Below are 72,089 nucleotides of genomic sequence, written 5' to 3'. Positions count from 1 at the left end.
AATCATTGCAATGTGAATCTGTGACTCTACTCGGAGAACTATGCCGAGCAGACATTAGATTATTTACAGTTTTTCCCCCTTTATCTAGCACTGGCGAGATCTTATTTTTATTTGCAAGTGAGGAATTAGGAAACAAATGTGACCCTAAGAATGTTGAAACAAAAACTTAAATTAAAATTGCAACTGAAACACAATCATAAACTGAAACGGAACAAACATAAAATTGATTCACTTAAATTATTTAGAACTGATAAAGCGTAATAATGTTGCAATAACGTTGAGCTATGCGCAATACGGCCACAACACTCTAACTAAGGCCATTCCTGACTCTTAAGATTCTGCCAAGGCGCAGTGTCCTTAGAGTGCTCGACGCACAGTGCGAAGGTTCAAATCCCGGTCAAGGAGATTGCACTCTTGGACTGAACTCACAATTCTAGATTTGAAGCTTTCGTGACTGCAAGGATTCATATTCTTAGGTTTTTTCGGTAAAGTCACGTAGGTAAAAAATAAAAATTAATGAAAGTAAAATAAAAATGATTTTTATTTTATTTTTATTTTACTTTTATTAATTTTAGTTTTTTACCTACGTGACTTTACCGAAAAAACCTAAGAATATGAACTCACAATAAGACGCATTGGGCTTTTGGCTACACTCCCCCAGCCATCCATGCCATTGACTGCCTACTCCTCTTTGAGTCCACGTCCAAGCCACCCTTCTGCTTTGTTTATGACTGACTGCCTCCTGTCTATAACTTAAGCATGCCCACTGATTCTGTATAGCATCTCGAGATGCAGTCACATTCAGATGCTTTCATGAATTCAGATTGTATTGCATTTGGTTTCTTGTCAAGGCTAGTTAAGTCATGGACAAGGGTCTGCATTTGCTATGTCCACTCAATTTTAAGCTGGTTGTACCGTGGTGATTCCACTTGGCTGAATGTTTGTATGCACGTGCCTTCCGGCTGGCCAGGCTGTACTGCTGCGTTTGAACAATCAACTCACAATCAAATCCGAATCATCCCTACGAGGTCATTAAAATGAGCACCATGTACAAGTCAACAGTAGTTCACCGACTGGGGAAAGTCTGGCCCCCCACCATGGTAACGTACAATGTCCAGCAGCGGCTTAGAGCAGCCAGTGGAAACGGGTACCACCCAATATCTTGTTTGAGCGGTAAAGAATTTCTGCATGGGTTTCCTCGGATTTGCCATGAAGCTCTCCGATGTGTGTCGGGGTTGTGCAGCGTGTTGCACGGCACTGTGTCCGACACATCTCTCCACGTGCCGGGAGGTTGCTCAGGCCCTGAATTGAACTAATATTCAGCTCTTGGATAAAAAAAAAACACCGTGTGGTAATGGGATGATTAAGAAGGGTAAAACATTTCCATCCATGAATGCATTTTGCTAGATACAGTACAGACATACTTGCCCAGGTTGTTGATTTTTCAAGCCATTGTCCCGCATTCCGATATATTCAAAAGCGAAGCGAACTTCTTTGTACGTTTTTGCAATGAAGAATTTTTCACGAAATGTTAGGCTCGAGTCAGACGCTGGCTCGCGACAGTTGACTGCGGACGCAGCCAGTGGGCACTTATTGGGAAAAATCTGACATTGCAGAAAGGAAGTGCCTTCAACTGGGGAAATGACAAATGCCACGGACTCTGGGAGTCGTTTTCCTCGCGGCTTGTTTACGTGTGAATACTATGAGCATCTCAACTCAAGTTGAAGCCGAACATTTGTTGGTGGGGTGTTTGTTACGATAAAAGTGAAAATGGCATTAACTGCGTACAGTATTACAAACCGGTAATACAAATTTTTTTAGAAAGGATTATAAGTTGTAATTTTTTTCGAATTTCGAAAATACTATTCAAAAGTATTGCCAGAAAAAAAACTAATTGACGGTAGTAAACACATTGTCCTGCTGAGGGAGCTGGTAGGAACGTCGGTGGGTTGCTCGGTCAATGGCCTGCAGGGTCAACGGCGGCAGCGTGGTGTATTCCGCAAATATGCCCGACTGTGAGGGCGGGCACAAGCCGGCGTGAGTAGGTTAAACGTTGAGTTTTATAAGGGCACCACGGGGTGACCAGCCCCACCCCTCCCACCCCCCACCCAGCCCCACCCTTCCCACCCAGCCCCTCCCCACCCAGCCCATCCCCACCCAGCCCCTCCCCACCCTCCCCTCTCCACCCAGCCCCACCCCTCCCATTTTTGGATGCACGACGGGCGGACACAATAATCCCCTGTGGGTTGGTGTAACCAGGTGGTTCCTACCAGTAATAATTTCCATTATGAGATGTTATTATCATCAGTCATCAGTCATGATCGATCTCCTGCTGCATGAAGGCCTCTCCCAATCCGTCACCATCTCTCACAGTCCTGCAAAAGTAACGATCCATCCAGGACCTACGCGTGAGCTGAATTCATTGCTCAATCTCCACGGTGGATGTTCTCTCGCTGCCACTCCATCGTTAGTGTTCACCACCCACCATCGTCCCTCCACTCACTTTTTCTTAAGTGGCAATACGATGCCTTTAACTTGCGTAGTTCTCTGATCCACGTCTTCCTCTTCTGTCTCTTGAGTCTAATTCCAAGCACGCACCTCTCCGTACTTGGGGTGCCTTTCATCTTTTTTGTTCGGTTTACATAATTTAAGTTACAATCGCTAAACTGATAATTGTGGAATTTGCAATGAACTGTTCACAGCGATGTCTCAAAATTTTACCATTATACACTAAACAATGTTTAGGCCTTGCCAAACCCTATCACAATGGCAAGGTCAGGATAGTTAAGCGTAAACGGCAATAATCTTGATGCTACACATCAAAGGCTTAAGTTACGTGTCGGAGGAAAGGAAACGTCTTTTAGTGTTTGGTTGAAATACAGTCTAATCACATCTGTCTGGATTTTTCAGTTTTTTTTGCCAACACAGAAATCAGTCCCAAGTTCTTAAGCAAAGGGGGGGAAAATTATACCCCGATGGTTTCAATATTGTTTAGCTTTGCCTGTTCTCTATCAGACTTAGTGTCACCCCCCATGGGTGGTGAATTACTTGGTTCACTGACTATGGGGATTGTACACGGGTGTAAGTGTTCAGGACGCGACATAAAGCAATGTAGAGCTCTAGGCTGAACTTGCCCTTTGAGTGAAAACTCTGCGCCATGATTTTTGAAAGCTAAAAGTCAAACATTTTTTCCAGTTGAAAACTTGACTCTATTAGTACCAAATTATTTTTTTATGACAATTTGACTCTGGATATATAATGAGTAACTCGGGTGGAGTTGTCGTGTAGAGGTTAGCGCACTACCTGAGTTTGATTCCTGGCTATGGCTGTCATCAGTGGCAAGATGTGTCTGAGCCGATTGTGGGTGTCTCGTTCAACAACCCGCGCTTGACAAGGGTAGAGAATAAGTATGGCCAGACATCCACCATGAAGCCTACAGAGTGTAGAGAGGCCTACATGACAATTATTTTTTTTTCCACCACCACAATCATTGCTGATTTGAAGCTTTCGTGACTACAGGAATCCATATTCTTTGGTTTTTTCGGTAAAGTCACGTAGGTAAAAAAATAAAATAAAACAAAAAAATATATATCACGATGTTTCGACTGCTTGTGTTGCGATCGAAACGTCATGATATAATATTTTTAGTTTATTTTTGTTTTTCTACCTACGTGACTTTACCGAAAGAACCAAAGAGTACACCACAATCATCATCATCCTCCATAATCAACCCACCGCTGGATGAAGGCCTCCCCCAATCCATCTCCAGCTCTCACAATTCTGCAATACCACAATGGCACATGAGCTGATTATTACATTATACATATATACAAAGACAAAAACTCCCCGTGTAGCCTTAACATACTGTTGGGGCAAGTGCTGTTAGCGAGCATCTATGAAGGCCGGCACAGCGCACAAGGGCATGGGTGGCCAACACCACACCCTTTGTCTCCCAAGTGGCGATGTTTACATACCACACTAGGTACTCATTTGAAGCTGAGTCAACCTAGGAGAAGCCCAGAACCAGTTCGGATAATCGTCACTCGTAATGGCCGCGACCGGGAATCGAAATCAGATCGCCGGGTCCGTAGTGCAGCGCACTAACCGCTACACTATCGCTCCCCATATACATCCACACACACACACTCACGCAACTATTGTGTTTAATGAGTGCCAATGTCAAAGTGTTACTCACGTGCAGAATTTTCCGTGTTGCTCGAGATGAATGTACGGAGCTCGCGGCATTGTGTCGAGCTGGAAATGACGCCCGCTGGTATTTTTGGACAGCTTAGTTCCAACTCCACTTGTCACTTGGCAAAGCTTTGAGCAAAAAGCCTCCATGCACGCCGCCGTACGCACTCGCATACCAAGCACGCTATAGAAATGCCCAAAGCTACGGTACTCCAGTTTTGCCAAACGACACATCGTACAGCACACAAAAACACACACATCCCTGCAAGCTATGGTCAAGCACTTTCATCGGTGAGCACCAATTAGGGCAGCAACAGCAAAAAAGGCATCACTTGCACCACGCACTATACGTATACATTTGTACTCGGGGCACAAAATGCATCGATCCATCGATCGCTCTCAGTTATTTTTGTTCAGCATACATGCAACGAATTGCATTATAATCAATGACTTTCGATCCATGTATGTGTTGCATGTAATGGCTTTCCGTGACCTCCTGTCAGAAGACACCACTACAATCACCTTAATGCTAAAAAATAATCCCAATAGATTCTTAAATCCGAGCCTGAATCCCAACCAATTCATTACATCGTGACAAGAGTGGATCGTTACATGTCTAACAAAGACAGAGATCCCCCGAGAGTTATACACTGTCGGGGCAAGTGCTGTTAGCGAGTAGCACCTATGAAGGCTACCGGCACGGCATAGGAGGGGGTGGGTGACCAACACCACGCCCGGTCGCCTTTGTCTCCCCAGTGACGATGTTTACACACTGCACCAGGTACTCCTTTGAGGCTGAGTTGACCTAGGGGAAGCCCAGGACCGGCTCAGATAATCGTCACCGGTGTTGGCCGTGAGCGGGAACCGAACCCGGGTCGCCGGGTTCTTAGCGCAGCGTCGCGCTAACCGCTGCACCACCGTTCCCACACACACACATCCTGCCTGTGGAAACATCCCACCACTGGGGACACTTGAGGTCACGTCGTCGTCGTTATTGTTGTTGTTATCATTATTTCGTTATTTCACGCGTACGACGCATCAGAAAATGAATGACACGTGTCTGAGAGGAAGTCCACCGAGGACGAGACCAAGCCTTCTGCGGAAGCGAAGCGATCCCTTACTACATCGCACGGTTGTGAGAGGTGGCGGCAGTTGTGTGGTGGCGGTGGGGGGCATTCACCCAGCAGTGGATTGAACATGGCTAATGATAATAGCGATGTTGATAAAAAGGCATTTTCATATCATAAAAAAAATTGCACGTACTTGAATCCCAAGTGGGCCCACGCTTGGGTTGAATGAGGCACATCGACGGGTGCCAAAGGGGATGTCGTGCCCAGGTTGTGTTTGGACACTGGGTTGGGGACGGGAAGGGGGGAACGGGGAGGGAAAGGGCGCGGTGCTGTGGCTCGCTCGCCTTCCTCCCCTCCCCAGCATCCTGTCGGATTCCATGAACTCAACTGCAGGGTCAAGGCAGCTCTGTTGAAGAGGCATCGCTCCACTTTTCCTCTCCAGTGCTGTAGGGCTTGCGATAAGGTGTCTGTGGGGTTTTAAGAAAAAAAATGCTGGCACTTGGAATTCACGGGAGATTGTTTTAGCCGACTGTTTGAACTCGACGACCCGACGGGTTTGATTTCGGGCCACGGTAACGTTCGTGGCGAGTGATATGAGAACCATCACGGGACCTCCTTTGCCAGTACCAAAATATGAGAATAGGTTTTCCCCTTTTTTCTGGCAACAAAACAGGTGTTAAGATGTTAAAACACCAAACTGAAACCTCTTACAAGGAATCATGTCTGCATTAACCACAATACTTGTGGTCAGAATGCAAACAAAAAAACGTACTCTGATAATATATGCATTGTCTTTGAAACGGATTGGTCCGCACCAGAGACAGCTTTCTTGTGAGCCTAGTCTCCTTTTGGTATCTTCTGGTCTAACACCGTTTTGAGACTACACGATCAGGAGTGCAAAGTATCGGAAGGTGTAAGAAAATCACTTGATAAATAGATACAAATACAACGAAACGATGACGTCCAAAGGACGTCCTCCAGGCAAAAGACCCCGAGGCCGCCCGCGATCGCGCCGGAAAGACTGGGGTGGAGTGGTGCGCCTGGCTGAGGAGAGAGAGGCGATCCTGAAGCCACGGTTGATGCCGCTGGCGGAGGAAAGAGCAGGGTGGAAGACGGTCTTGGTGGAGTCGCTGCCCCCGAAAAGCGGGCCGAGATAGATTGAGCCAGCGCAATGCATAGGAAAGGGGTAATCAAATCGCTTCACGCTGTCATCGGTTTTGCTCCGCTCATTGCTGCCGCCCTCTTGACGTGCACAGTGGCATCGCGAGATCCACGAGTTCTGCCCCAGCACCGAGGTGCTGCTCATCGGCTGCAAGGCCGATCTGCGCGCGGAGGCCGACGCTCTGCGGGACCCGGACGAGCCTCTCGCCGGCCCCGTGTCGTACGACCAGGTAGCGCCCGGCCCGGCCCGGCTCGGTATAGGGTGGCGTGCCGTGCCAAGCCAGTCCCTCGCGCTTGGCGTGGTTTACCAAAGCGGTGACGGAATGGAATGATTTTCGACGGCGGGGTTTCGTGCTTGCAAGTGTTGAGGAATGAGCGACGGCGATAGAGGTGGGGGTACTGAGGGGATCCCAGAAGGGCTACAGGGGAGGGACGGGAAGGAGTGGAGGGGCGAGGGGTGGGAAGGGGAAGAGAATGGGCGATGGAGAAGAGGTGAGGCTTTAAGAGGGGAATGGAAGAAGGTTAAAGATGGGACTGCTTAATATACAGGGATAGTGTTGAGTCTATGGGACAGTGTTGAGTCTATGGGCAGTGTTGAGTCTATGGGCAGTGTTCAGTCTACGGGCAGTGTTAAGTTTACTGGCAGTGAGTCTATGGTGCAATGCTGCTCAATGTAAGGTGAAGTTGATTCCAGTGGAAGGGTGCAAGGAGGGAAAAGGACCAAAAACGAGATCGGGCACAGGGAGAAGGAGGGACAGAGAGAGAGAGAGAGAGACAGAGAGAAGATTGGGAACGAAGACGACGAGAGGGGACATGGAAGTAGATGAGAGAGGTGAGATGAAGTGGGGCTAGGCCCTTGATGGTCCCTCACCTGTCGTCTGTGTTTGTGCATGTTCGCCCGTCCCTGTGACCCGCAGGGCTTCAACGCGTCCAAGCAGATGGGAGCCGCCGGCTATATGGAGTGCTCGGCCAAGACGTCGGAGAACGGAGTCCGCGACCTGTTCCGAATGGCGACGCTCGCCTCCGTGGGCCGGGGGCCGGGTGCCTCGGGAAAAGGCAAGGGCAAGAAGAGCAAGACCACGCGGGGCAGCGGCCACCGGAGAGGCACGTCCGCGGGCGGAGGAACGCCGGCGGTAGTGCCGCCGGCGTCCAGCATGGCCGCAGCGTTGAGGCGGAGGTTGTCCCAGCTGCCCCAGAGCTCCTCTGGCTCGGACATCGGCCCTCACCCGCAACTCCTGCGCAGCGTCAAAGCCAAGAGCTGCACCATCATGTGACCGTGCTGATTGTGGGCGAGTGTGGCCGTGTGTGTGTAGGCGTTTGTATTTGTCCGTGTGTTTGTGTGTTTGTTTGCTGGCCTTCATAGGTGCTTGCTAACAGCACTTGTCCCAACAGCCTATTAAGGCCTATACTGGGGGATCTTTGTCTTTGTGTGAGGGAGTGGTGGTATCGTGGTTAGTGCACTGCACTATGAACCCGGCATCCCGAGTTCGATTCCCGCTTTCGGGCAATAACAGTGGCGAATATTTGAATCTGTCCTGGGCCCCCCCCCTAGGTCGACTCAGCCTGAAATTATTAACTGGTGTGATGCGTGAAACATCAACATTTGGGTGACAAAGGCAGCCAAGGATTGTGTTGGCCACCCACCCCCTCGTGTGCCCGTGTCAGCCTTCATTGGTGCCCGCTAGCAGCTCTTGCCCCAACAGTCTGCTAAAGGCTATATGGGGCATCTTTGTATGCATGTGGCGAGCGGTGGCACAGCGGTTAGCAGGCAGCTGAAATCCCGAGTTGATTCACTGATATCAGCAGTCAGAGGCGTAGCTAGGGGGGGGGCAGGGGGGTACACGTGTCCCCGGGCGCCAAGGTAAAGGGGCGCCAAAATGAGGCTTACAACGTGACATTATAACTTATTGCGGCGGGCGTGGCAGCCTGAAACTACTGCACAAATCTACACCTCAACCTAAAACTTCAATGGGACAAGATCGTCTTAGCGATGTTGCTCTTCTTAGCGTTGAAAGAGAAACATTGGAAAAAACTGATTTTGATTACGTGATTGACCAGTTTGCGACAGTGAAATCAAGAAAAATTAATCTTTTGTAGACTATGTCAACCAGTCTACGACAGTGACTGAATGAGCCATGTAATATAATGTCTATAAATTTGCTTCTCTAAATAAAATGTTTCATTAAAATTTAAATTGTTATCCCTTATTCGATGTAATAGGAAAATGTGATTAAACGGGGGGGGGGGGGGGGGGCGCCAATTTTATAGTTCGTCCCCGGGCGCAAAATATCCTAGCTACGCCTCTGTCAGCAGTGCTGGCTCAATGCTCTCTGACCCCTGAGCCACCTGGTCACCTCCTTGCGGGTCGTTTTTAAGCCTCGGAGATGAGATTATGACACCCGCACATGATGGCCAACTATTACAAAGATGTCGCAGGCTCTGAGCGATATGATTTCATCGTTGTGAGAGCCAAGACGGGTGGAGCAGTGGCAAAGTGGTTAACGCCGCATTCAATGAATCTAGCGAGCTGGGTTTGATTCCCGGCCACAGCTCACATCAGTGATATCTGAACCAGTGCTGGGCCTCCACTAGGTCGACCCAGCCCTAAATGAGTAACCGGTGTGTTGTGTAAGCATCAGCACTGTGGAGACAAAGGCGGCGCGGCGTGGTGCTGGCCACACCATCCCCTCGTGTGCTGTGCTAGCCATAATAGGTGTTCGCGAACAGCACTTGTAGGCTATTCGGTGGATATTCATCTTTTGTTTTATGTGTGCGTTGTGTATTTTCATTTGTGTATGTTTATATGCTGGCTGTGGTGTTGCCCACACCACGCATTTGTGTGCCATGCTGGCCTTAGTTGCCGGTCTCAGTAGGTGCCTGATAACAGAACTTGCCCTTGTAAGGAAAATCTTTGTGTATGTCTGTGCTCCGGTGGCATTAATGTTAACTAAGCCACCACTTTAAAATTCAAGAGATCTGGGTTCACATTCCTGCCAATGCCCTTCGGTGGCAATTGTTTCACCATCAGAACTTGGTTGAGCTGAGGCTTCCAGAGGTTGACTTGAGCTCATAATATATTATTGGCCGTGGCGGTATTCTGAACGTCGATGGTGTGGAAGCTAAGGCATCGGGTGGTGCTGGTAACGCCACCTTCCTGTGTCCTGCCAGACTTAACAGGTGCTCGCTTGGCAATGTTTGCACCAGCAATCTTTTCACGCTAAAAGAGGGATCTTTGTATTTTTTTGTGCGTGCGTGCTTACGTGTTTGTGTGGTTGTTTCCCCAATAGTTGTCATGATACAAATGTGATTTGATAGGAAGAGTGGCTGTTTAATGTTAAGTTGTAAACACAAGATCGCTTTTCAAGGTTACCGTCCAGGAAGGGGAATTCAGAAATTTGTTTTTTTTTCCTTTCCTAGCAAGCTATGTCCACGTACCAAATCCAAGTTTAATTTGAGTGACATTGCCAGTGGGTTTTGGCCAGTAACGATGAAATATTTTAACCAAGCGGTAATATTTTCTCATTTTATCATGTGCATAATACATTTCATCAGGCCGGTTTAAAATGATAACGTGTTCACCAGTTAGCGTTTGTCGTCAGCTGTTGGCAATGATCTGTCGTGACTTTATTTGATCAAATAATGAAAATATTGGGGTGGCAGGGTGGAGGAGTGTAAGGTACAATCTTTTCATTTTGCTATTAAGCCAAAATGTGTAAGTACAACGATTACATTTTAGACTCGCCACGCTTCTGTTCTTGCAAGGCAGTTATTTAAAGAAAACGATTTGTGTGTTTTTTTTTCTTTCAAATTTAACATTTGGATGATAACATTGGCATACAGTGGGCCTATCCTTTCCATGTTCTAATTATAAAATTGAGCATGCTTTAGGCTTCAAGCAAGCCCTGTGGAGATACCGGTTAACATGGTAAAATTACCACTGACTGGTAAATTGGCTTTATTGTGAACCCACCACTCCGTTCAGGTCAAGAAATATTGAAAGTGTCTCCCCTGCTCAAGTGAACAATGGAGCCACGTTAATTTCCCTCGGGTAGCCTTAAACCAGTCGCGGAAATCCCACATTCGGAATCTGAATCTTTCATATTTTTTATTTATTTTATCCGATGAGCTGTGAAGCTCTTTTACACAGATGTCCAGTCGGAAGTTACAACAATAAAAAATACAAAAAACGATGAGAGTGCAAAATAGAGAAAAGGAAAGCAAGTCACGAAATATAAATTAAGATAAATAAAATATACAAGTGCTCATTGCATGAGTACGTACATTCCTGCCGATTTTCCAATACTGAATGCCAGCTTGGGCAAGGCAACAAAACAAAAACAGTCCCAGACCACACTGAGACAATAAAATCGCACATTCCAATGGTGGGGGGCCAGTATATCCAGATAGGATGAGCACTGTCAACCTTCAACAGAGTAGCACTATGCTTATTGATCTCATGGGGGTGATAGGCTGAATCAACCACGCGGACAAAGTCTGGAACTCGTAACCATCGCCCATGGCAGAGTGGCCGTCAAAGGAGGGGAGGGGGACACGCCTGGGAGGGTGACCACCGTGGCAGTGCAGCGAAAACAATCGGCGCACGCACGCGGGAGTTTGATGGATTGTTGCGTCGCAGGATCTTGTGGAGGATAGCAAGGGCTTGGGGAGGCCTTCGTCCTGCCGCAGACAGACGGCGGAGGATGACGAACCTTGAGATTGTGCGTCGAGCAGTCCGCCACAAGCACGGCCCGCTGGGATGACCACCAGGCTCGGCATTGTTAGCCGTGATCTAGCCACCGCTGGCTACGCAAGTGCAAGTAACTCCGTGTTTTCTAAAATAATAAAGCACTCTTGCAGAGTTGTATCGGATAGACTGTGACGGAAACTGATGTGCCAATTTAATTCAAATTGGCTCTTTGCACTATAACTGAATTAGGAGCTAATTGTGCTGAAAATGTCGCTGTGTCTGTGACTTGGTGCATATGGCAATGCACATACAGATAGTAAATTGGCTCTTTTATGTTACTTTTAATGCACGTGTCCATGAGTAATGGGTTTTGTGATGTTTATTTTCATTAAACGTGGCTCCGTGATTAGATATGGACTGTGATTAATCCCACCGTTGCAGTGCTTCATTTCTTCAAGCTACTCTGTCAATTCTCTTTGTATTTCACACGATTCGTTAAATCATGACAAAAAATAAACAAAAACCCATGTCTGTGTGCTGATCTGTTTGCAAATCTTGTTCACATCCGCATCAGAATTATTTTTCTTACAATCGGCTTCAACTCCATATTTAAATCTTTATCTTGCCACAGATAAATACAAAGTGCGTCATCAATTACGAAGAAGTTGCAACTCACAGCCACTACCGAAACATTGTGAATAGAGAAAACGCAAATATAAAGATACCTCTGTTCTGTCTTCATATGAAAATAAACATGCATTCCCACGGGTCTATTTGCTTTATGAACCAATATCCAGCAGTATTTGTTTAAGCAAAACACCTCTAGACTGATTCTAGATGTGAAGTTTTCGTGACTGCAAGGGTCCATACTCTTTGGTTTTTTCGGTAAAGTCACGTAGGTGAAAAATAAAATAAAAATAAATTGATACAGCTATTTTGCTGTGACGGTGCCACCTGAAGACGGAAGCTTGTGTTGCCTCCGAAACGTCGTGATTTAATTTATTTTTATTTAATTTTATACCTACGTGACTTTACCGAAAAAACCAAAGAGTATGGACCTCTAGACTGGTTTAGATTTTGTAATTATCAGCAGTGCCAGGCTTGCTGAACAAATGCTGCAAGATTAGCAGATCGTATTGACAAGAGGACTCCAACGAAACGCAAAAAATGCCATATTACACCTGGTCAAGTAAAAAAACGATTTCTGGCGAAGGGTGCAACCATTCGCCCATTTGCTAGGTGATATTGCATACACTATACAAGCTCAATATGCGTTCCGGGGAATTGTGGGTAAACGCATATACGAGCAGAGCTTTTACGTATGTATGTTGAACTTTCTTCACACCGTATGTGGCCAACCGTGCTAATAGAAGGTGCGGTGAGCGTGTGCCACCACGTTTGGCAGAGTGGAAAACAAACTTAGAAAACCTTTGGCTGCAGTAGCTCTCTCGCTATATGTCTTCCTGCCTCAGCAGTCCACCTGCTGTACTTTTTCACCTGAAGACGATTGCTTGTGTTGCGATCGAAACGTCGTGATTTTATCTGATTTGATTATTTTTCTATCTACGTGACTTTACCGAAAGACCCAAAGAGTATAAACAACATATTCTTAAATATTCTTCTCATTAACCCCACACCACCAGATAAGAACTTCACGTTTACAAAATATATCATATACGTATAGATATAATATTGGCACCATATTACTACATGGCCAAGCCCAAAAACAAATCTAGATCAAATTCAAAATTGTTTACCAACTTGATCCGTATTAATAATAATACTGGCAGACTAATGGCCCCAAGTTACTCTTGCAAATGAGACTATCCTAGTTTCTTGAGTTCTCACCTGGTTAAATAAAATAAACTTGAAACTTAATGTTTGGTCTGTGAGCTACATTAATATGAACAGAATTCCTAAATACATCTTATTTTAGCTCTTCAGCCTTCAGTACACCCATTAGGTTTTAAGATTCTAAAGAATTATTTATGTTGGGTGAACTTCATGCATACCGACCGAAGCTTAAGATGCTTGAGCTCGCCTTTGGCTCCACGAACCTTCAAAGCAGCCAACCTTGTTATCATACTGCTGCCCCAAGTAGCTCAAAGGGCGTTGGTTTCAATTAAAAAGTGGTATATCAAATATCAACTCGAATACATATCCTAGCAATCATAATGTAATTAATACAAAAAGTAAATTATCTCTCATCTCTACCTTGATTTGCTCTTCTGTCATCTCACTAGGATTTTATAAATTGAAAGGTAGACCTCCAAAAAGAATGTCTGCATCGGATCTCTAATGGGGCTGGCACCATCACTGCCGAGGAAGATGAAGCAAAAGAGGCACTCCCACAAACTGCCGAGACTGTTCAAAGAGTAAATGGCACAGAAAGTCATTAGACGATAAAAAGCATCCCTCCAGTAAATGAGAATCCTCACCAGCAGAAACTCACGTCGCCCGAAGCTGCTGAAGCAGTGAGACGCGGTATGATATAAAGTTTAGATATCGGGGATTCGTGGAGAGAGTTGCATTAATCGAGGTATCACAGAGATGAAGGTATGAGCGAGGATTTAACATTCTTGCATTATTAGCCTGCACTCTACTTGGCAAGTAATCGAAACTCTGGGAGCACCTTATATGGCGGCATTATCTATACTCAGGTTTTTTTCGGTAAAGTCACGTAGGGGAAAATAAATAAATGAGGTTTCGTTAATTTTTCCTATTCTTTTATTATTTTATTATTTTATTTTTACCTACGTGACTTTACCGAAAAAAACCCAAGAGTATGAATCATTGCAGTCACAAAAGCTTCAAATCTAGCATTATACTGTATATCCAATCTTTATTTGAAGCTTTCCTGACTGCAGGAATCCATACTCTTTGGTTCTTTCGGTAAAGTCACGGAGGTAGAAAATAAAATACAAATATTTTATACTTACGTGACTTTACCTAAAGAACCAAAGAGTATTGTCCATCCACTTTCTTCTTCTTTCATACGGAATTTTTGTGGATTGCAACGGATGAAAAATTGATGTCGAGATTTGATATCCATTCGACTGCCCCAGGTTGAAGCCACGTGGATTTGTTACAGATCGCCGTTGAATGATCCGATTGGGGCAGCCGTTCGCGATATGTTGCACAGTCTGCGACGTCGCACCACCACAGTCACAAAGTGGACTCTGATTAATTTCCATTCATGGAAAAAGTGTCCCACATCTTCAATATAGTGTCCGGATCCGCTTCAAGGAGGACCAGATCTTCCTCGGTAGGTCACATCCTGGTTGGAGGATTGTGGGTTAGCCGACGATGGATTTCTGCAGCAAGTTCTATCCGCTGCTATATTAAGATCTCCCCATTCTATTGCCATTCCGAATGGTCTTTTGGTACAAAAGACATCTCAATTCTACATACGAGCTGATCTCATTGCTCCACCCCCACAGTGGTCTTCATTTAGATTGTATTCTCTCCTTTGGCTGTCACTTCGTTGCCAGTCTCATCGATCGGCTATCATCATCATCATCCCATCTCGTGATGTGTCCTGCCAAAGCCCACTTAGATTCCAGATCTTTGAAGGCAAGCAAAGGATGAGCCTGGACAGTGCACGGATGAGGTGAACGCCACCATGCTCTGTATGTAATGGACAATATTTAAAAATGTAACAGTGGGAGATGTTGAGGTGTTGATGACTGCTTTATACAGCTGTCAAATGTAGGGAGGTAATGTGGGCTCAGGATCAACGATATCAGAGTGGAACAGAAGGAGTGTAAGTCTTAGTTAAAGCTATTATTCTAAAGGTGGCGTTGACATGTTAATTGCCCTTTGGCCAAAAGACACGTTTTCATATGGGAAATAATTAATAGATTAATGATGCCAATGCACGAAAAGGTCAGGCACGTTACCAGGCTGTACACAATAATCACAGCTCCAGTTCTGACATCACATTTAATGACACAATTATTATTAATCCGACTTGCGTAGGTTTTCACGGTCGTGTTGCGCAGCTCTGCGACATGTTTTGGTGTTGTACCGTGTGTTGTCTGGTGCGATTATCTAACGTTTCGCTCCACGTTCTGAGAGCCCCTTCACAAGCTGAGTTTGAATTAATGAACTGCAGAAGCTGAAGAAGTTCCCGGCATATGGAGCTGAGATCAGGGAGGTCTATGTGTGCATGTTGAACTTCTTTCGCACCGTACCTAGCCAACCGTGCTAATCGGAAATGTGGACAAGGGCAAGAAACTAAACACGAAAAGCAATTCTAAAGAAATGTGGAAAGAAGAGCGTTCCATACGGCCGCAAAAGCGCATCTGAAAACGTGAGATGCAGTGACCGTCTTTGTTCGAGGGCTAGCCGAAAGCCACTGCGAGGATGACCAGTCTCTTATCCAGCAGTGGGTTTGACCATGGCTGATGATTATGATAACATTGAATGTGGCATCACAGGACTGTAAGGGATGGTGACATCATGAAGAGAGGCATTACTCCAGCAGTGGATAGACAATGGGCCATGATGAACTGAATTTGAATTCTGGAACTTACGAAGCTCCCAATATGCGGAGCGCAACATCAGGCGACATGCCGAATAACATGTGGCACAACCCGAAAACGCATCGGACAGCTATGCGTATTAATCCGTTCTTGTCAAGCTAAGGCCGACTCAATGAGCCAACCCAAGGCGTGAAAAATCGCACTTAATTGATCTGGCCCGCACATTGTTTCAACCTCATCTGTCCCAACCAGATGCGACTTTTGGGCCACAGCTGAGCGCATCTCCGATGCAGCACAAGGAGTTTTTTTTTTAATGAGCTGGCGCGCATTAAGCATTCATTACGACGCATAAATATACTGTAGGAAGCAATGAAATATACATGGAGTAAGTAGGTCCTTACTGCAGAGAGTAATGAATAGAAATTAAATTAACACACTCGTGGACATACACATATGCAAACACGCAACGCAAGCCAATGCCTGCCATCTGTTTTGCGGGGCCGTGAGAGGGGGGGGGGGGGAGAGGTTAATGGAGTACGGACTGTGAATAACAATCGTGTCTGCGTTCACTTTGCATGCCACGATCTCCCCGTGGCATGCAACAGCAACAACAACAAAAATGCTCGCCAAAATGCAATTGCTGAACGGAATGAAAATAACATTTTTTTTATGACAGCAATGATTTTCAAGGTCAATATATTTCTGCTGGAAATTGTGCAGCGCAAAACATATGCGCGCCAGTTACGTGCCATTGACGTTCGTCGTTTCATTATTTACGTCCTTTGTCAATCCACCGCCGGATGATGGTCTCCATTGTATTATGAGACTCTATCAAGCCAGTCTGTGCTGGTTGGTGATGGTTTTGGTGGGGGGGGGGGGGGGGGGGGGCTCTTGGACCTGGTTCAGATACCACTCACTAATGATGTGAGCCAAGGATAGCAAACTCAGGTTGCCGAGTTCACAACACAGCAAGCACGTGAAAAATAAATAAATACATTTTCTGAATCAGCATTCGAGTCATAATTGAATTATACAATTGCCAAATGTGTGACGATGACTCAAATAAATCAAGAAAAGAGATCTGCACCATTGGAACCTCCTTTGCCAGTAGGTTCCAATGGTGTAAATGCTTACCCCGAGCTCTCATACTCTGATGGTGCATTGTCTTTGAGTTGTGCGCCTCTTGGCGTCATCTGGTCCAACACCATGTGAGACTAGGCTCTAAGAAAAGCTGTCTCGGGTGTGGACCAATCAATTTAAAGGACAGTGCATACATTATCAGAGTTGTGTTTTTTGTTTGCATTCCGACCGCAGGTATTGTGGTCAATGCAAATATGACTCCTTGTAAAAAAGGGTGTCAGTTTTGTTGCCAGATAAAAGGGTAAAAGAGTTCTGCTTAAAAAAAGCGCATTTTAGTACTACAGTGGTGCATATTCAATGTCAACTGAATCCTTTATAAAATTAAGCGAATGCACATGAATATTTCGGAGTGGTGGCACAGTGATTAGCGCACTGCATAACAAATTCGGCAACCCGAGTTAAATTCCTGGTCACGGCTAGCATCAATGTCCCAGTGATATCAAAACGGATCATTGGCCCCATGTTTACCAAGCCACACTGGTCGGCATAGAGAAGGAGATCAAACAACACACATGACTAACATCAGAATATTTATTTATATTGGAGGAATCCGATGCACTGTGAAGCTCTTTTTCACAAATGTCCAGTAGACATGGCGTGGGGAGGCCAACATCCAGCAGGACATGTCAAATGGCTGCTCATCATTACAATCCTGTGCTTTGTTTATGCGTTCGTTTATTTGAAACTCGGTATTTCAGTATTTGGAATCGATGAGAGTATATTTTGAGCCACAATTGGTAATTTGCAAAAAGACAATTGGTATTATTCTATCGTTTCCTGAAGAAACAAAAGAAAGCGTTGTACAGTGTTCTTTAATTACGGCTCATTTTCATAATTTGAGATTCGGGCAGTGTGTTTCTAAACGGTGCCTTGGGGTATTTATTTCCCACGTTAAGAGTCGATAGCCCACCTTGGCAATTACCCACATACATTACCAGGCATCTGCTCACAATCCTCGGTCTCAACGGTCTGACAAATGGGCAAGCACGAGTGTCACGTGTTTGGGGTTCAACAAAGGTAGCTTGAATTGAATTTCAGTGTGCAAAGTGTCTCATGACTACTGACTCATAAGAGACGCACACTCACTGGCTTCAAAGTTTGATTATCGCTTGAATAGATGCCGTTTGAGTAAAGAATGGATTATAAAATCAATTGGACATTAAATATAAACATATAGTTCGTCGTATTATTTACCCTCATTAACACATTTTTTTAATAGATGCATTTAAGAAACAACCAATTAATTAAATAAATAGACGTGACTCAAATTATTTTTATATTAATTATTCTTCCTTTTTTTCTCAGCTGCTATGTTCAGTATTTGCTTTAAAATACAAAAACTGTTATTTTGTCAGATCATATGAGCATTTCAGACGGTCCATCATAGAGGTTTTTGGGTTAGATAACGTAAATATAAATGTGTCGTTAAACCCGCAACCACCCGACACAGCCAATTAGTAAGGTTTGTTACGTAAACAAAACATGCCAATTCGTGAATACTATAGCACACTAGTGTGTTGGAGAGCAAAGCCACGACATTTACAATTCGAGTATTACGTTTCGCCCGGAATTGCAACCAGCATTATCAGGCGACAGGCAGAGCTGTTGATAAATCCTCCTGTTTGGGTCTTCGTGCTAAACTGACATTAAGAAGGTTGTTCATCCCCTATTAGCAGAACTGCTTAGCCAGTGGTGGAAATTCCACATTCCCACGGCAGTGGCGGGTCTATCCGATGGACAACCGCTGTTGATTTCTCCCACAAAGCGCTACCCCGTTATCATGAATTAGACATTTGTCGTCTGCATAGCTGTCAACCCATACGGCTTAACCCTGTAATCTTGTGAAGGTCCAGACGGTGTACAGCCGTTTCAATGCGGGCACAAAAAAATCATGCAATTTGTCTGTTTTTCTCCATTGTGATTGTGACTTTGTAGGATGAACGTTGAAATTGTTAAAGGGCACGGGCTGACCAATATGGTCTGAATTAGTCTGTAATAAGGTCGGCACTGATAAGGGGTTGACAGGTATCAGTACACAAAAACTAGTAGGTAATTAAAAAAAACAAGATTTGTTTTGGTCTATTTGTTTGTAATAGATTCGAAGCTTTCGTGACTGCAGGAATTACTCTTTGGTTCTTTCGGTAAAGTCACGTAGAAATAAATCAAATTAAATAATAATAGAATGCGACGTTTCGATTGCAACACAAGCAACCATCATCAGGTACAAATGAATGAGAAAACAAACATAGTAAACTTAGAAATATAATGGCAGTACAACACAGAGAGTCGGCCAACACAACAGTCAACACCCTACCTGGTTGATTAACGTTCTTCCAAAGATTGCTAAATTTTGAGAGACAAAACACAGACACGGAGACACAGACAGACACACAAGCAGAGAGAGGCACACACAGAGACACACAACATAGACACACATACAGACACACAAGCAGAGAGAGACAACACAGAGACACAGAGAGAGACAAGTTCACGTTCAAGTTAATTTATTAGGTATAGCCCTGTGAGCCATTCAGCTCTTGAATCGGGTGCAACCGCAACAAACAAAAAACAAAAACATGAACAAAAAACAACACAGAGACACACCGAGAGAGACACACACAGAGACACACAGACAGACACACAAACAGAGAGAGACAACACAGAGACACAGAGAGAGAGACACACAGAGACACACAGACAGACACACAAGCAGAGAGAGACACACACAGAGACACACACACAGAGACACACAACATAGACACACATACAGACACACAAGCAGAGAGAGACAACACAGAGACACAGAGAGAGACAACACAGAGACACACAGAGAGAGACACAGAGACACACAGACACACAAACAGAGAGAGACACACACAGAGACACAGAGAGAGAGACAACACAGAGACACAGAGAGAGACACACACCACAGAGACACATAGACACACAAGCAGAGAGAGACTCACACAGAGACAACACAGAGACACACAAGCAGAGAGAGACACACACAGAGACACACAGAATGGACGTTGAGATTTATAAGGGCACGGGATGACCAATAAGGTCTGAATTTGTCTGTAATAAGATCGGCACTGATAAGGGGTTGACAGGTATCAATACACAACAAACTATTAGGTATATTTAAAAAAATATGTTTTGGTGTGTTTGTGTTTCTCCCTTGTGGTGAGACTTTGTAGGATGGACGTTGAGATTTATAAGGGCACGGGGTGACCAATAAGGTCTGAATTTGTCTATAATAAGGTTAGGGCACTGATCAGCTGTTTGACATGTGTGCGTCTGCTTGACTATTTTGATGTTACTTTTTTTTGAAAATCGTCGCGGTCCCTTGCTTGACGGTGTTGCGTAATATTTGCCTTTACTTGTGAAATCGTCGCGGTCCCTCAAATCGTCATTCGCGTTGATGTTTTCGCGTCAGCCTCGTTACGAACTCGTAGTCTCCGTCGCCTCGTCGCTTCTTGCTGCTGTTGTTTCTTCCTCTCAACGCTCGTGGTGAGTCTCTCGGCACTCACTTTGTCCTTCTCTCTCTCCCTTTGTTTTGTTGCCTAAACTTAAGAGTCGACCGGAACCGCTTGCCACAGTCGCTGGAGGCCTACAGAGCCCAGGGGTCACGTCGACCCGCTCGCTAGATTCCCCACCTCGTTTAAGCACGCCCTGCCCTTACCGCGCCGCTGATTGGTCCGCGCTACCCGGTTCGTTGCCTGATTGGTCAGGCGCGAACGGATACGCCCCCCTCGCGTGGTTATGGACCAATCCACGACGTCGGCACGTACGCGTTTGCTTATCCGTTGTAGGTAAAGCAAAGCGATAATTGTATAATACCAATTTGGCGTTTGCTAATGCGTTGTTATTCTAGGCCGCTTTTGGATAGTTTTGACCGCGACATCTTAAACGTTTCACTTGATTTCTATGCTCCGACGCGTTCAAATAATGACACCGACGCTGCGTTTCGGGAGGCCTCATCCAGCAGCGGAGTGCCAAAGGGCTGCTGTGTAGTGCACGGTTGACCATAGGACGCCGTTATCAAAGACACAACTACGTCGTCGGGATGAGGGGAACCTTGAATAAGGTGCTACTTTTGTATTTAAACCCCCCAAAAAGCCCACAAGATGGTTCACTGCTTGTTGCGTCAACAAGCAGTGAACCATTTGCCCCCAGCCTACGTCGTTGACATGCTGCACCCACATGCCCCCCTCATATACCCCCCTCATATGACACCCACATGCCCCCCTCATATACCCCCTTCATATGCCCCCCTCATAATTGTCCCCTCATATTCCCCCATATGCCCCCTTCATATGCCCCCCTCATATGACCCCCTCATATACCCCCTCATATGCCACCCATATGCCCCCCTCATATACCCCCCTCATATGCCACCCATATGCCCCCCTCATATACCCCCCTCATATACCCCCTCATATCCCACCCATATGCCCCCCTCATATACCCCCATCATATAACCCCCTCATATACCCCCCTCATATGCCCCCCTCATATGCCTCCCTCATATACCACCCTCATGCCACCCATATGCCCCCCTCATATACCCCCCTCATATGCCCCCCTCATATGCCACCCATATGCCCCCCTCATATGCCCCCCTCATATACCCCCCTCATATGCCCCCCTCATATGACACCCACATGCCCCCCTCAAGGTCCCTAAGATCTGGGGATGATGCAGATCCTCTCCTCTTCATGTCCAGGTCGAGGTTTCGGTCTCTGGGTGACCGAGCGTGTTCCCGTGTAGCCCCCAGGCTATGGAACACACTTCCACGGAGACATAGACATCTTTCTGAGTATGTGGACATTTTTAAAATGTGCCTTATAAACCTATTTGTACGCTTCCGATTATTAAACTTTTAGTTCATTTCGCAAACGATTCTTAGAATGTATTTGTAATGTTATTGTTATGGTGAGTGTCTGTGTCCTGTAGAGCGCTTTGATATCCTTGATGAAAAGCGCTGTATAAATGTAATTATTGTTATTAACGCTTGAACTTCAAACTCCGTGGTAATGGAAGGAGGGTTCACAGAGCCTGATCAATGTCATCCCCACCACGATTACCATCGTCATCGCTACGAGGATCGTCATCACCGTTATAACTGTTGCTTTCACCATCCTCACGGTTATCGTAACCACTGTTAACCGCTACAAACATCATCGTTAACACCAGCATAAGTATGGTTCTTCACCTGAGGACGGCTGCTTGCGTTGTGGCCGAAACGTCGTGAGAATTATTTTATTGTTTTATTTTTATTATTTTATTATTTCCTTTCTACGTGACTTTACCGAAAGAACCAAGAAGATATGGTTCACACCGTTGTTATTATCGTCAAGATAATCACGATTTAGTTTATTTTCGTGTCGGTATAAATTCAACTTATTAACTATAACCCTCCACCACCCGACAAAGCCAAACAAAAAGTTGTTACGTCGGCGAATGAAGCCAATTAATTTGGGTTCCCGTCAAAACCGGAACGTTTAACAGCAAGAGTAGGAATCATCGCCGCCGCCGCCACAATAGCCATCGCTACGAGGCTGTGGTCAGAATGCCACCCTCCGCAACGCCGCTGTACCATGGAAGATGAATTGGCCGCCGTCACGGTGGCGTAAGATGCGCACGGCGTTTCGTCAGTGCCGACGCGTGTTTTCCTCACCCGCGTGCAATCGCCTGTGTTTCCGTCTGTACCCTGCTCTCACTCAGGCCTTGCCGAGAACTCATCCGCCTCTCACCATGGCCAAGGTACGCAGCTACAGGTGGTTCCTCGGTCTGTCTTGGCAGGTTAACGTGCCCCCCCCCATTGTCATATTGTTATATTTTTATTATGTTATTATAAGCACAACTGATGTGTTCTACCGGCTGTCTTGTTGATATCCCAACAACTTTGTGGCAATGTGGTTTGTGTTATTGTGGGCTGGGTCGTGTGCTGGTAGTTTGTGTCGACCCGTTTATTGGGCTCGGTTTCTGCAGTACAGTGTGTTCACTCGCATAATTCCGTACAAAAAAAATGAAACGTGGAGGGAAAAAAAGCTGAGAAATGCACAAGAGGTGCATGCTTAAAATTACACTGAAACACAGAAAAACACATGAATCGGGAGATTTAAAAAAATGAGATACTGGTGGGCGAGACTAACCACAGCCAAAGTAGGCAACAGAACGATGCAATCACTTTTGTTTCCAGGAGCTGGTTGTGGCTTCTGCATACGAACTAATCACATCACTCCATACGTCGCATCCTCGGTCACATGAGAAATCGTGTGCCAATTTATTTAATGTTATTTTACTGCTGATCAATCTGTACTACGGAAAGTCAGCCACCACTCGGTTCATCGATGAATTATTGCATCGTATGACTTGACAGATGGTGACGATGTGGGAAAGCCTTTATCTAGCAGTGGATAGATCATGTGACTGCTGTGCAAATTGCTGTGGAATTTATTAGCTTGGAATTCATGATGAGGTGTGGCTGTCAACGGCATTGTTCACAATGACCTGTTAATACTGATGATATGTAAGATGATAATATACGTTTCACAATTATTCTTGATAAAGAATATGCTTATTTAATACTTTACTGTATATTAAATACCACTTTCTTACATATACTGCCAGATGTCCGCATGGTGTGAAGAGTCTGTCATGCAGCAGTGTATTATTAAAAAGGGCTGTACATGTATGTAGACCGCTTGCTTGTAGTTTATAGAGCAACAAAACGCTAATTTGTGATGAGTTCACTTGATTGGGTTTTTGGAGGAGTGGTGTGGTCAATATTAGCACTGGATAGATAAAGGCAGCTGGGAATTGTGGAGAGCCCATCACCCCACTTTGAGACCTTCTATCCTGGAATCAGCTTTAACAGGACCCTGCGGGGTGGGCTGGTAGGAACGAATAACCAAAGCATATAAACATAATGTATTATTACACTTGTTTAGCCATGAAAGCCCCACTGAGTCTAAAGGTTTTTGTAGGGTCCTGCCAAGTGTTTGCAGTAGGGGGCGATGTTGCTACACCTAATCGGACGATCCGAAGGGAGATTTTGAGGCCTAGTTCTAGGCTTTAGGCCTAGCTGTAGGCTTTAGGGCGCTGTGAGTTAATTTTTAATTTAAATGTTTTAATTATTAATGTATAATTTAAATGTTATAATTATTAATGTAAAAGCTTTAAATGTAAATGTTTCTATTTCAAAACAGGGAATGTAACATTGTTAAACATTAACTCCCTTTCACACACGCGGGGGTACGATACGAAGGGAGACTTTGAGGCCTAGTTCTAGGCTTTAGGCCTAGCTGTAGGCTTTAGGGCGCTGTGAGTTTTTTTTTATGTATTTTCAAAATTTTAATTAAAAGCTATCTCAGGGAATTATAAGGGAAGGTTACACGTGTTTAGCCAGGAAAGCCTCATTAATTTAAATGTTTTGATTAAAAGCTATCTGAGGGAATTATAAGGGAAGGTTACACGTGTTTAGCCAGGAAAGCCTCATTAATTTAAATGTTTTAATTAAAAGCTATCTGAGGGAATTATAAGGGAATGTTACACTTGTTTAGCCAGGAAAGCCTCACAGAGTCTAAAGGTTTTTATAGGGTCATGCCAAGTGTTTTCAGTAGGGGGCGATGTTGCTACACGTAATCGGACATCGGACGGACGGACGATATAATCTATTGTAGGCTGGTCCACTTCGTTCCTACCAGTAATAGTTGTACTTGACAAACATGGCTGTGGTGGCACACCTCTTTGGAGGTGGGGTTGATTCAATGTCACATATCTCTTTAGTCCAAACCTGCCAGGCTCTGAGGTTTGACAGAAGCTGGCAGTACAGCATTAACTTCAGAAGGACCTATCTACAGACTAATCATTTGCATGTATTCTAAGTCTAAGAATAAATCAATCCATGCATCCTTATGTGTGCATGCTTGGGTGTTGTCTGCTTCCAGGTGCTGGGTGGCCGTGTGCGCCTGGTGACGTACGTGGCGGGTGTGCGTGCGCTGGCATGTCGCGTGGCAGCTGGCAGGACCTTCTCCACATCCGGGGTAGCGGGAGGTGGAGAGAGCGACGTGACGGTTGCCTCCCCACAGGACGGAGGTGAGGCTGTCAGTGTATTTCAACATTGCTCTCTATGGATATGCTTGTAATAAACTGCAGGGAGGTCCAATTGTGGTGGGTTGCATTTGATGTGCATGGCCAGGTATTGATTTCACAAGAGTATCAAAGAATCAAGTCAGGTCGATTAGAGGAAACTAAAATATAGTGGAGGTGTGACCATGTCCAAGAAGAATGGTGACCATGTCCAAGAAGAATGGTGACCATTCTGACTGGAAGGATGACTGCAAGGAGCTACTGATGAAGGAAACATGCCCCAACAGTCCCAAAAGTATTTTCGGTTGTACCACATTTTTTCAATGGGGTGTCCAAAGGCAGGTCCTGATGAAGCTCCTGGCACGTGGAGAGTTCGACAACACGCGGTGCAACCCGAAAACACATCGCAGAAGATATCTTTATTTTTTATAACGTGCTTGTAATAATGGGGATTTTTAGGCTATACAAAGACGTTTTTTGTTTGTTTACCATCTTCCTTGCACAGACATCCAGACGGTTTGGCCGGACGAGCGGATGGGGCCTTTCGGGCCTCGCGACAGCCGCTTCCAGCTGCCGGGCAACATGGGCTTCAGCAGCCACGTGCACGGCGCCATGAGCCCGGCGTCCGCGAGAAACCTAGCAGCCGGCGCCCAACCGACAGCACGCCGTCAGCAGCTTCCCGACGTGCTCGTCGAACCCTCGGCTCAGGACCGCCACACGTTCGTGCTGGCGCAGTTCGTCAACGAGTTCCAGGTGATGGGTCAATAAACCTCTCCGCTCATGCGCCAGTGTTAGAATTTTCCCGTGGGAATACGTCGGCAGAGCTGGAAGCGCGGTGCGTGCTTGCTTGCTCTGATTAAATGTACGCGTGCCCCTTGAATTCTAAGAGAATTGGGTTTGGCACATCGTTGCGCTCGTGTGTGGCGGTTCAATTTGCACCGGGCTAGTGCAGTTCAGCAGTGACTTTAAGGTGGCAGATCACTGCTATATTTTGTCTGGGAATTTGACAGCTGAGTTGGAGCCGAAGTGTTCGCTTTTATTGATTAAATATGCACATGTATTGTTTAAAGATTTGCAATTAAAATGTTAACAATAGCTGCTGTCGGGCAACTTGAAATTCAGGTTTGTGGGTAATGCAGAGATTATGGGTTTTCTTGAATAACTGGTTTTAGCAAGAGTTTGAATTTCTCCTACATTTAAATTATTAAACAAAACCATCAGCTATCTCTTTGTCAGCAAAATTCCACGGCTCTCTTGCGAAACCAATCACATTGTCAATGGGATGTAGCCGAGTTAAATAGCAACAGGAAGACTGTGCACTTGCCAGTGCAGTGACACATTTTGTCAATTTTGCTTGGCAGGGCATGGAGAGTTCGCCCGTGCCTCCGATCCCGCAGAGTGCCGACACGTACTTCGACTCGGGTCCCGTGGAGTGCGTGGTGCAGGGCTGTCCTGAGCTACTGCAGAGAGGTGAGCCTCCTATCTTAGACCACGTACATGTAAAGTCCACTCTTGTCAATCCACTGCTGGATGAGGGCCTCTCCACACCTTGCGGAGCATACGAGGGTTATTTTGACAGTATTTCACCACGCTAGTCATTGCGGGTTACTCAATATCGGGGGGGGGGGGGGGGGGGTGGTAGGGGGAGTGCAGTACAACAATATCATTTTATGCACTTGCCTCTACTGTCCCACCATGCCACTGCACCTGTCTTTTATGCATGGCAGTCACCCTTCCAAGCACAATTCAAGCTCAAGTCTGCTGAACTTCCGAGATCTGACGAGATCCAGTGCATTTTTGGGTGTTATGAACAGACTATGACCATACGACCATGTTTCTTCTCACATTTATATGCCAGTGGCATACGATGAAGCGTAACCAACATCTTTTTGGAATTCTTGTGGACAGAAGTGTATCATCCAATGTGCAAGAATGACTTGGGACAATGACATAACTACTTTTGAGGTCCCTTCATTTCCCTATTATCTACTATAAGTGGTGCATATTCTCAGATGTCATGTTATAGATGGAGATGTTTGATGAATAGCAATAAGATTGAAACATTTCGTTTGCAATGCTGGTATATTCTATACTACGTTAAAAAGCTTATTTTGCATATTTTTTTTGTGTGTGCAGTCCTTTGAGACTGTGCTCTAAGGATGAACTCCGCTACACTTGAGAACCTGGTTTAGTTATTGGTGCCTTCCTCTATTCCAGACCAGAATCTCAGTGGTTGGCGCTAACCCCCCGGTCCACCCGGCCACCTCATGAGACCACCTTTCCAACCATTGCACGCCATACAAAACAAGTTGTTCTGGACACCCAACACACGTTTGTGGGTGGCTGGTGACCTGTAAAATAATGTCAAGCTCGGGGTAATGCCATTGTTTGAGTGTTTTTGTGTGTTGTATTTTTCTTTTTGTTTCCTCCCACACTAGATTTCGCTACCATGTTCCCAGAAGCACCGAACTCAGACCTCACAGTCATCACAGTTACACAGAAAACGCAGAATAACATGACGGCGTGGAGCCCCGATGTGGAAGAGGAGAGAGATCGGTTGATGCAAAATGTGAGGCTCCAGTTGGCGTGCTGTGCAATACAATACCATTTGGATTTATATATTGTCTAAACGTTACTGCATCTCAAAGTGCCGTACAGAATCAGACTGCCTGAGCCTGTCGAAGATTGATTAGCTGTCGATTTGAAGTTTTTGTGACTGCAAGGGTCCATACTCTTTGGTTTTTTCGGTAAAGTCACATAGGTAAAAAAAAAATTATAATAAATTAAATCACGACGTTTCGGAGGCAACACAAGCTTCCGTCTTCAGGTGGAACCGTCACAGCAAAATTACTGTATCAGTAATCAGATACAGTAATTTTATTATTTTATTTTTTACCTACGTGACTTTACCGAAAAAACCAAAGAGTATTGATTAGCTGCTTCACTAGAAAGGCGTTGCTGCAGCATGGAGAGTGTGCGGAGGGGAAGTAGGATGAGACAAGAAGGGAGAGAGGTAGGTAGTGGCTTGGTAACAGTGAGTGTGCCCTTGAAATTGATCCGGGATTGGATTGGGACCCAACGGAGGTTTCGGAGTATTGTGGTGATGTGGTCTCATTCATGGGTGCGGGTCAGAAGTCGAGTAGCTGCATTTTCGATCTTCTGGAGTGTGGATACGAATAAGAGCCCTTGGGGAGGCTGGAGAGAAGAGGGTGGGAATATGGGTACATTGAGTCATTTCCGCACGACCTTCAACCTGAAAAATTGTTGAAAAGGAGAGTGGTTTTTGAGACACTTGTTAATTACGATGTGAGGCTTTTGGGGGTTTTTGTCATTTATTTTTCACCAAATTATATTTGGCCTCTAGGCAAAGAGTGAATTTCCCTTTTTTCTGGTAGCCCCTGCAGCTGTCAAGAATCATGTGTCCTATTAGGTAATTTAGAAGTGACAGGTGTTTTCCTAGCATACATCAGGGCCCTGTATTCCAGTCGATTTTCTACTCTTCAATTGTGCAGGCAAATATATTCTGCTTGCGGTGAAATATATACCAAATCTTAGCACTCATTGGTGGGCAATACTTTATTATGGCAGGATGGAAAAGCAACGGTTTTGAAACGTGTTATAGTTGAATGCTAAATGTTTTCAACTAATCCAATGTAGCTGTACATGCCGTATGGATCGCAGAAAACCGCTAGAATGTGCACGGTTGGCGCATTTCTTGGTGATGGGTCTGATGGTTTATACTTCAGCACAGTCATAGTACGGCGATTCTTTGATCTTTTGTTTGTGGAAGGTGTACGCGCATCTCCCACAGCGCGTTCGAGAGCGATTTAGCGAGGTCCGTAGTGTTCGTGGGAGAGAGAATCCCGGTGCTTCCAAAGTCGTGTCGTCAACGAGCGTTTTGTTTTCCACGTCCATAGGCGCCCATAATTTCGTCCTGCCAGTGTTGATGGTTTTTATTTTTGGCTACTATCGCACTTTTGAGATGTCTTATTATAAAATTAAGGTTTCCTGTAGTTTATGACCAATCTTGATCATGATATATTTCAAACCTCTACTACATATAATCATTAAGATATTTAATTTTGGCTGGAGGAAAGTATGTTTTACATACATACAAAATTTTTTCTGCATTTGAAAAAATCTGGAGCATGACACAGGCACGAAATGGGCTGCTCTTTTAAAACATTGTGAAAGGATCAGATTGCACACACCTTGGTTATTTCCCAATGATGCTACCACGAAGAGGCAGGAATACAATGTTACTCTGCAAACTGGCTCGGATTTGAGTACACCATTCATCGCGTTCAAGTCCAGCCCATGTTTGAATGCATGCCTCTTTCGTTGTGCAGTTTGTGGAAGGCGCTAAGGAGATCTGCTTTGCCCTGCGTGCGGAGGGATACTGGGCAGACTTTGTCGACCCTTCGTCCGGAATGCCTGTGAGTAACCCCCCCTGCGTCTTTCATTTTCCCCTTTCTTTGCATAACCCTTGATCTCCACACTGCTGTATTCAGTTATATCTCACCTTGATTACTGCAGGAATCTCTTTCCAATTGGTAAGGTTACCATGTGTTTGATCTCTATAACATGGGTTGTTACTCACAATGGTGGTAAAGTATTTTCAGCCTCTTTCGTTCCTCTACAAACTCCCAGAATCCCTGGTATAAAAACTTTGTTAACATTGAATGATGCTTCTAGGGCCCTTTACCAGGTCTTGGAAACGAGACCGAATCAACCCGATCTTACCCCTACCATCCACCCCTGCATTGGCCTCCCAAACACCTGCGTATAAACCACAAAACTACCAATCGTCAAAATAATATCCGTTTCGAATTACTTTCCACCTTGACGCCAACAGCTATATCAGGCTGCCACATGCTTGTGTGCCATCTGATGGGGCTGTAAGGTGTTTCATGGTTTTTCAGTAATATGAAGCCTAGGTTTTTTTTACTTTTGAGAGTGCCTAGTTACAAGCAGCTGCCATCGCCACTCGGACGGAGGGGGGGGGGGGACCGTTATAGAGCTCAGCAGCACCTATCAAGACAAGCTTTGGGCCACTCATCTCTCTTATGTCCTCCACTCTGCCAGGCACGGTGGCACACGTTCAGAATGTGGCTCTTTGAGGGAAAAGCGTAATGGATCACACAGATGTGTTGTGGTGCAAACCACGACTCAGAGGCAGGTCTTGTAGGGGGCTTTCGCCAAGTTTATTAGGGGCTTACGCCTAAGTTGATACAGCTCCCGCCTACTCTCCACGGCTATCTATTTCTCCCCCAGGGAAGGGGTACTGGGAGTCCCTAACACCCCCCCCGGCTATCGGGGCTCTTCACCCTGCACCGGCCGAGGGCTCAACCAACTTTGGCCGGTTGGGTGAATCAGAGCCACCCTTAGCCTCGTGTGAGGTTATCCTACCCTGGGTCCCAACTCTCTCTCCTCGTTCCCTGGTGCTCTTGACGACACCGCTTACGTCACGGGGTCCCCCTTAAATATCCACTTGGGACATGATGTCACCGTCCCCCGAGGTCTCCCTGACCTCACGCCCTCCGATGTCACTCCCTCGGAGGGCGAGCATGACGTGCCGACACCCAATACTCCTCTACAGATGTATGAAACTCTCACACCCACTGTGCTGCGTGGTGACCAGGAGATGACAGCACAAAAAGTGGGTTTTTTATGAACCTGTCTCTGAACACATTTCAACGCTGTAAGCTTGGGTGTTCTCCAGGTTCTACGGTTTTCTTGCACATTCCAAACTTACATTCAGGAAGCCACGCCGGTTGTCACAGCCACTCTTAAATGTAGTCTTCCAGGTTGGGCTGCGTGTTAGAATTCCTTCTCAAGTTTTTTCCTTGCGTTACTACAGGCATCTTCCGGAGTCAGAGTTAAGATGTCCGTAGCAGTGCATGGTGAAAGCTCGAGAGGAGAAATGCTCAACCCTAAAGTATGACCCTCTTGAATCAGACTCTTGAGGCTCGTTGATGTTTTCCCGTATATACAACTCACCTGTTCTGGTATCATAATGTAAATTTTCACTACGCCCTGCTTTTCTTTTTAGTTCTTTGGGCCGTACACGAACAGTCCCCTTTTCGAGACGGACGGACGCTACCGGCAGCTGGGCTTCCAGGTGGAGGACCTGGGCTGCTGCAAGGTGATCCGTCACCGCACGTGGGGCTCCCACGTTCTGGTCGGCAGCCTCCTGACGGACGCTCCCACGAGCAGCTCGCTGCTGGGTGGCCTCACGCACAGCGGCGGCGCCGGGGCCGGAGCCATCGAGCCTCGGCCCACCTCGGGCACGGAAGGGGATGCCGAAGGGCCGGCTGGGGAGGAGAGCGGGCGCTGTCGAGTGGCGGCGAGCGCCGAGGTGAAGGACGCTTAGGGGGGGGGAGGGGCGTTTATTTTGTGTTTTGCGCACCATCGTGGGGAAAGCCCACAGTTGCCTTTTGGGCGGCGCAGCGCAGAGTACGTGGGCAGAGCGCGTCTGATTTTGCGCGCATCGATGGAAATGGATGCTTTTTGCGGCTCGCTTGTGCGTGCTTCGAATCGTTGGTGTAACAACGTGTTATTTGAGGAGGCGAGGGGGGTGGCGTGTCCTGAAAAAAACATAACCCACGGAAGTTAATTGTCTACAAAGTTGGCTTTTGTTGAGAACTGGTGCATTACATGAATGAAAAAAAATCTGCTGTGCAGCCATCTTTGGGGAGATACAGAAAAAACGTTCAAAATTGGATTGTAAATCAAGCTGGCATATGTTATCTAAAATACATGTGTGGGTTATTAAGCTATTTTCAGGATACTCCTGCATGATTTATGAAAATGATATTTGAATGTTACCATTAGACTAATGGAACCAACAACACAACGAACCAGATTGAACAAATAAGACTGACAATACGAGCAACGTTACACACTAAACCAGAAAATAAATCGATTATTAAATAGGATAGTGACCCTGCACATTGACAAAGTCACCAAATTGTCGGGAGGATGGTGAATAGCTACATTATATAATAGGTCATGAAGTCATTAACACCTTAAAACCTCCAATAGGTATAAATATATAACGTGGAAGTGCATACATTGTACATTTTGCAGTGGTAAATCAACATGGTAATTGCACACCAGTATCACACTTGTTCATAATCTTCAGTGTGATGTAGCCCTTGCTATCTTAATATGGCAACTGTGTGATGGTTTCGAGCACATCTGTCTTAAACTGGGTTTCACATATAACCTCATGGCAAGGGCATGCAAAGAAGGAGTCAACAGACCCCTGCCATTGTAATTTGGCCACTCACATCAATGACATAATGTACTTGTGGTGCATACGTAGCTAACTGATTCGCACGGTTGGCTACGTATGGTTCGAAATAAGTTCAACATACACGAAATGACAAAGACAAGAAGTTGAATGTTAATCTTTATTTTAGTGTTTGGTGCGGCCACCTGCAACGATACAACGAGGCTTTACCGTGTGTGTCATTGAATTGACGAAAGAACATAGTGTGTCTCAGTCCTTCCAGCAGCCATGAATAAAATTCGAATTAAATGCTTTGTATGTATGTTGAACCTCTTTTGCGCCCTACATAGCCAACCGTGCTCTCAGGTGAGGATTCAGATTCTTCCACGGGTATCCAAATTGTATTCACTGCTGGGCGTCGAGATACCCACGGAAGAAGATTTAATATCTCATTTTTTCTCCCAGGCTGCGGTCGCACGTGCGGTCTCGTAGTAGTACCAGTGTTCAGAACCATTTCCTGAAGAATATGGACGTGAAACCGAGGTGTGCCTTTTGGTGCAAAAGCAGGATAATGCTTCTTTAAATTTCTCACTCTGTACCCACGTTTGTTTAAGATGTTACTGGAGATGACGTTGGAACGTCCTCATCTCTGTTGCATGGTGGATGTCGACAAGAGTGTTGTTGCGAGGGGCGAGTGTGGATTCATCGCCTCTCGTGGTTGCTCAAGTGACGCTTGAACCCACGATCGATTCTTGCGCACGCAATTTGATGCATGTATCGTGAGCTTCAGAATCGGCATTAATTGATGTATTGATGCATCGTGCCACATATTCTTGCTACCTTGCCACCACATCTGTGCCTAGGGCTTTTTTCTCAACATCCAAAGTGTGAAGCAAGCATAATTTTTGCTTTGCCAATTAATAGTTTAAAATGTTTTTTTGTTTGTTTAAGCTGTTGGTTCAATCAAGCTGATGTGCACATATATGTGATCTTATGTGGCTTGCGGGCTATTGCAGGAATTTCTGTCATGTGATCTTGAAGCCTAAAAGGTGTTAGCTGTTGAGTCTGTTCGTATTTTAGCCTCTTTGTCCTTATTAGCTCATATTCTTTCCAGCAGATGGCGAGCTTCATTAGCTGGAGAGGATGTTTGTGTAGGTATTTGGTTGCTCGGTTTTGTTTGTCAGACAGAACGGTCTGGTCCGTTTATGAGAGCTGGTGTGAACCACATGTAAGCACACGTGCATGCGTGCACACGTATACAAATGCACGGGCACACGCACACAAACAAAGACATTCTATGTATAGACAACAGACATGGGGAAAATGCTGCTGGCTAGCATTCAGCGAGCATGGAGCTCACACACGAAGACACACATACAACCACTGAATTATTGTCCACACAAACATACATTGTACATACGTGCGCACATACAATCACACAGACATTAAGAAGCCAAACGGATAACGTACGGTATGAACTACAAACACATTATAACGCACACGCACAACATTTGGCAGGAGTCTGCTATATAGATCTTATGTAAACAAAAACTGATTTTCCAGTAGTGTTTGGCAATGGTTTAAATTCAAGGTTTATGTACCGAGTCTTGAAGAACGATGCATCAGTATCGACAAAGCCCCTTTTCACTGTTGGTGCATTCACAGCACACGGGTTCTTGCAATGTAGCAGCAAGGTGATTTAACTATCCACGCATTTGTTTTTGGACAACACTTGTACAATGCATTGGGGAAACCTCTTAATACCATTAACAAGTGAAACGGCCTTAATTTTTAATTCAGCCTTGTTCATTGAAATTCAACTCCGGATATGTAATGTAGTGTTTAATTTGCAGTCGCATTGCTCTTTTACAATGGCCTGTTACGTATATAAGACGGTGTGTAGTGTATATATTGGCATATGTACGAGTACCTTGCTGTCATGCAGTGGGATGAAATTACCTCTAGTTGAAATACACTGGTTGTGTGCTGATAGAGGAATGCCTTTTGGCACGCAGAAAGGGCATTGACTCTAATTTGATCAGATGCTTCATTTTAGTTTTCATGTCCAGCTTTCAATTTCAAGGTTATTTTTGGCTGGCCATGTGAGAACTCAAGAGACCAGGATAGTCTCATTTGCAAGCAAAAATACAAATACAGATACTTCTCTACTTACAAACATTCGACTTTCAGAGATACGAAGAAACCTGTCTGTATGTCCAGTTGCCTGTTGGGACCGAGAGTCGTAAGTTCAACTGCCGCGCAATAGATGGCAGTGGTGGCATCTAATCTGCAGAACACGAAGAACCAGTTACATCTACAGGATAGTATACGACATTTAAAAGCTATTCCCCGTATTTCGTGTACTTACCGTACACCATGTTTGGAATCGACAGGAGTGACGTTGGACTTAAGAACAAATCGAATTACGAACAGACCTCTAGAACCGAACTTGTTGGTAAGCAGAGGAGTTCCCGTACAATAAAGTGGTGCTACTCCGAATTGACTTTACACGCCTAATTTGTATCCATTGTTTATGGAGTGTGCAGTAATTTGACTGACTGCAATGTTGGCGATTACTGCAGAATGTTCTCTGCAGTGGATTTCAGCAGCTGCTGTTGAGTTTTGGGTAATTATAATGTTGAGTTCATTTGGTATTCGCGGCCATTCTTTTCGGTAGGATTGTATTACGTGCGATGTTTTGCGTCGTTTACAGTCGTGTCACAGCAGGGGGCTTTTTGATAGATTATCCCCGATTGAGTAAAACAGTTCAGTCACTGCAGACTTATTGCATGTTTGGGTACATGTTATGTCAATTACTACACCGTGGCAGGAGTGATTTGGCCTGCTATAATTATAAACGCAGAGTTTCCAGATGGAAAAAATGTCCCTCTCTTACCCGATTAGTGTGGCGAAGATGCTTGTGGTGATAAATGTAATTTTGCGGGTGATTTTTAAGTGGTAGGTCGCATGTGTCTTTGGCCCATACAAAATGCATTTGTGAGCCGTAGTTTTCTCACTCTTGCTGCAGAGGTTGGGTTCGTGGATCATTCAGAGGGCATGAGTTATGTTTCACTTGCAAGAGAAATAACCTACCTCCCTTTGTGCAGTAATGCGGAGGTTTTTCGATGTACTCCTCGTGGATACAAGGTTATGTGAGTTCTCCTCTCGCCATGCGTAGGTTTTCTCCAAACACTTTGCATGTGCAAAAAACAACTAAAAAAATCTTGAGTATTCCAAGAGCGACGGGTGAAGTGTCCGAGGTTTCATACGTAGGGGACAGTCGAATTAAAATCTGAAATGAATAATACCTGGTGAACGTTCGTTCGTATGAACATCAATTTGTCAGCAAGGCGCACGAATAGAATGTGTAATGCAGAACAAGTAGAATGTGTGTCGCACATCGACTACTATGTACGTATACATTGAACTTCCTTTGCACCGTACGTAGCCAACCGTGATAATCGGACGTGCGGGGGGGGGGGGGGGGACAACAACTAATTAAACACAACAAACTTAACACATACAAGAAGAATGTGTGTCACACATCAGATACTGTGCATAATTCTCCAACTCAACCGAACCCAAAACACATTCAGATGAATTGATAAGGGAAGAAGATTGTTCAATTGTCTACTCTTTTCTTTGCATAATGCACGCAATTTTAGCCATGGAATTTAAAGCGACACGCAGGATGATAAAGTTTGGACTTTGAATTTTTTAAGTCATCTCATCAAATTTTTATTTACGGCTGCTAGAAGGATTGAGACACTCGCATTTTAAAGTTTAGTGCCAGCAGCTGGCATTTTTAAATAAATGTTTTTCAGCATAAAATTAACACTGCATTACCACCTTGGGATTGCAAGAAAGCTTCTGAATGTTTTTTTTTATGATTTCAGAAGTTTAACTAAATTTTTTAAACAATTTTTAAAAAAAAATTAGCACGATCTTTAAACTGATTTTATGAAAACTACATTTTTAATATCAATGTATAGTCATTTTGATTATTGTTATCATTGCTATTAAAGTGTATCTATAATTTTAAACAATTACCCAGTTATATATTGCAAGACATTGTAAAGGTCAGTGTATCCTTGTGACACATTCTCTAATGTATCATTGTGTTTTGTGAGATTTTAGTAATGTGTTATTAGGCTGTATTTGAAAATGTGTTCCGTATGTACAACAGTACTTCAGGATATCAACTCTTATCACCTGTTAATAACACAACATACATCGTCCAATCGGTATGTATTTATATTGATAATGTAATGCGTACAAATATGAATGTTACAATTGGATAACACACAGGTACTGTTGTCGGCTGCTGTTTATTTGAGAAAAAGAAATAAACTATTTTGCCTAGAAAGACAAGTCAAGTATTCAAAAATGTCCTGGTACTTTTATTTTTCTTCTATGTTAATCTTATTATTTAACACGTAAGCTTTCGTGACCAATCTGAGTCTTAATTGATTTTTGGATCAGATTACCTAAATAATCAAATGAATATGTGCGTCGTAAGCACGTTTTACTTAGGCGATATGACCCAAAGATAAATTATGAGTCCATCTGATAATGTTTTAGGAGTTGCCTTGTGTCTTTACTCTTATAGCACAAATGGGATGAAACTTGTTCTAAACTCTATTACCTGTAGAAAGTAGAGAAACATACCTGGATGACCGGTGGCTAATATTCCAGAGCGCTGAGCTTATTCCATTGAGCCACGATTTCGAATCTTACAACGACCTCTGATAAAAACACGCGTTCGTCGTGAGCGAGATGATGGTTTTAGTCTGGCCACAATGGCAACAAAAACTACTGAATTTTGTGCAGCTTTTGCTGACAAATTCCAACTGGCGACGACTCCATTTTCGAGTATCAAACATGTTGATGTTATTTCCACATGAGGTGCACCACCTACTGTGGGTGAGGCTCACTAAAGTGACTTGAAAATCTGATCGATGGTCAGTGGAATCATGTGGTGGGTTAGGCCCCTTTTGCAAGGAATTAAATACCCCCTCCAACCGCTGTCCAATTTCACTGTCTTCCTCACACGGTACCTGGGCCCCCTCATGCCCTGTGGGCCTCCGGTGTGGTTTCATAGCCTGCACACTCAGATTCCACATCACCGTTTATAACATGTTTTGGAGACTTCCATGGCACGATGCATTGGGGAGCTGTGAGAGTTTCATATTTCTAAATATATTTTTCGTGATGTGACGCCGATGCTGATGGGACAGTTATAATTTTGGGAAAAGGCAAACTTTGAACAAGTTGACGTGTATTGTCCTTTTGATGATTTCACAAAGGACGAGTCAAACATTTGCACACTGCATTTACGCTGCCCTCTCGTCACAGAGCATTCTTACCTGGGGAGTCCCATGTCACAGTTTTTGAAGATTATTTATTTAAAGGATTTTAAGGGCTCACCTTAAAAGTACCACTGCTCGTCTAGTAAAAATAAAATCTTCGAGCTCGTTCAAACACTCATCCATCACCACTACAGCTATGCAGGCTTTTATCTCACGCCATCACCGAAGCCATGTGTGTTTTTCTTCATGGAGAGAATGCGTTCACAGAAGATGCAAAGTGGAATGATAAAGTTAGGAATTTGAGAATGGAAAAACCTCTTTTCAGAAGACGTGTTAAAATAACACAATCTGCACGCACGCACACTAGATCATATACACGCATTCATAACGCGTGCAAGATTATATTTCCATACATTCCTTAATTTTACGTTGACAAATGTGCTCTCAATGAAACCACAATGACCGTTGAAAGGTTATGGAACGCTGAAATTGGCTGTCTGACCTTAACGCCTTCAAGGAATGAAAAAATAAACATTCAAATTAAATTGATATCCTGCCACATTTGACCTTGCTTCACACTTTGGAAACTTATTTTCTGAACGACATTTTCATTAAGAGGTGACCTGCAAATGAGACCTTGTGCGTTTTTTTTTGGTTTGTTTTGATGACATCGCAACCACGTTATTGAAAGGCAGGTGGTCACACGGCATGCCACGATGACTTTAATCGATCGATCACACTAGACCCGTCCTCCAGACGAGCGTGATCGGCCCGCGTTTTCACCGGAGATGTTATTCAGCATGGGGTACGCTTCCTAAACGCCTTCCTTGCACACACAAAAAAACACGGGGGAAAGGCCAAGGGTGTCCCCGTCTTGGAGTCTGCATGGAGGGGCGATCAATCACTCTTGAGGACGTGGCTGGGCACAGGGAATTACGAGAACCCTTTGCCAAAGATCCCAAGCGCCGCGTCTTTTGGATTTCGAGAGGGGAGAGGGAATAAGTGAAAGCCCCCCATTACCACGTGCGAAGAACCGTAACCCCACAAAATGTCACAAAAATTAGCTGGATTTGTACTTAACATTTGTTTTCATGACCCCCCTTCCAGTTTAATTATGCTTGTGCCGTGAGACGAATAATTAACGTGGGTCTCTCCAAGAGCAGTGCCACACTTTGTGTTCAAGAACAGCCCGCAGAAGCAGATGTCATAGAACTACTTTCTGAGATCTCTGATCCACACGGCAAGGGGCAGCACTTTGCCACCCACTTTGCCACGTGAGATGATGTAATGTGTGTCACGCAAACAGTAAAACCAATGTGTGATTTCTCAGCTGCAATTTAGTGAAATTAAGAGTACAACTAAATTTAAATTTCGATTTAAAGCTTTCGTGACTGCAGGGATTCATCTTCTTGGTTCTTTCGGTAAAGTCACGTAGAAGGAAAATAATAAAATAATAAAAAATTAAACATAATATAATTCTCACGACGTTTCGGCCACAACGCAAGCAGCCGTCTTCAGGTGGAGAACAGGTCTGTCGAGAGACGGAGTCTGAATGGCTGAAACGTCGTGAGAATTATTTTATTATGTTTTATTTTATTATTTTCCTTCTACGTGACTTTACCGAAAGAACCAATAAAACTAAATTTAACGTGATATTCTTTGTGCATTGGTAACCAAGCTGAGACCATCAACTCGTTACACTTGAGAACTCGGGTTTGGAATTGAACCAAGAATGTCAGTGGTGCCAGCTCTGACCTCTGAGCCACCTCTTGTATTCAGTAATCATCGTACATCTTCACCGAGGAAAAATAAATCCAGTCTCAAGACCTTTCAGAAGGGCCCTGTTGAGGATGTTTTGGCAGTCCCTCGTGGTATTTTAGCGTGTGGGGAGAAACCCGCAGTGCGTGGAGAAAAGATCACGCGAGTGGAGAGCATTCAAAATGCCACACTGATAGGCCAGCAGCCTACTTGCTGTACTCTACTTTTACAGACGAATTGACACCGAATAATTTTCTCAGGCTTACGCCGACCCACATTGACTAATTGTGAATTCATAAATTGACATGCCGTCATACCCAGCCAGATATGTTTTTCTTACAGATACACTCTCAGTATTATCATCAGTATAATCAGCCATGAACAATCCACTGCTGGATGAAGGCCTCCCTAAGCAGTTTTCAATGATGACGAACTGTGTTTACGTTTTTTGTGCGCATCAAGGTACAAACATTTTAATATATTTTTGATCAACAGAATCAAATACAGTAATACCCCGATCTACGTTGCAGATGTGTTCCTGAAAGGTGCCACGACGGATATGGAAACGACTTAAATCAAAGGCGATCTCCAGGGTTAGTCGGTGGTGGAGAAGGCTGCGAGGCGACGGATACGAGAAAGGATGGACGGAGCCGTCAGTGGGTAGTGGTGGCGTTAATAAAGTGATGATGTATTAGCGAAACTACGTCAAAGGAGACGTAGATCTAAGTATCGCTGCATCGATCACGGCCCTGTGATGCAACAGTCGATCGAGCGCCTTACACACGAGCACATCTCAGCTGGCTTCATCACTCCATCGCTGTGGTGGGCATTAAAGCGGCGTCTTCTGACCGAGCGTAAACAAATCATGCACTTTTATATATTCGTTTTTGCTTACGGCGATTTTACAAAAATATTTAAACTTTTCATCAGCGGCTCAATAAATACATTCGGCAAATATATATAAAATGTGTTTTTCTTGTAGGATTCCAGATAGAAGAGTCACGTGACATGTTTTGAACATCCCAAAAGCATTAATGCCTAGCGTCTTTGAGTGGCCTCTCTTCGATTGCCATCTAACGATGCTCTCTTCAGTGACAGCAGTGTCGGGCTTGTTTGAACCGATGCTGGGGAACTGCGAAAAGTCAAAAGCAAAGATCCCCCCAACCCCCTATACTGTAGGAAACGAGCCCTCGTTCGACGAAAACTTGTAAAATAAAAAAAAGTGAATAATCACCAGTGCAATGGAGAAAATAAATTATATAATAAATACACAGACAAAATCCCAGATTTCGAAACCAGTCTAGGGGTTTGCTTGTATTGAACCAAATGCTTCTGAAAGCGTGCACTCCCAGAAGGAAGTGTGGCTGATGGGCTGTAGGGAAACAGGTACTTTTAATATTTTACGTGGAGGGACAGGTACGTGAAGGGGATATTTTCTGATTGTTTTGTTATTGATATTTTTCCACAACGACGCTCGTGATTATTTTGAGTTAGATATTTCTCAGGTTGGTTGCCAGTTATCACCTTTGCCTAATCGATGTGCAGTGTGTAATCATTAGTGTCACGTGGTTTATGTGGAAGGACACGTGGAAAGAAGGAGGCGTATGGTTGTCTGCTTATTTATTTCGTACATTTGGCAACGTTTATGAAAAATGTGTTGGTGATACAGTGAGCGGGCCAGTGATGTCGCACTGCACTTAATTGAATGGACGTCTCCTTTGACGATATTCTGCATGAATGCCTCTCCGTGCCGTTCAACCAGAGCTATTTGACCTATTCTTCATTGCACTGGTCAGCGCAAGTTGATAAAGAGATGGTCCCAAGATCAGTTTAGACATCACTCGCCACTCGTGTTAGCTCCTCCAGTAAAAATACAGCCTTGAGATTCGCTGAGGCTTGGCTGGATAAATAAAGGACATTGCGAGTGCTATTATTATAATGTTATTGCATTATTCGCAATTGACCGCAACCACGTCTCAGGTCGTTTATGCAGTCACCAGTCGTGAGTTGCAGATACTACTGTGGTGGCAACCGAAATGAAACACAGAACCAGCCAGCACCTACGTTTGCTTTATCCACAAACGCCCCCCCAACCCCCCACGACATCATCTTTCACCGAGGCCAAGCGTCTTCGTCGCGTGCCGGTTAAAAAATAAAAATTATTATACCAAACGGGCTGATTTCATCGAATACTGAGCGGATATCTTCACTTCGTCCGGCAGAATGGGAAGGAGCGCGCCATGAGCGGAGATTATTAACACAAATAAAATCAGGCCATGCCTGCGGAACCCACCCCTGCCCCCCCGTAAAGACAAAGACTCACACATTGACAAAGATAAAGATCCCCCGTGTAGCCTTAACAGACTGTAGGGGCAAGTGTTGTTAGCGAGCACCTATGAAGGCCTGAACGGTACACGAGGGGGTTGGGTGGCCAGCACCACGCCCGGCCGCCTTTGTCTCCCCACTGGCGATGTTTACGCACCGCCCCAAGTACTAATTTGAGGCTGAGTCGACCTAGGGGAGGCCCAGAACCGGTTCAGATAATCGTCACTGGTGTTTGCCGTGAGCGGGAATCGAACCCGGGTCGCCAGGTTCGTAGCGCAGCGCGCTAACCGCTACACTACCGCTCCCCCCTCCACACACTGACACACACACACTGACACACACACACTGACACACACACACTGACACACACACACTGACACACACACACTGACACACACACATTGATACACACACACTGACACACACACACTGATACACACACATTGACACACACACACTGACACACACACACTGACACACACACACTGACACACACACATTGATACACACACACTGACACACACACACTGACACACACACACTGACACACACACATTGATACACACACACTGACACACACACACTGACACACACACACTGACACACACACATTGATACACACACACTGACACACACACATTGATACACACACACTGACACACACACACTGACACACACACACTGACACACACACACACTGACACACACACACTGTCCGCCCTGACAGGCAGGGGGGTGACGACGCTTGCAATCACTCGCTGGTCTCTCTCTCTTCACTCAGCGCCGAAGCACGTGGAATGAAAGTTGTAAGCGAGTGCACTTCAAGTTTTGCCGAGCGCGCCTTCTAAGACGGCAGTGACACCTCGCCGCCCAACGCTCTCCCCGGCTGCTGACGCAACAACAACAACAACGACGACCACAACAACAACAACACTCGCTCAAAGGCACGCAGCATCGTGCATCGCTTGAGATCCGTACTCGGGGTTGTGCCTTCTTTTTTCTTCTCCCGCTAATTTTGCACGGGGGATATGACGTCCCGCACCTCCGATTAGACACGGATTGGCTACGTACGGTGCGAAAGAAGTTCAACATACATACTGCCCATAGACTAACGCTATCCATAGACTCAACACTGCACCTCTGATTATCAACGGATTGGCTACGTACGGTGCTAAAAAAGTTCAACATACATACTGCCCATAGACTAACACTATCCATAGACTCAACACTGCACCTCTGATTATCAACGGATTGGCTACGTACGGTGCTAAAAAAGTTCAACATACATACTGCCCATAGACTAACGCTATCCATAGACTCAGCATTGCCCGTAGGCTTAGCACTGCCCATAGACTCAACACTGCACCTCTGATTAGCCAAGGTTGACTACGTACGGGGCGAAAGAAATTCAAACGTCCATACATATGTAGGGATGTTGGAGAGAGGGCCGTTATGCATGGCAGCCTATGGGAAAGAAACACAGTGGGCGGGGCTACGTGTGTGCACAGGGAGATGCCCTCTGCGACGTCCGAGCCAGACACCCTGGGGGGGGCTGGTTCGGCGTTACGATCCCCCGGGGCCCCACCCCTCAAGGAGGGTTGGGTATAAAAAGGGGTCGTTATATGGGCTTAGTCAGTTATGTTATAGTTAAGCTAAGAAGTCGGAAGACGTCGTAGCTAGAGCCCTGGACTCCCCCTGATCGCCGCCCTTATCAGGGCCCCACGGGATCAGGCTCGAGCCAGTGGCGTGGTCCCGTGAACCAGAGCCAGTGCTCTGGGACTCCGGGTACCGAGCCCGATTACCAGTGTCGGGCCAGACAGCCTCCCCTAGCTCTTAGTGGAGGACTCAGGGGATAGGCTATGGATAGCTAGGGGTATTCCCTGAGTTATACGGGTGAGGGGGCCGCTACCCCCTCTAGGGCTGTCCTGTACTGGCAACTTGTTAAATAAATATACGTGTGCCTCAACTCCGTTGTCAAGCGTCCTCGACGGGTACTTCATCTGGCGTCAGAAGTGGTAAAAATGGAAACGCGCCATACAGCTCGGACCAGGGTACCACAAGAGGAGGACGCCGCGGAGATCGCCGAGCCCGAGACAGAGCAACAAGATGGGGTGCAGCCGGAGCCTGGCGCCTTCTCACCGGGACGTCAGCATGGAGAGGGGCCGCAGCCAGATGCACTACGACTGGCTCACGAACGGCTGGCGGAGCTACTTTATGCCGCTGCCGCCACACTGGAAGGCATTACGCGGTTGGGGGCTGGTGGTCCACCGCAGGGCGAGGAGAACCGGCGGCCGGAGCACTTTCCCGCCATTTCAGCGACTTCACAATTTGAATTTCCCGCCATGGACGCCGCGGCTGTTCGGGGCGTGGCCAGCTTAGACATCGGCTCCGACATCGCCGTCGCCGGGGCTGCAGCGTCATCGCAGCCGAAGGATGCGTCATCGCTGCCGCGACAGGCGATGCCATCGGCCAGTCGCGCCGAGGCACCGCCAAAGGGAGGTGAAAGCAACCTGCGGGAGTCCACATCGACCGCTGCGCTTCACCAAAGGCTGCCCCCGCTGAAGGAATTCATCGGTGCGGAGGGTGACTGGGGCGGCTTCCGGCGACGCTTCCTCGCCCATCAGGAGATGGCGCGGTGGTCCGACGAGGAGGCCCTTTGCGCGCTGCCGGCGCTCCTCGATGGGGACGCGCTCGCCGCACTCACGTCGGCGCCAAAAGAGAAGCGGGCTACACTACCAATGGCGCTACAGCTGCTGGCCGGGGTCTATGGACCTTCAGCCGAATGCCGTCAGCAGTTCTACGATCGCAGGCGGGGTGAAAAAGAGTCGCCTCTGGCCTTCCGGACAAGTCTTCTGGCGCTGGCAAAAACAGCCTTTCCCCGCATGGACGACGACGGCGTGGACGCAATGGTCGCGGAGAAGATCCTCCTCTTGGCGGACGACCTCGACATCGTCGTCATCGCACAAGGGGATGCAGAAATGACCTCCCTCCAGGCTGCGCGACTCCTCCACGCCAACCTTCTGCAGCAGCGGCGAAAGGCAAACAGGGCATCGGCTGGGCGTGCGGTGGCTGCAGCCACCCTTCCGTCAGAAGAACTTTATGCCGTCGACCATCGACGGCAACAGACGACGGGGGCGCGGCCGGGTCGGGACGGGCCGAGGCGTTTCGACCGTCCATCGTCTCCATCGGCGCTCCCGCGGTGCTTCAACTGCGGCATCCGGGGCCATGTCGCCTCGGGGTGCCGTTCTCCTCGACAGCGGGGGACGACGCCTCGACAGGACGCCGGCCCTCCTCTTCCTCCTCCCAAGCTCCAGCACCATGATCCGGCGAGTCGCGGCACCTCACATGTTTGGCCAACGCACCCACCTGTCGCACACTCTCGCACCGTAACGAACGGGGGGCCGGTGGGGCGCTGCGATGGACCGGCGCGGATCACTGCGGGGACTCAAATCGAGCCCGAGCGGTGGTCCGTGTTGGCCCATCGCGTGGTGGCCGCGGCGTCGGGATCGTCGGCCGTGGTCGGTTACATTGATGGGGTGGAGGTACGCATCATAGTCGATACAGGGGCATCGGCGACAATTATTTCGGAACTAATTTACAATATTCTACCGGTGCAGAGCCGTCCTTTGCTACCGGTTAATGTCCCTTTCTATGCCGCTAACGGGGGCTCTCTCGGCATCGTGGGACAGATTCGAGCGCAAATTTCTATCGGGGACATCAAATTGTCGGGGCCGATTTTTGTCTCCTCCTCACTGGCAGTTCCGTGCCAGCTGGGGACATGACGGTTCCAGTCCTGGCGGCCGCCGCCGATGTTGACACATCGCTCCCCGATGAGATCGGGAAACAGGGAAGGGATTCCCTGCTTGGGTTGCCTGTGATTGAGTGGGGACGCCTCCAGATGGAGGACGCCTCCCTCCTCGCGCTGCGTCGTCGCGCCAGGGAGAGGGGGTGTGGGACGGGTGATGCCGACAATTGGGAAATACACGCGGGCTTGCTCATGCATTGGGACGGTAAATCCCACCGTCACCGGCTGGTAGTTCCTGCGGGGTTACGGGGTAAGGTGGTGTGGGCTGCTCATGAGCGCCTCCTCCACCTGGGTACCCAAAAGACCCTCGCCTCGCTCCAGCTGGATTTTTTTTGGCCGGGCATGACACGGGATGTCACGGATCTCCTGGCAGCATGCCCCCGGTGTGCGCAACGCAAACCACCAGCTCGGGAGTCGAACCCGCCGTTGCAGTCCATCACAGTCTCCAGGGTGAACGAACTCGTTGCGTTGGATATCCTGGGGCCGTTTCCCGCCACCCCTAGGGGCAATAGATATTTGCTAACAGGGGTCGAATACTTCACACGCTGGCCTATGGCCTGGCCCCTGGCAAATCAGTCGGCAGCAGCCATCGTGGACGCCTTTGTCCAAGGCTACGTCATGGACAAAGGTGCTCCGGAGCGGCTGCTGACCGACCAGGGTAAAAATTTTTCCGGGAACCTCCTCAAACAAGTCTGTGATCTCCTAGGTACAAAGAAGATTCGTACCTCTCCCTATCACCCACAAACTGACGGGATGGTCGAGCGTCTGCATCGTACCATCACGTCTATGTTGTCGCACCTGGTTTCGGAGTCACAGACCAATTGGGACTTGCAAATTCAAGGGGTCCTGGCAGCATATCGATTGGCCCCCCATGCTGCCACGGGATTTTCACCCTTCTTTCTCATGTATGGTCGCGAACATGACCCACCTGTTCGGGCACAGCTGCAGATCCCCGCGCCTCTGGGTAAAATTAAATTGGACGAGCACGTTAAATTTAACCTTCAAAAGCTAACTGAGGCGCGGGATGCTGCCATGCTCAATTCCCGCGTGCGCCAAAAGGCGAATGAGCGCCTCAGACTCGCGCGCGCGCACGTGCTGCAGTGGAAGCCAGGGGACAGGGCATGGCTGCACTGTCCCCAGGTACCGCTTGCGACCTCCTCGAAACTGGTACGACCATGGCGGGGCCCCGTCGAGGTGGTCGAGGTTTTGCGACCGCAGTGCGTTCGTATCAAGTGGGGGAGGCGCCGGTGGTTCGTTCACCCCTCTAGACTAAAACCCTTCGTTGCGGTGCGGGACTCTGCTCCACACGCGCAGGGCCAAGCATGTGAGGGGTCGACCGACCCGGAGGGTCCGCCTCTGTTGATCTCACCTGACGTCTTGCCGGTTGCCCCGCCCCCAGGTTCTCCCGGAATGACGGGCTCGCGCACATCCCTCACGGGGGATGCCGAGGGTCCCGCCACTCCAATTGCGGACTCGCCTCGGATGGGACAGCGGCCACCGAATGGTCCGCCATCTGAGGTTGGCCCTTGTGACGGGCCTGCGGCAAGGACGCGCGCTAAAATGCGCAGACTCTTATAAAAACACTGGAACGCGAACAAGAAGTGAAAACGAAACGAAAATAAGAAGAAAATTTTTTTTATTTTTTTTTTGCGTTTTCTGGTACACTTTCGTGTGCTATTGTTGCTGGACGCTGCGTTCGTGTGGCGCTCTTGGCGCGTTGTTGTATTATGGCTGTGTGTGTGTGTGCGTCTTGTGTGCGTGTTGTGCGTGCGCTGAGGGTTCCGGGAAATGTACATATCTTGCCTCTACGGATTTCGTATTTATTCGGGGGGGGGGGGCGCGTCGGTTTGTTCTCCCTTTAGGGGCATTGTTAGTGTTGTTGTTTAATTCTCGTTCTGTTAAATGGAAAAAATGGGGCACACACGGGGGGAGTCAAGGGGTAAAGATTCATTTGTTGAAATTGTTGCAGCCGGGACGGCTGCGAGCTATGCGGGGGGGAGTGATGTAGGGATGTTGGAGAGAGGGCCGTTATGCATGGCAGCCTATGGGAAAGAAACACAGTGGGCGGGGCTACGTGTGTGCACAGGGAGATGCCCTCTGCGACGTCCGAGCCAGACACCCTGGGGGGGGCTGGTTCGGCGTTACGATCCCCCGGGGCCCCACCCCTCAAGGAGGGTTGGGTATAAAAAGGGGTCGTTATATGGGCTTAGTCAGTTATGTTATAGTTAAGCTAAGAAGTCGGAAGACGTCGTAGCTAGAGCCCTGGACTCCCCCTGATCGCCGCCCTTATCAGGGCCCCACGGGATCAGGCTCGAGCCAGTGGCGTGGTCCCGTGAACCAGAGCCAGTGCTCTGGGACTCCGGGTACCGAGCCCGATTACCAGTGTCGGGCCAGACAGCCTCCCCTAGCTCTTAGTGGAGGACTCAGGGGATAGGCTATGGATAGCTAGGGGTATTCCCTGAGTTATACGGGTGAGGGGGCCGCTACCCCCTCTAGGGCTGTCCTGTACTGGCAACTTGTTAAATAAATATACGTGTGCCTCAACTCCGTTGTCAAGCGTCCTCGACGGGTACTTCACATACACGCATGCCTTCGGGCTCAACGTTGTATTGCATTGTCTGTTGAATTTCGGCAAGTTTTAGTGATCGCCTAATTCTGATGGCGTTTTCCATCGAGGTACAGGGAAAATATATTTTCTCCCCCCCCCCCACCCGATTGCTTCATCAGCGTTTGTGCTCCATAACCATCTCCCAACGTGTTGTTGTTGTTGTTGTTGTCTGATTGACGCGCGTTTTGTTTGTTGTTCGAGAGGAAGAAAAAATAAACCCACGTGGGAGAGCCACACGCCACCAGCAGCGTGAACATCGACGCCGTAGTAAACAGCGCGTGATAACCACTCGCACGCCCCCAATTAGAATGCCCCGCAGTTGACACAACGAACCTATTATTACTCCACATCCTGCAAGAGTCTACTTATTATTATCAATCCCCCAGGCAGCATTCTCTTAAACTGCGTAGACGCAGAAATGCGCGTATGGTTAATCTGTTGGATTAAGTCATGGGGGCTGAACGTGACTGGATGTGCAATCATCAACCAAGATCACACGGTGCGGTTTTTAAAAAAAAATATGTAACTGGTAGGTGCGTAATGAATCATCCCACAGCGAATGAGATGGATTGGTACAATTAAGACTGACGATTATTTTAAAGAATAAAAAAAAAATTCGTCTTGCAAATCCGCTGCTGTCTGAAGGCTCCCCCACCAGTGCCGGATGAAGCTAGTGCCGGGCCTGTAGCACATGTTATAAAGGGGCCCTAACATAAAATAAAAACACGTAAATATTAAAACAAACATTTTTTACTTGCATAGTAAAGTAAGTGTATTTTAAAATTTTCTGTACAGCCAGACAATATGACAAATCGATAACATTGAACACCCAGTCATTCATAAAAGTCGAAGGCAGTATAGTACTATAGTAATAGAGCAAGTGCAGAATCACTGATCCGGAATTGATAGCTTGAAAGCATTTAGCGCGGCGCCCTTGAAAGTGCGGGGCCCGTAGCGACTACATATGTAGTAGCTACTACATGTGTAGTAAACATGTGTGTACACATGTAGTAGCTACTACACATGTAGTAGCATGTAGTAGCTACTACATGCTACTACATATGTAGCTACTGGTGCTACTACAATAATCCGGCACTGCTCCCCCACACGTTTGGTCAGTCACTGGGGGTTGTTTGAGTTGCGTTACTTCACCACTCTGGTCGGCGCTGGTTGGTTCCAGCAGAGGTGATGGGGATAGACAGAGACATCTCTTAGACATTTTTTTTTACTTAAGCTGGATAAAGCTGAAGAGCTACGAAGCTCGAGTTTTATTCATAGGAGTGCAGCCTGCCCCAGGACCGGTTAAGACAGCAGCAGCCAAACAAAATAACAAGAAGGGCGGTTTTATCTTCGAATTCGGTAACAACAACAACAACAAAAACCCTCAACATTTCCAGAGCCGCAATGCGTGTGAGTACGAGACGGACGTCTCTAACACATAACGTCACGAAGCAGTCTTTGAAGAGCCGCAGTGCCGCTGCGGAGCCGCATGTTTTGCCGACCCCTGGGTTAAGATATCACTCGCCACGGATTTTAGTAATTGTACACACGAACTCCAGTTTCGTAGTGCAGTGCACTGACCGTCAGAGTGGGGCAGTGACTGAGACAAGAGCGAAATTAACGTGAAGCGAAATGAACGTTCAGACATGATAGACCTCCAATCCCTCTAAACTCCAAAGGCTATCGCTAGGCTGTTGAGTTCTCCATAATAGAGGATTGTTGGGTTAGATCGCGTTAATATAATAGTATCGTTAAACCCGCCACCACCACCAGATTGTCGGGTGATTATGGATAATATTGGTCGGGAACGCCTCCTACAACTATTCTTTGGTTATTTCGGTAAAGTCTTTCTCGAAAGAACCAAAGAATTTGAATTCCTGCAGTCACGAAAATTGTAAGTCTTCCTACTGTTAAACCGTTGAGTTCTCGTTATACAGGCTGCCGTTGTCACAAGCGCAGTGCGAGATGATTAATGCTGCACCAGTCACCGCGTGGTTTTACGGGCCACGAGAACTCCACCGACTGCTGATACGAGACCTGTCAACAGATCATCTGTCTAACGCTTAAATGGATGGCTGCCCATTGAGTGGTCGCTACTTCTCCTCTGCTGCTCCTGAGATCTGGAACTGCCTTCCCCGTGCAGTCTGCGGTGTCCACTTCTTCCCCATGTTCACGTCCAGTCTCAAAACCTTCCTGTTCACCTTTGCTCGTGAATCACAAACTCCCCCCCCCTCCATCAAATGCCTCCTCCCTATGTTGATCTCACTGCTCTGTAGCCACTTTATCGATGTGTCGTTTCAATCTAGATTTGAGGTTTTTGTGACTGCAGGGATCCATACTCTTTGGTTCTTTCGGTAAAGTCACGTAGGTATAAAATAACATGAATTAAATCACGACGTTTCGATTGCAACACAAGCAATCATCATCAGGTGGGAAAACCACAATGATGACTGATGATGATTGCTTGTGTTGCAATCGAAACGTCGTGACTTAATTTATGTTATTCTATACCTACGTGACTTTTACCGAAAGAACCAAAGAACATAGAATGTGTCGTTTCCAAGCTCATGGAATTTGATTGACGTGTGATGAACACCCTTCTCGCAGGACTTGTGGATTGTGCTCTTCCGAGTTTGCATAATAAAGAGGCCGGATGAAGTGACTTCAAAAGTGACATCATCCTCCCCACGACCGCGATGCACCGCTAGCTACAGGGTTTCCAAATCGAAACGTTTCATCTCGTGATGTGATGCCGATAGCATGAGTTGTGATATACATCGTTCCCGTCTTTCAAAAAATATCTTTATTAATGTTGGTGGAAGTCAGATCATTCAAGCCTTAGTATTATATATAGATGTACCGTATTAGCTTTCAATGAACTGGAATGCAATGTTACAGTCCTTTATCAACCCATGCCTGTTGGTCATGGGTCATCCTCGCAGCGGCTTTTGTATGGCCAACGAACAAGACGGTTCACCTCATCGCACGCTTTCAGATGCGCGTTTGTGGCCGTCTGGAACGCTCTTCCTTCCGATATTAGTAAGCCACTGGAGCTACGCAATTTGAAATTGTCTAGATTGAAAAATTATTTATTTAGATCCCCTTTTTGCGTTTAGTTTGTTGTCCTTCCCCCGCACCTCCGATTAGCACGGTTGGCTACGTACGGTGTGGAAAAAGTTCAACATATACATACATGGGTGTTATTTGACCGATTCCGATATCGCTCACCACTGGTGGGATAGCCTAACCTGATTCTAGTGATTAATAGTCCAGTATACAGCGTCGTTCATCTAAATTGCATCTCACAATCGTTGAGGAATTACAGACAAACTGGAAGGGTGGCAGGCAGTGAGCCAGCGCCAAACATCTATCTGCAGTTCTCTACACATTAAGATGTTTTCAGCCAAATTATTGAGTGCTTATTATACACGTGGGAGGAAATATGAAGTAAAACATTTAGTATTTTTATTTAACCAGGGTAAACCCACTGAGCTATACAGCTCTTTTTTTCAGAAGCGACCTGCTGACAAATGACTGATCAACGAAGTGGCTTATCATGAGGGAAAACCTGGAGGACGCGGAGAAAAATCCACGCGACCACGGCGAGAACATGCAAACTCCAAATACACAGGCGTTAGGGTCGGGTTGGAACCCACGACCTCCTAACTCAGGGTCGCAGCGCGCTAACAACTGCACCACCGCTCCGCCACAATGTACGTTGAACTTCTTTCACACCGTACGTAGCCGACCGCGCTAATCGGAGGTTTGCGGCGGTGGGGTGAGGCAGGGCTGGGGAGGACATTCAAAACCACCACGTGACCTCAGCCGTGCAAATGTTTTGGGGCAGTGCTATTAACAAGATCCGCGAGCGAATAAAATACACAAAGTGTTCCTTGTTGACCCACACAACGGTGACATTTTCATCCGAGGATAACCACATCACAAAGGGGCTGCTCATGGCAGAGGGCACTCGCAATTAGGATTGTGCACTGGCCCAGAAAACGCGCGCGCGCTCTCTCTCTCTCAAGAGGTGCCCTAAATCCGGACCGGCCTCTCTCCACCCCCTCCCTGTCCATTGGGGTCCATAAACACAGTCCCCCGCCCCCCCCCCTTTAGTGTTTACCTTGCTCGCGACTGCGTTTGTTTTCATTGCTGATGGGAAGTGCTTTGTACGAGTTCAGGTTAATGTGTATAAGAATGTTCCAAACTTAGAAAGAAGCTCGTGGGTGTATTATATATCCATTCTCTATGCTTGTGAAACGTGGGCCCCTCTAATGAAACATCTGCGCCGGCTAGAAACATTCAGGCTGGCCTATCTATACGATCCATACTGAGTTTAACCAGGCTGCATTGTGTGAGGAGCTCACAAATCCTTGAAATATCTGGACACATTCCCATCAGTGAGCTCCTCGGGCAGGCAAGGCTGCGTTCGCTGGGCCATGCCCAGTCACCGCATGCTCAAGCAGCTTCCGTTTGGCCACATCGAGGGGGCTAAACGGGTACGACATGAGCTGGAGAAGAGATGGAGTGATACGGTTGGGGAGGATATGGAGCTGAACAGACTTGCCGACAACTGGCACCAGCGGTGTCAATATCGGTCTCTATGGAGGAGGCTCGCGAAGGACTCTACTGGGCAGTTGAAGGCAGTCGCCCTCCAACAACAACTGAGGGCAGAGGAGCGACGCTCACAACAATGAGCGGAGCGCAGGGCTGATAAAATACATCAAGTTGGCACAATAGGGGATACAGCTGGTGCATTTTCCGTCATCGCAGTCAGCCAAGCCATGGCACCTGCAGGGTCTGTCCCGAAACCTCCTGTCAGCGAGCCTTCGACACTTCACGTGGCCTCAAAGTGCACATGGCCCGACACAGGCGCCGTGGTGATGTTACCCTCACTTAGTGGCGGGTATTGGTAGTGGTTAGCGCGACGATTTTCTGAACCGGTCCAAGGCCTGCTCCACTAGGTCGACTAAACCTCAAATGACTACCTGGTGCGGTGTGTTAAAATCGCCACTTGGGAGACAAAGGCGGCCGAGCGTGGTGGTGGCCACCCACCTCCTTGTGTTACGTGCTGACCTTCATAGGTGCTCGCGAACAGCATTTGCCCCAACAGTCTGTTAAGGTTATACGGGGAATATTTGTATATATATGTACAGAAGCTTCCCCATATACCGAATTCTCAGGAGTATAAGACTCTGTGGAAAGTAAATCAACCCCCAAACGTGTGTGTCTGATGTAAATATAGTTATGCAAATCTGGTAACACACACACACACAGACCATACCTAACTTGTGTTCATAACACGTATACGGGAGATAAAAAAATACATGTGGATCTTATCACATGGAAAAGATAATATGAGAAAATAAAAATGTGTTAGTCCATCAACCCATTAGGCTTACCAGACCAATATTGTTGAGCAACATTTGTTTAAACAAGCAAACGCTAAATTTCGATTTAAAGCTTTCGTGACTGCAGGGATTCATATTCTTGGTTCTTTTGGTAAAGTCACGTAGAAGGGAAATCATAAAATAATAAAATAAAACAATACAATTCTCGCACCTGATGATGATTGCTTGTGTTGCAATCGAAACGTCGTGCGAATTTTATTGTTTAATTTTTATTATTTTATTATTTCCCTTCTACGTGACTTTACCGAAAGAACCAAGAATAAGCAAACGCTAGACCGGTTTCTTCGACCTTATGTCTCTCATCATGAAAGTCAGGCTCGTTAAACGCATTGCTACTGGATTTAATATATGGTATTGGCAACACACACACTTCATATAAACTACTGGCTGAAATTATCGATGAACCAATCCACCACGCCCCTGCACACAAGCTAACGTCATCGCTCCATCTCTACACTTGGTGACCTATCTTCGTTAAAACAAGTTAAAGGATTACTGATATTGTAAGGAATGTGGGCTGTGAGCCAGTCAAATGGCGTATTGGTTTCGAGTGGGCTTTCCTTATGACCAAATAAAAACACATGAAACTCATTCATTTTGCCAAACAATTAACCGACCTGACCATATTGCATTTACTTTTGTCTTTTGTTTTCAGATACACACAGTGTTTTGTAAGGGACACAGATCAATGCACCTTTGACCACACTGTCAATAACCGGCAGGCCAAGTTGTTAACAGATTATCAAGCCAGATCATCATAGCGCTCCGTGTGTAACTCAAGATAAGAGTCTTGGGAACATCACAAGGGCCGGATAAAGTCTGCCTGAGAATCAAACGGGAAGAGGCAGTACACAGAGAACAATGGGCAATTTAAACATCTGCACCGAGGTTTCGTAATCAGAAATGAATGATTAATTTGGAAAGAATGGACGAGAGGTGAGTGGGTTGTTTGTTTTTTGTATGCAGCCAGTAGACTTTCATACATACGCATACTCACTCCGGGTACTCGTTTTTTTAAGGCTGAGTCGACTTAGGAGAATGCCCAGAACCGGTTTTGATATTCGTCACCGATGTTAGCTGTGAGATGAGAATCGAATTCGGTTCGTCGGGGTTGGTAGCACAGCGCGCTAACCACTGCGCCACCGCTCCTCATACGCATACAAAAGAAAATATCCCCTGTATAGCCTAAACAGACTGTTGGGGCAAGTGCTGTTAGCGAACACATCTGGAGGCCGGAAATCTACACGAGGGGGTGGGTCGACAGCACCATACCCTACCCCATTTGTCTCCAAAGTGACGATGTTTACGCATCGCACCGGATACACATTTGAGGCTGAATCAACCTCGGGGAGGCCCAGAACCGGTTCAGGTAATCGTCACTGGTGTTGACCGTGAGCGCAACGCGCTAACCACTTCGCCACCGCTCTCCACTCAGGCATACAAAGACAAATATCTCCCGTATAGCCTGAACAGACTGTTGGGGCAAGTGCTGTTAGCGAGCACCTATGAAGGCACAAAGAAAAAGATTCCACGTATAGCCTGAACAGACTGTTGGGGCAAGTGCTGTTAGCGAGCACCTATGAAGGCACAAAGAAAAAGATTCCCCGTATAGCCTGAACAGACTGTTCGGGCAAGTGCTGTTAGCGAGCACCTATGAAGGCACAAAGAAAAAGATTCCCCGTATAGCCTGAACAGACTGTTGGGGCAAGTGCTGTTAGCGAGCACCTTTGAAGGCCGGCGCGGCACACGAGGGGGCGGGTGGTCAGCACCACGCCCAGCCGCCTTTGTCTCCCTAGTGGCGATGTTTGCACACCACATACATACAGACATACAGACACACAGCCTGAAAGGTTTCCCCTACTCAAAAATACCACGGGCAGGTGCTAAAACAAAACCCCACATCTTAACAGCAGGTGATAAGGACGGAAGGGGCAGGTTTACGATCGTGCAATGTGGAGCCGCGTGCCTGCAACAACTGATGATGGACAATGGGAGTGCCACCTAAAGTGATAAAACTCCAGTTGCGGCCAGTAGCTCCCAACCACACATTCCGAGCCGTCCACAACAGGCAAATCCATCCGTCCTGCTTGACAGGTCGTACACACAGCGGCCAGTCTCAACAGAGCGTGCGTCATTGGCAGTGCCGGATTAAGGCATGTAGGATATGTTATAAAGGGGCCCTAAACACATACATATTAAAAACATGTTTTAATTATATTGCATAGTAAAGTAATTGCACTTTTTAAAATTTGCTATACAGCCAGATAATATGAAAAATCGCTAACCTTAAACACCCGGTCGTTCATAAAAGTTGAAGGCAGTATAGTACTATAGTAATAGAGCAAGTGCAGAATCACTGAACCGGAATTGATAGCTTGAAAGCATTTAGCGCGGGGCCCTTGAAAGTGCGGGGCCCGTAGCATTTGTAGCATTGCGTGATGGTGAGTGCGGTGAGATGCAGGAGCGGTGGCGCAGTGGTTAGCGCGCTACGCTACGAAACTAAACTATGTTTTATATGAGCAGCTAAGGTCCACGGAGCTGTATAGCTGATGTTTCAGAAGCGACCTGGCCACAAATTACAACTCAACGAAGTGGCGTATCACGTGGAAATGTATAGCAATAGCCGCATACTCTAAAACGCGCGTTGTTTCTAAATGTGGAGAGAACAACCGAAGGACCCAGAAAAAAATCCACGCGACCACGTGGAGAACATGAAAACTCCAAATCTACAGGCGTTAGGGTTGGGATCGAATCCATGCACTTGCCCCAACAGTCTGTTAAGGCTATACGGGGAAATATTCGTCTTTTTGTGTGTTAGTGTGTGTGTTCCCGCTCACGGCCAACACCAATGACGATTATCTGAACCGGTCCTGGTCCTCCCCTAGGTCGACTCAGCCTCAAATGAGTACCTGGTGCGGTGTGTAGTAAACACCGCCACTGGGGAGACAAAGGCGGCCCGGCGTGGAGCTGGCCACCCACCCCCTCGTGTGCCGTCCCGGCCTTCGTAGGTTGAACAGCACTTGCCCCAACAGCCTGTTGCAGGCTACACGGGGGACCTTTGTCTTTGGTGCAGGTTCGTGGAGAGGGAGGGTGGGGCAAAGGTGGGGAGAGGAGTGCACGGAGAGGTGGGTGGGGTGGATGAGAGGGGTGTGTTGCTAGAGTCTATATAAGAACTCGCGCATCCCGAGAAAAAGTTGAGAAGTGGGGGTCGCAAGTGTGCACGTGCGTTCTTTAATGAAATCTAGAACAGGGCCGCGTGCGTAAACCTCCACAGCAGCCCCCTTTGTTAATCCACTGCTGTGGATGAAGGCGTCGCACTTGTGAGGTTGCATGACCATACTTCGCCATGCTGGGCGGCGCGGGTTGATGGAGGCGGAGGGGAGGACACATCGGCCGGGTGAGTACAGCAGTTCTGATAATTATTTCTAGATTTGAAGCTTTCGTGACTGCAAGGATTCATATTCTTAGGTTTTTCGGTAAAGTCACGTAGGTAAAAAAAATAAAATTAGTTAGATGTTATTAACCATGCAAAAATGATCTAACTAAATTACATTTTTTACCTACGTGACTTTACCGAAAAAACCCTGATAATTATTATTATACGAGCTGTGTGTAAGCAACACATTCGGTCGCCTATTGCAGTTTAGCTGTACACCGCACAAACAAATGAACGTATATATATGAGTATAGCCAGACATACACAACACCTTTTAAATGTCAAATTGTACCATATATAGTAGCGCATCATTTATACACATGTAGTGCATATTTACGCATTACGCACACGTACATATGCATATATTATACGCATAGTGCACATACACATTGCAGATGCATGTTAGTGTTGATGGCATTACACATGCACACGCAGTGTATATAACCACTCTTTGCATGTGTTCTGAAATGCACGATTAAAATATACTTCGATGTAAAGAAGCATTTTTTTTCAGAATGTCCAGTTATACACAGAATTATAACCCACAATACACTTAGGCTATTGCGTGATCCGCTAACAAATCGCGGATCACGCATGAAGGCAGAGTGACGTTTCACTTTAACAACTGAACACACACGTTCACACAGCGTGGCCCAAAACAAGTAGCAAAAACAACAACAACAACAACCTCAAGCACACTCCATCCCATCATCGGTGACTTTGCCCAAAGGGAAGAAAACAAGATTGTAAATAGTCGGCGACGTTTCGGACGATGTGCCTTCCTCCGTAGCAGAGAGCTAAGCGATGCCTGAGAGGGTGACAGCGAGACTCACGACAGCTTTGACATCTCACGTGTGCGCACACACTCACACACTCACTCACACTCACTCATACACTCACTCACACTCACTCACACACTCACTCACACTCACTCACACTCACTCACACTCACTCACACACAATCACTGACACTCACTCACACTCACTCACACTCACTCACACACTCACTCACACTCACTCACACACTCACACACACTCATTCACACTCACACACACTCACACACCACACTCTCACACTCACACACACTCACACACTCACTCACACTCACTCACACTCACTCACACTCTCACACACTCTCACACACACTCACTCTCACACACACTCACTCTCATACACACTCAGTCACACACACTCACACACACTTACTCTCACACACGCTCACTCACTCACACACACTCACACACTCCCACACTCTCACACTCACACACACTCACTTACACTCACACACACTCACACACTCACTCACACACACTCACACACACACTCACACACTCTCACTCACACACTCACTCACACACACTCACTCACACTCACTCAATCACACACGAGCTGAGACTGACCATCTGTGGGCGTGCTGTGTGCGATCAGTGTATTACAGACCGGCAGTCGGGTGCGTCGTATCGACAAGCTTGTACGTGCACGTGTAGCTTGTGTGTGTGTGCATTGAAAATTGTTGATACTCCTACTGTTACTTCTGCTGTTATGGAGTGACTCGTGCAGCCAGCTATGGCTGAAAAGTTTCGTCGTACATGTTATGTATATCGTTTATTGTAACATTTTAATCACAGTTCCTATGATCACTGTTACGTTGCTTTTATAGCTTTATTGTGGTGATTTCGAAAACGTTTTTGCTTAGCCATATTTGTTTGTTGAAGTACAGAGTTAGACTGATAATTTTAATATAACTTGTCTTATGGTTGTTATTGTTTTATTTGCATCCCACTTGGATTTTTGCACACAGCGTTGATATGCGGTGCATTTTCTGGAAGACTTTGCTGTTTTTTCCTGGATTTTTCTGTTTGCGCGTAGCCGCTTTAAGATGTTTCTTGTTCATGTTTTTGTTTGTTGCGGTTGCACTCGATTCAAGAGCCGAATGGCTCACAGAGCTATACCAAATACATGAAACTGAAGACTGAAAAATATAGCTATCCGTAGACTAGGGTGTATGTGTGTGTATGTAGCTATCTATCTGTAGATTAGGGTGTATGTGTGTGTGTGTAGCTATCTATCTGTAGACTAGGGTGTATGTGTGTGTATGTAGTGGGGAGCGGTAGTGTAGCGGTTAGCGCGCTGCGCTATGAACCTGGCGACCCGGGTTAGATTCCCGCTCACGGCCAACACCAGTGACGATTAATTGAACCGGTCCTGGGCCTCCCCTAGGTCGACTCAGCCTCAAATGAGTACCTAGTGCGGTGTATAAACATCGCCACTGGGGAGACAAAGGCGGTCGGGCGTGGTGCTGGCCACCCACCCCCTCGTGTACCGTTTCGGCCTTCATAGGTGTTCGCTAACAGCACTTGCCCCTACAGTATGTTAAGGCTATACGGGGGGTCTTGTCTTTGTCTATATATGTGGCTTATCTATCTGTAGACGAGGGTGTGTGTATGTGTGTGGGACACACGATGCCATGAGCCTGCCCGGCGCCGTGGTGTTGATCATCGGAGTCGCTCTCTGCTGGATGTCGCGCGTGGTGCTGCTTGTGGTGGCAGCTGGAGGAGGAGGAGGAGGAAGAGACTTCACGGCACAAGACATCGTTCACCTTTACCCAGCCAGTGAGTGTGCACCTCCGAGTACGCATCGACGTATTGTCATCATCACCGTAACATCATCATCACCGTAACATCGCCGTCACGATCACAAATTATTGTCATCTTTAAAACTACTCTTTGTGTGTGTGTTTTAGTTTGTCGTTCACCCCGCTCCCCCCTCCGGCACATCCGATTAGCACGGTTGGCTACGTATGGTGCGAACAAAGTTCAGCATACACACATTCATCATCAGTAGCATGATGATGATGATGATAACAATACACTCCAATATTTCGATTTAAAGCTTTCGTGACTGCAGGGATTCATCTTCTTGGTTCTTTCGGTAAAATCACGTAGAAGGGAAATAATAAAATAATAAAAATAAAACATTGTATTTTTTATGTTTTATTTTTATTATTTTATTATTTCCCTTCTACGTGACTTTACCGAAAGAACCAAGAAGATAAACTCCAATATTATAATTTGAACAAATTATTTGGGGACGCTGCTGCTTTGGAACACTACAATAACAACAATAAGACGCTGCCTTAAAATATATAATAGGCGACGTTTCGGGCAATTCGCCCTTCACAGCAGATACATAATACAATTGTATTTTCCTTTTTAGGGCAATATCATTTGGGGGCAGTGACATGGCCTAGCGGCATCGCGTTCACCGCGTGTTGCAGAAGTTATTTTTTCCAATTGTGTCAACGTTTACTGATGACCGGTGGTGTTAAGTGCAGTCGCTCACCCGTATTGACGCTCTCTCACTCTCTGCGGCCTGTGTTTACGTTCTACGAAGTAGGGTCGTTGCCTTAAACGTCACCGCTTTTATACAAGAGTGACGCTGCACGTGGAAATAATTTTCTTAATTCCGTCACCATGTTCATCCCGAGCCGTTGCACTTGTAACCTTGGGCGGTGGAGCATTTTAGTTATAACATACCTAGACGATCTAGCCCCAAAATAAACTAATTATAAATCGTAGAAATGGTCAGTTATCAAAATAATTTAATCACTACCATCATTCGTGATGATCGTTATTATCGTCATTATCAACACCACCAATGATCAGTTTCACTGGCAGTATCATCATTACAATAATCGACAATCAGCAATTAGCATTATTGTCGTCGTAATTATTAAATTATGAATTACTACCATCAACAATCATCATCAGCATAAAGTGCTATGTTTATCAATAATAATAAATTATCATCATGTCCTGGTGAGTTCCCACTGTGATACCAAGTGTCTCTTTCAAGAGACCAGGGGAAAAAATACAGTTATAACTATAATAAAGTTATTATAATAAAGTTATAACTACTATCAGTTTAACACGTAGGGGCGTCCATAAATGACGTCACGCACCTGGGGGGGGGGGGGTCAGACATTTGTGACGATGTGTGACGAGGGGGGGGGGGTTGAGAAATGTGACGTCACATCAAAATGCGCAACTTTAAATAAATATAGACAACACGTTCTACTTATTTAAGTAGACTTTTTAATAAATGTTTTTTCCTACAACATCACAGTGCATCGCCACATTAAATACGCACTACAATGACAATTATATAAAGCGATTTGAAGCATGGGGGGGGGGGGGGGGGGGAGTCAAAAATCGTACAAAATCGCGTGACATCATTTTTGGACGGCCCCATAGTAGGCTTTCGTGCCACAGCCAATTGATAAGGTTTGTCACGTAAACAGAAAATGCCAATTCGTCACTAGTACAGCACACCGGTGTGTCGGAGAGCAAAGCCACAACATTTACAACCCGAGAACAACATTTCGCCAGTAATTACAACTAGCTTCATCAGGCGACAGCCAGATTTGTGGAGAAATCCTCCTGTTTCGTTCCTGAAATAGAGGGGTAGATGTGATGACGTCACTTGTGATCATTTCTTGCGCGAAGTGGGGGGGGGGTGATAATAAATGCATATAGATGCCTATGGGTATCCATGGCCGGTTAGGTTATTTATATGGTACTCAAACTAACATTATAAATACTCTATTTACATAAATTGTGTAATTAACCGCTTAACCACCACCACAGTTGTATAACCATCTGTGGCTTGCTGATGAGTGATAAGAACACACTAAGCTGGGGCAAAGTCTCTTGTTTGACAGATATATAACGTGTCGAAGATTAACCGTTACCGCAAGCCAGTTGGAGCCTGGCTGTGGGTTTGTGGACCCATCTCATGATCACAAAGTTTGCATTTCAAATCTGTCTTGGGGGTTTAACCCAGGCAATCATGCCACTGGAAGCGATTAAACAATGTACCTTATTTGTGGGATGTCAAAACTGTCTCTCGTCATGGTAATGTGGAATTCCCACCATTGGATTGCTCTAGCGATGGATGGATGGGTGGATGTGTGGGCCGGTACTCACCTCCCGTTTGTCAGGCCGAGCAGTGGTAGGAATTCCACATGCCTATGGTGGTGGGTGAGTCTATCCATGGAGCAGTCGTTTTTAACTTCCCACGAAGTGATACTCGGAGAGGGATGAAGTGCAGAGTCGAGCCCCGGCCAGGGTGTGGACTGGCACCTCGCGATCGAGCCACTGTTACTAACGACTACCGCGTTACGGTTTACATTCATCAAGCTTGTACATTTAATACTGGTAGGAACCTCCTGGTTATACCAGCCCACATGGGATTATTGTGTCCGTCGTGCAAGGATGGGCTGGGTGGGGAGGGGCTGGATGGGGAGGGTGGGGCTGGGTGGGAAGGGGAGGGTGGGGAGGGGCTGGGTGGGGAGGGTGGAGAAGGGCTGGGTGGAGCGGCTGGGGAGGGGCTGGGTGGCTAGGGTGGGGCTGGGTGGGGGTGGGAGGGGTGGGGCTGGTCACCCCGTGATGCCCTTATAAAACTCAACGTTTAACCTACTCACGCCGGCTTGTGCCCGCCCTCACAGTCGGCCATATTTGCGGAATCCACCACGCCGCCGTTCACCCTGGCCATTGACCAAGAAACCCAACGTTCCTACCAGCTCCCTCCGCAGGAATGTGTTAAGTTAACAATTCGGAGGTGAGGGGGGGGGGGGGTAATGGCAATGCCATGCAAAGTTTTACAATATTCCAAGTGTTGCCCTCTACTGTGTCGACCAGAGGTCACTTGAAGGGATCTCAGAGGTAGCTCTGTGATATCTGCTTCCGTGGGTCGTTCGTGAACGGTTTCACTGTGCTATGGGAGTTCCTTCCGAGTGGATACTTCGTCTCGTGACGTGACAGGAGAATAAACCATCACGCGAACTCCTGGTCATCCTCGCAGCAGCAGCAGCGTCTTCTGGCTGCTGGCCACCGAACACAGACGGTGGTCACCAAATCGTGCACTTTCAGACGCGCTTCTGCGGCCGTCTGGAACGCTCTTCATTCCGATATTAGGAAGCCACTGGAGCTATGCACTTTTAAATCTAGATTCAAAACTCACTTCTTGAGAACTGCTTTTTGGCTTTAGTTTGTTGTCTTTCCGCACCTCCGGTTAGCACGGTCGGCTACGTACGCCGCGGAAGACGTTAAACAGACGTACACCGCTATGACAATCGTGCTGAAATTATTGAAAAAGTACATTTGAAAATGAATCCACTACAATTCCACGTGTAAAACTGGGTCGCCAACTAACACTGCATTAATGCATTACATGTCACTCGTTCAAGCCACATGCCTGATTGGAGACTGTTCCAACAACAACAACAACAAGCGAGCCCAGTAATGGGTTTCCAAAAGACAAACGAACAATAAATTTAAGACGGGGAGGGGATGGGAGAAAAAAATCACCGTTAAGTTACTGCAAGAGGTTGTTCTGGGGTCAGGGTCAGGATTAGGCCTGACCCCTTCTTAATGCCACAATCACACGTTTGGCTTTGTGCTCATGTTCATTAATCACCGCGCGATGTGCAAACAATTTACGGACTGGGCTGCTGACAGTTTTAACTTCGGGCAAACACAAGGTACAAGTCGCGTAAAACTTTGGAGAGTCCAAAGTTATTTCACGCTCCATCGCCGTCGTGAACGAGGTGCTCCCCGCTCTGTTTAAACACAGAGGGATGCCTCGGATTCATCATTGCTGTGTCGAACCCAGTTCATCCTAATGGCATTGCACTTTTGCTCAGATGCCTGTGTTTGTATGGGCAATGCATGCACATTGGTCTCTGTCACCACATTATTACTTGTGTTTTTTTTTACCCGGCTGACTGTTTGAACTATGGTTCAGCTGGAGAGGACATCTCACTCCCATTTTGGACATACAACATTTTTTTTAAAGAAAGCTCTGAATGTTTACGGAGAACTCTTTTTGTACAACAACAGTCTTGGGCACAATCAAGGCATTGATGTCGCGGAGCCACACTGCCTTAATGATGCCCAGTTGAGCTGAAATTTATATTACACGGTTGGCTACAATTGGGCATCACGGTGACGAGATGTCAACTACCTCGCCTGGTATGCAGGAGGTCGTGGGTCCAATCCCGACCCTGACGTCTGCATTTTGGGAGTTTGCATGTTTTCCCCGTGGTCGCGTGGATTTTTTCCCGGGTTTTCCCTCTGGGTTTCCCCTCTACATTTAGAATCAACGTGCGTTTTGGAGTATTCGGCTGCTATACATGTCCACATCGTGATAAGCCACATTGTTGAGCCATCATTTGTGGCCAGGTCGCTTTTGCAAAAGGGCTATATAGCTCAGTGGGCCTTACCTGGTAACATTGAAATAGTTTAGTTCAGCACAGTTGGCTATGTACGGTGCGAAAGAAGTTCCACATACGTACAGACACCTTTCTAAAACGGACATGAGAAAATGGCAGACTCCCCAAGACTTTTGGACCGGCAGAGCAAAGCCATATAATCGTGCCCCGGCAGAGTGGCTGAGTGGTGTGGGTTTAACCCAATCTGGAAATAACCCCAACATCGTTTTGCACGGGGGCCTTGTGATACCTGCACATAAGGAATAAATCCCCGTGTCAATGGCAATACCAATAAGAGCTACTCTAATGGGCCCTTTGGCTCCTCATCATAGGCTCCAGTTGCTCACTGCCAAATATTTCTCACTCGTATTTTTTGCGCTGTCCATCTAAGGATGTGTGTTTCTTGCAATGAAATGCGGTTCTCTTTACAATGCATTCCCATTTCTACGTCACATCCGTCGTTGTTTTTTTAAAATAAACAATGTATTGCATCTTAATTTTGGAGCTTTCGTGACTGCAGGAATTATTCTTTGGTTCTTTCGGTAAAGTCACTTTACCGAAAGAACCAAAGAACAATGTATTGCAATTTTTTTATCGGCATCATGTCAATGAGGCGAGGGATCCCTTCGGATATCTTACAGAGCAGTGCATAGGCGCGTGTCGTAATATGGCTGCAGAAGATGTTTTTCATAGGACTTCTGAAAAAAAATCCTTCAAGTTGGCCTTTTGATCCTCCCATGTAGTAGGGGTCTCACTTTTCCACACGCTCTGCTATGAGGTTTTACGCTCATCTGAGCATGCAGACACTTTTTGGACTTTTGATTCCGACTGTTGGAAGAGTAGACCAACATACTCTTGAGGAGGGCTACTCCGTGGCGGAGGCTCTTCTGCCAGAAGCGACGTGAACAAAGTGATGTAATTTCATTTTCAAACGTGTTTATTTCCACCCCCCCAACCCCCACCATATCTTCACACACCAGCAACCCCATTTCCTGGTGGCTTCAAATGCTTCACGTGTGAAGATGCCCGTGACAATTACGATTGCAATCGCTGGGCCCCGGATGTCTTCTGCCCACAAGGTGAGACTCGGTTGCATCGATGAACATATACATGCCATCATCGTCGTCGTCGTCGCCGTCACCATTAGCTGTGATCAATCCACGGCTGGATGAAGGCCTCTCCAGGTCACCATGTCTCGCGATATAACAGAATCCATCTTGATTTGAAGCTTTCGTGACTGCAGTAATCCACACTCTTTGATTCTTTTGGGAAAGTCACGTAGGTAGAAATTAAATAAATCACGACGTTTCGGGCGCAACACAAGCGTCCGTCATCAGGTGGGAAAGCATGGTCTGCTGCTGATGCAGACTGTTTTAAAAGGTTTGAAATGGGTGTAGCTCAAGGGTCATGCTAATTTCTCATATTAGCATCACTAGCCCCAGCCACTTCTTTATGACCCTTGGGCTACACCCATTTCAAACCTTTTAAAACAGTCTGCCTCAGCAGCAGACCATGCTTTCCCACCTGACGATGGACGCTTGTGTTGCGCCCGAAACGTCGTGATTTATTTTATTTTATACCTACGTGACTTTACCGAAAGAACCAAACAGTAACAAAATCCAGCCGCACCCGGGCGGATTTCATCAATCCATCTCAATGGTCGAAGTTACGACCCGAGGCTGCCACTCTGTCGTTATCACCGTAGTATGTGGCACCCCATAGGGTGAACGCCCATCGCTCCTTCCGCGTGAAGCCTTCTCTTACCAGGTCTCCGTGTTGTTCTGCATCCTTTGCTTATCGCACAAGAGACGCGGACGACATTCTCTTCGCAGGGCACGTGGGGCTTCGTCGTAATAACTCTCTGACCCACCTCGACTGGACATCTGCGAAAAAAGAGCTTCATAGCTCATCGGATTCCTCCAGGATAAATGAAGATTCGGATGATGTAACAATGGAGCTTGGATCAATCCTTTTCCATATCTGTCCAGATTTGCACTTCTTCGTATGCACGGAATGAGAACATCGTTAAGGGGCCGTCCATAAATGACGTCACGCACCTGGGGGGGGGGGTCAGACATTTGTGACGATGTGTGATGGGGGGGGGTTTGAGAAATGTGACATCACATCAAAATGCACAACTTTAAATAAATATAACAACACTCCTACAACATCAGAGTACAGCGCCACATTAAATACGCACTACAATGACAATAGTTTAAAGCGATTTGAAGCATGTTTTATTTTCAAAATGGAAATGTGGTTTTGGGGGGGGGGGGCAGAGCTTTGTGACGTCATATTTAAGGGCGGGTTTGACTTTTTGTGACCCCGTGTGACGAGGGGGGGGTCTAATATCGTCCAAAATCGCGTGATGTCATTTATGGACGGCCCCTAAGAGGAGGAATATCACTTGCGATGAGTGTGGCTTGTGTGAAGCGTGCGACACGTGTGTTGTGTGTGAGCTGTGTGTGCGGTGTATGGGATGTAAGTCGACTCAGCCTCAAATGAGTACCTGGTGTGGTGGTGTGTAAACATCGCCACTGGGGAGACAAAGGCGGCCGAGCATGGTGCTGGCCACCCACCCACCCCTCGTGTGCCCTGCCGGCCTTCATAGGTGCTTACTAACAGCACTTGTCCCAACAGTCTATTAAGGCTATGCGGGGGATCTTTGTCTTATATGGGATGTGGGGAGCGGCGGTGTAGCGGTTAGCACGCTGCGCTACAAACCCTGCGTCCAGAGTTCTATTCCCGGCTCGCGGCCACCACCGCCAGTGACGATTATCTGAACCGGTCCCGGGTCCTCCCCTAGGTCGACTCGGCCTCAAACGAGCACCCGGCGTGGCGTGTAGTAAACACCGCGCCTCCGCGCTAATCGGAGGTGCGGGCGGGGGGGGAAGGACAGCAAACGGAAACGCACCGGTGCGACGTGCGTGCCGTGGTGCGACTCGCGAGTGCGCCGCTGCGTGCGACGTGTGTGCCGCCGCGCAGGCTCGCGCTACTGCTACACGCGCCACCTCATGGACGGGCTCGGCGCCAGCGAGTCGGTCACCAAGCGCTGCGTGGCCGTGCACGACTGCGTCGGGACCACGGGGTGCCGGACGCTCGCCGACGCGGCGCGCCGCACGGTAAGCGAGCCGCCCAACTCCCAAGTCTCGCCCGGCCGGGTGCTCGCGGCCGAGGCTGCTTAAACCTTTTCCTTTAATAGTGATGATGATGATAAGTAGAATAATAATAAGTAGAATTAGTAAATAGGCTTTCTCGACCAATATCATCCATAATAGAGTTGTTTTGGATTAGATCGCGTAAATATATAAATGTGTCGTTAAATCCGCCAACCATCTGACACAGCCAACGAGTAACGTGATAAACCTTGCTAATTATATATTTACGCGATCTAACCCAAAAAAACCTGTAATTATGGATAAGAAGAACGATTTACATTTGTTAAGTGGCACATTGCATCCGTAGATGTGCCGTTTTACGGAAAGCCAGGAAATTAACGGAACCTGCAGGGTAAACGGCCAAAACTAGGCGTAGGGTGAAGGCGAGTGTTTAAAGAGGTGAGTTTTGAAGGCAGACTTAATATATTGCTTGGCGGTTCACAAGGGTTGCTACCCGTCCTGGGTTTCCCGGGATGGTCCTGTTGTTGTCCTGAGAAATCTCCGAGTTGTCCCGAGGACATTAAACGTCGCATATTTTGTCAGTTACGCAATAACACTACGCCTCTCAAGACTTCGCAATGTGAAGTAGTTATTTCCCCCCCCCCCCCCCGCCCTTTCGGGAGATATTCTTCTCCCCGTGATATTCCCATTTTCCTTTTGTACCCGAGAAGGTGGCAGCCGTAGCTATGATGGCTCGTGCAGGCTTCACTGTAGAAAATGAACGTCAACTTTGGAGACTTTGTCCGTGTTGCCCGATCCATGTGCTCATTTCTCTGTCGGGGGGGGTAATTCCAAGCGTGTTTCTCTCTAGCTTCTTTGCACGCTTTTCACCATTTTCCTTCGTAAACGTCAATTTTTTTTCTCATCCATATATGTTGTAGCGGGTGAACCACGTTCGGTCGGAACCTTCTGGGGGCAACGGTGGCTACCGTTTCCCTTCGTCGTTAAGTTCGCGTTTTTCGTTTGCCGCCCTCCCCGTCAGGAGTGCGTGTCGTGCTGCGAAGGAAACATTTGCAACCTCCCCGTGCCACGCAACCACTCGGACGCGGTCTTCTCCACCGAGACTCCGGTGTGGCCGTCTGGCGCGTCGCCGTGCCGCTCGGCACGCTGGCCGGTGCTCTGCGCGCTCCTCGGTGCGCTGATGCTGCCGGTGTGAGGATTGGCACCACGCTGGCTGGAACTGCTGATGCTGCCGGCGTGAGGACTGGCACCACGCTGGCTGGAACTGCTGATGCTGCCGGCGTGAGGACTGGCACCACGCTGGCTGGAACTGCTGATGCTGCCGGCGTGAGGACTGGCACCACGCTGGCCGGAACTCCTGATGCTGCCAGCGTGAGGACTGGCACCACGCTGGCTGGAACTGCTGATGCTGCCGGCGTGAGGACTGGCACCACGCTGGCCGGAACTGCTGATGCTGCCAGCGTGAGGACTGGCAACACGCTGGCCAGAACTGCTGATGCTGCCAGCGTGAAGATTGGCACCACGCTGGCTGGAACTGCTGATGCTGCCAGCGTGAGGACTGGCACCACGCTGGCCGGTGCTGCCGCTGATGCTGACAGCGAAAAGACTGGCGCCACGCTGATGCCCAACGTGAGCCGTACCCATGCAAGGGCCAGTGGCAGGCGATGGAAAAAAACGAATCGGCGTTCGGGGAGCAAGAGGCCAACGGCGATGTGGAGTTCTCGCTCATCCGGGCCACGTGCTGCAAGTTGCCGTTTCGCCGGTGTGACTTGACGCAACAACAGCCCTTTACCACTCCACTGCTGGATGGCAGCCCGGTCAAGCTAAACAACACTTTCTTTTCCACGGGAGATCAATAAGGCAGTAATGTACCGGTTTATTACATCGAAATTTTTGTTTTAAACCAAACATCAAAGCTCAGAAAGATCAAAATATTACATAAAAACACATTAAACGAATATACAATTAATTTGAATAGGAAACTTTAATCAGAATACTTATTTATACTGGAGGAATCCCATGAGCTATAAAGCTCTTTTTCAAAGATGTCAAAACGTTACAACAACAAACAAACTAAACGATAGGAGTGCAAAGTGTAGGCGAAGGCTGTACAAGTTTACATATCAGTTTAGGGTTTCTGTAAAGATACATTTTGAATGAGGGGTGGAGATATAATTGAGCAACAATCACGTTCGTGTTGCCCCAGTCATTGATTGAATTGCCCGTTAAATCCTCACTCAGGCAGAGATGCAATATTGTTACATACTGTGAGTATCATCTGTGCGTCAAGTAAAGCTCAAAACTGGCTTTGCTATTTATTTTCGGTGTTAAAAAAGTTGACTCGTTTTGTAGCAAAAAAAAAAAGAGACGAAGTATGAAATATCGCGTTGTATTTTTTTTTAAAGATTCGCGTTATTTTTGTCAACAAAAATTTTAATATGCAGGACAATCACAAATGTCGTGGGGAGTTGCATTAAGATATTAGGAGCAGTTGGAACCTTCACGTGTCCATTCACCCGCGTTTCCAGTTCGTGCGGATGTGATTTGCTTCATGTCGCCAATAAACCTTCAACCATTCAGAAAAAAAAATTGTAACAAAAAAATCGTGCACACGTGTGGATTCCGTAACGCTTCCCAATGCCCGTTTGTCATCGTAAGTATTTAATTAGCAGTGCGTAACCCGACGGATGGACAGGTAGCCGTCAGAGTAAAACGCGTTCATATATGTTTTCGATGGTCCTTTTATACTCCAGAGCAGTGGTTCTTCTTAATCTGGGGGTGCGAGACACGGGCAGATTTTTTTAGAAGGTAAATCATCGAAAACACAAATTAAGCACGGTGCACGTTGAGTACAGCTACTTTAACGCGTAATCAAAGTGTTTGGGTTACGCGGTCTTTATTATGTACACCTTCTTTGTTTCATCAAACCCATCTAATTATTATCAACACTTTTTTTAACGATCGAGAAGCAATGGGCTGCAAGGCTGCAGCAAAGGTGAAGAAGCACATTGCTCTAGACTCGAGGACTGTGCCTTCAAATGTTGGGCAATTCATCGATCAAATTGGCCGATTTTTTTAATCCTTTATATTAAGTTCACTTGCTTGCTTGCTTGCGCGCTTACGACCGTGCAAATCTTTCGGTCGTTTTTTAACCCACTTCCCGTGATCCAATCGAGCTGACATTTTGCACACAGACTCGTTGTGCGTGACAATTAATTTTCGTGAATTTTTTTTTACAAATTTTTACACTTTTTAGGAATTTTTTTTTTATATTTAATTACCAATTGCTTAATGGTGGCAGGCAATCATCTGACCCATAAGTAGCAGCCATCTCAAGCCAGAGGACGAGAGGACTCTAGCCGCCACGCATATAAAGGATTTATAGTGAAAAACTTTGTTTTTACGGGTTAATTTCCAAAATACAATACACGTGACTACGCCAACACACCCGTAGTATACTCATGCGCAGCTCATGGTGGACAGCGTGTGCGAGAGTTATCATAACCCTCCTCATTAAGGGGTGGACAAACAGACGCACAGAGCTAACACACGCAATCTCCGGTCGCCCTTAGTTTCAAAAGGTTAAAAAGGTTATCTTCCTGCTATAATTCACGAACCATGGCCCCTTGGCTTGCGTGAATGTCACTTGATAAGGCTTTACCTGCGTATAGTGTTCGGGGTGGGGGAGGGGGTGGGGGAGGGGGTGGGATTTCGCCAAATAATCACTTTTTCTACGGCCGTCTCGTAACTTTGCACGGGGATGGATTACAATCGAGTGCTCGCTGCTGTCGGGAAAGCGTTAAGAGATCCCGTGGCATCGTGTGCGAGAGGAGACTGCCAGTGTCATTCTATCATTGCCCAAGGCACACGAAGGAAGTTAACCGCAGGTTGCCCGGCGTCGATGGTAACGCTCGCCGCTGCCACAAGACGGTGTTCTGCTCAAAGTGTGTGCGTGCTTGCACAAGGGGCGTTTATGGGAGCGGTGGTGGAGCGATTAGCGCGCTGCGCTACGAACCTGGCGACCTGGGTTCGATTCCCGCTCACGGACAACGCTAGTGGCGATTTTCTGAACCGGTTCTGGGCCCTCCCCTAGGTTAATTCAGCCTCAAATTAGTATTTGGTGTGGTGTGTAAACATTGCTACTGGGGAGACAAAGGCGGTTGGGCGTGGTGCTGGCCACCCACCACCCCCTTGTGTGCCGTTCTGGCCTTCATAAGTGCTTGCTAACAGCACTTGCCCCAACAGTCTGTTACAGGCTATATGGAGGCTCTTTATCTTTGCACAAGGGATATCTATCTGGTCGCTAACGTTTAAAATGCAACAAACTGTCAGAAGGTTGTAAAAAAAATGTATCATCGTTTTTTTTTTGTAAAGCAATAGCCTACTTATTTAAAATGTTCACAATTGTATAAACGTGACACTCATTAAACAAATAATAACGAACAGTTCTGTGCCATTATTCTTCTATATATGTGACCCACTGTTTTGCGCAAGTCTCGAGACGCGGTTTCGATGTTACAACCTTGTGGGAATCCACATCCTAAATGTGTTGCATTTAAGAGATGCCAATAGCATTGGAAGCGTGTGCGCGTGAATGGGCGACTTGGGGAAATGATCCCGTCTTCCAAGGAGGGATAGCGCTTTCAGATGCGCTTCTGCGGCCGTCCTTCCGAGTTCCGATACTCGGAAGGCACTGGGAGCTGTGCACTTTTAAAGCGAAATTGACAACTCATTATTTAGAAATTGACAACTCATTTAGTTAGAACCGCTTCGGGCGCATTGCAATTTTTTCTTGCTGTGGTTGTCCCACCTAATGACGGACGCTTGTGTTGCGCCCGAAATGTGATTTATTATTTTATTTCGATTGTTATTAGTATTTTATTATTAATATATTGTTATTTATTTATTTATTTCCCTACGTGACTTTACCGAAAAAACCTAAGAGTATGAATCCTTGCAGTCAGGAAAGCTTCAAATCTAGAA

The 72,089-nt window shown here is 46.7% G+C and overlaps 3 protein-coding genes across 9 annotated transcripts in view; all 3 read left to right on the top strand.

Moving 5' to 3' along the window:
- Window positions 1–11,642, top strand: part of LOC133349731 (rho-related GTP-binding protein RhoE-like) — a 21,665-nt gene extending 10,023 nt beyond the window's left edge. For all 4 annotated transcript variants that reach the window (XM_061563431.1, XM_061563430.1, XM_061563432.1 and 1 more), the window contains exons 5-6: window positions 6,518–6,652; window positions 7,340–11,642. In XM_061563431.1, coding sequence (XP_061419415.1) covers window positions 6,518–6,652; window positions 7,340–7,696 — 492 coding nt within the window. In that variant the 3' untranslated portion in view covers window positions 7,697–11,642. The remainder of the gene's footprint in view (window positions 1–6,517; window positions 6,653–7,339) is intronic.
- An 8,483-nt stretch (window positions 11,643–20,125) lies between these two features.
- Window positions 20,126–35,562, top strand: MMADHC (metabolism of cobalamin associated D). Of its 2 annotated transcripts, XM_061563428.1 has the most exons (8): window positions 20,126–20,243; window positions 22,461–22,499; window positions 24,689–24,836; window positions 25,336–25,583; window positions 26,192–26,300; window positions 27,269–27,399; window positions 29,180–29,266; window positions 30,883–35,562. In XM_061563428.1, the coding sequence occupies exons 2-8, from the start codon at window positions 22,491–22,493 to the stop codon at window positions 31,201–31,203; spliced, it is 1,053 nt and encodes a 350-aa protein (XP_061419412.1). In that variant the 5' UTR covers window positions 20,126–20,243; window positions 22,461–22,490; the 3' UTR covers window positions 31,204–35,562. The 2 variants fall into 2 exon arrangements, with proteins under 2 accessions (XP_061419412.1, XP_061419411.1); XM_061563427.1 differs by lacking the exon at window positions 20,126–20,243 and having other exon boundaries at window positions 21,929–22,499.
- Window positions 35,563–56,497: 20,935 nt separating this feature from the next.
- Window positions 56,498–71,530, top strand: LOC133349728 (ly6/PLAUR domain-containing protein 6-like). Of its 3 annotated transcripts, XM_061563425.1 has the most exons (6): window positions 56,498–56,677; window positions 58,156–58,188; window positions 59,148–59,329; window positions 64,968–65,066; window positions 66,973–67,109; window positions 68,128–71,530. In XM_061563425.1, exons 3-6 carry the CDS (start codon window positions 59,185–59,187, stop codon window positions 68,299–68,301), a joined length of 555 nt encoding a protein of 184 aa, XP_061419409.1. In that variant the 5' UTR covers window positions 56,498–56,677; window positions 58,156–58,188; window positions 59,148–59,184; the 3' UTR covers window positions 68,302–71,530. The 3 variants fall into 3 exon arrangements, with proteins under 3 accessions (XP_061419409.1, XP_061419407.1, XP_061419408.1); XM_061563423.1 differs by lacking the exon at window positions 58,156–58,188; XM_061563424.1 differs by lacking the exon at window positions 56,498–56,677 and having other exon boundaries at window positions 56,905–58,188.
- The last annotated feature ends 559 nt before the right edge of the window (window positions 71,531–72,089 follow it).

The sequence above is a fragment of the Lethenteron reissneri genome, chromosome 31 (genome assembly GCF_015708825.2).
Source record: "Lethenteron reissneri isolate LAM-NWPU_2019-01 chromosome 31, ASM1570882v1, whole genome shotgun sequence".
Taxonomy (NCBI): Eukaryota; Metazoa; Chordata; class Hyperoartia; order Petromyzontiformes; family Petromyzontidae; genus Lethenteron; species Lethenteron reissneri.
This window is presented reverse-complemented; position numbering and strand designations above follow the sequence as displayed.

What these genes read in the sequence shown, in the direction of transcription:
- MMADHC (XM_061563427.1), top strand. Translation starts at nt 22,341, where the DNA reads ATGAATTGGCCGCCGTCACGGTGGCGTAAGATGCGCACGGCGTTTCGT. An exon ending in CGCCTCTCACCATGGCCAAG is followed by an intron (nt 22,500 to 24,688) that starts GTACGCAGCTAC and finishes GTCTGCTTCCAG; the next exon opens with GTGCTGGGTGGCCGTGTGCG. An exon ending in TCCTGAGCTACTGCAGAGAG is followed by an intron (nt 26,301 to 27,268) that starts GTGAGCCTCCTA and finishes CTCCCACACTAG; the next exon opens with ATTTCGCTACCATGTTCCCA.
- LOC133349728 (XM_061563423.1), top strand. Translation starts at nt 59,185, where the DNA reads ATGAGCCTGCCCGGCGCCGTGGTGTTGATCATCGGAGTCGCTCTCTGC. An exon ending in CGTTCACCTTTACCCAGCCA is followed by an intron (nt 59,330 to 64,967) that starts GTGAGTGTGCAC and finishes TTCACACACCAG; the next exon opens with CAACCCCATTTCCTGGTGGC. An exon ending in GGATGTCTTCTGCCCACAAG is followed by an intron (nt 65,067 to 66,972) that starts GTGAGACTCGGT and finishes GCCGCCGCGCAG; the next exon opens with GCTCGCGCTACTGCTACACG.